General features: G+C 23.4%; 1 protein-coding gene, 2 long non-coding RNA genes and 1 other non-coding gene across 4 annotated transcripts; 1 reads left to right on the forward strand and 3 right to left on the reverse strand.

The window, feature by feature from the left end:
* Nucleotides 1-9,685: 9,685 nt before the first annotated feature.
* On the reverse strand, nucleotides 9,686-13,771 carry LOC129607656 (uncharacterized). Its single transcript, XR_008696829.1, has 4 exons — nucleotides 13,553-13,771; nucleotides 13,117-13,336; nucleotides 9,872-10,231; nucleotides 9,686-9,812 (listed from the first exon to the last, which is right to left on the reverse strand). It is a non-coding gene; the product is annotated as an uncharacterized LOC129607656 (long non-coding RNA).
* An 11,081-nt stretch (nucleotides 13,772-24,852) lies between these two features.
* Nucleotides 24,853-40,772, forward strand: LOC129607655 (homeobox protein vnd). The gene is made up of 3 exons (XM_055518797.1): nucleotides 24,853-25,200; nucleotides 33,822-34,267; nucleotides 39,194-40,772. Exons 1-3 carry the CDS (start codon nucleotides 24,962-24,964, stop codon nucleotides 40,165-40,167), a joined length of 1,659 nt encoding a protein of 552 aa, XP_055374772.1. The 5' UTR covers nucleotides 24,853-24,961; the 3' UTR covers nucleotides 40,168-40,772.
* On the reverse strand, nucleotides 34,163-60,729 carry LOC129607657 (uncharacterized). The gene is made up of 3 exons (XR_008696830.1): nucleotides 60,596-60,729; nucleotides 60,461-60,533; nucleotides 34,163-34,352 (listed from the first exon to the last, which is right to left on the reverse strand). It is a non-coding gene; the product is annotated as an uncharacterized LOC129607657 (long non-coding RNA).
* Nucleotides 48,479-48,585, reverse strand: LOC129607810 (U6 spliceosomal RNA). Its single transcript, XR_008696850.1, has one exon. It is a non-coding gene; the product is annotated as a U6 spliceosomal RNA (small nuclear RNA).
* Nucleotides 60,730-61,978: the final 1,249 nt, after the last annotated feature.

Below are 61,978 nucleotides of genomic sequence, written 5' to 3' on the forward strand. Positions count from 1 at the left end.
TACAATTATAACTAATTAACGGTATTTGTACTAGAAATAATTAATTATTATTATTAACGGTAATAAATGCAACTAAATTACATTTATTTTATCAATATTGTTTTGTTTTCAAAAGTTTATTTTTACAAGGGTTCGATTTTATTTTACACAAGAACAATACAAAGCGCGTTATTGTACATATACAATGGCTGATTTGTAAAATTCGAACTATGATATTGCTCCAAGCGTATTAAATTTATAATATCATGTTAATATTTTAACATGATAGCGCTGAAGTTTTATTAAAAAATAATGGTCTACACTAAATATTTGCATATAATACTTGTACGGTTTAACTAAATTTGTGACCAGATACCAATACCTTGCCCACTGCATATGTACAATTTACACGAATTGTAATACAATTATGTATTTACAAAAATCGTACAGTTTTATACAATTAGCAAATTTAAAATTATTTTTTTTTTTAAATTTCATGAATACTGAAATTTTCTTTTGTAATACCTATATAATATTATATTGCATTATATGTACTTAAAATGCAAATATTGACAAAATTTCAAAAAATTTTTCGATTTATTTTTAATACCTATATAAGCATATAATATACATAATATATGTAGATAGTACTTATGTATTTTATTTTATTCTTAAATCAATTATAAATTTGAGAAGTACGTACTCATATAATAATTTGCAGAGATCATAAAAATGTACAAAAAAAAACAACAACATAAAATAAGAATTATAATAAATTCATAATTTTTTTTCAATTCAGAGACATTTATTAGATATAATTTTATTACCTACATATAATAATATGAATATTGTACATAATTATTATGTATAGGGGTATATACTTGTATAATTTTGCTATCTTGCATTCTACTACTAATAATAAAAAAACATTCTGCAAAGCTAAAAAAAAAATTATTTTTTACGTTGTTTTTAACCATCAAATCATTTTTTTATTTTTTGTTTAACTTATTAATATGTACTTATGTATATACATAAAGTTGTTCTCTAAATAAAAAAGTATTTCAATCTAAATCAAAATTATATGATAAGATAGTGGAGGTCCTGATAACTAGATTAATATATAATATTAAATATGTAAGTATTAACAAAAAAAAAAAAAAATTAATAAATATACAGGTAAATAAATTCCTGTATTGGTCGAATAAAAAAAAATTGTTATTTTTGCTTCTTTTTTTCTTATTTTCTTTTTGTTGTTGTGATAAGAAATTTCCAACTGACACATAATTGTAGATATTCGATTATTTGTATTACGTGAAATTGATAAAAAAAAATCATTTTTTACACATGAATTCATACATATGTACATACACATATATGTATAAATACGAATAAACTGAAAAATATTTGTTAAAATTAAGAATCGAATTCAAATTTTTGATGTAGTTATGGAACCAAATATATGTATGGTATATGGTTATTATATGAGACATTATTATTTATTATTGCATTTCAAACTGATGTATTTTGCAATTTTAATAATTTCCTATAAAAATTGCGCTCCCCATAGACATATTGTCAAATTTTTCGATTTTTTTTTTTCAATAATTTTATTCCAAACAAATGTGTTTTCATATGCTCCAATCGAAATTCGGAAAAATTCACTGATTTCTATGTAAGCTTTTTTACTTTTATTTGATCATAAATATTAGAATTAGTAATGCATCTCTTACAATTAATAACATGTGTGTTTTTGTGCGAGTTATAAAAGTAAGTCTTTTACAATTTAAATAATTTTGAAATAATTTTAATATTTAAAAATCAAGTTTGAAATTCACAATGCAATATTAATATTTCAGGAAGCCTTTAATATTTCAAATTTATTTAATTTTAAAATGATTGTTAATTATTAACTAATAAATTAATTTAGCTTAATAAATATTATCTTTAGAATTAGTTTATTTTAATTTTTTTAATTTGTTTCTCCTTGAGCATATTTAGAAAATTAGAATATTTTTTGTATCAAATAAGAATTGAATTTTCTAATATATTTAAAATTTTAGAGAAATCAATTTAAAATATTAGAAAAATCAATTCTTATTTCTTATTCAATTGACTTCGAACCTTATTATTAACATATACATAATTCAATTTTATATAAAAATTAATTTTTTTTTAATAAAAGTACATATGCTCCATATATTTATTTATGAATACATTCGCATATGCAAGTATATACGTAATAATATCAATATTAAAAATAATTTTGTTCTTTTTTTGTTTTATTTTTTTTTATATTTTTTAATTTTAGTTAAAGATATCAATCGAAACCTATAAGTTTAAAGATAGTACTTGAAACATATGTAGATTTATTAGTTTAACTGTCTTTGCTGGACAAATTTATAGTGGACGGGTCGCTGTAATTTTTAAATATCGCAAAACAAAAAAAAAAATTTAATAATATTTAAAATAATAATAAAATTTAAAAATTTTATTACCTATTATATATTTTATTACCTTAGTAATTAAATAATTAAAATAACTCAAATAATTTTTTACTAATTTTTTACTAAGATCATAAATAATTAAATAACAAATTATTAAGAAATTTTAAATTTTATTTTTATTAATTTAATATTATAAATTAATTAACTTTACAATATAAATTTTGTTTTGTTTTTTCTTTTTTAATATAAAAAGTGATAATAAAATTTTAAAACTTTTATTTTTTTTTTGTTATTATTAATAAAAACTATGACAAATTATAATCCAAATTTACCAAATGCTGGATATTATGGCGATCATATTAATTATGTTAATAATAATAATTGTTATTATTCATCATATCCAACACATCAGGATTATACACAACCAGATTATGAGTAAGTATTTATATATTTTTGTCTTGATTTGTCAAAATTATAAAATTTCTTATATGCATCACGTGATTTACAATAAAATGTATACTGATCGAAATTATTTTATAAAAATGAAATATTAATTGAGTGAAATCAATTAGATATTACTGCGATGAAATTAAAAAAATTTTTAATCCAACTTATTTATTTATGGTCAAATTTTATTGAAATTATCTCAAAAATTTTTTATTATTAACAGTTTAAAATAATTCATTAAAAGCTAAATTACATTTAGGAGTTTTTTTAAAGCAAATAATAGTTTCGGAGAATATTTTCAATAAGGGCAATGTTTTTCGATACTCTATGTATAACAATAATAATTGACAGCCGACGCAATAACCGTAAAATAGAAAACTATTTTACAAATTTCGGAACATTTGTACATTTTAATGCTATATCAATAACTCTAAATTTACGGTATCATTAAACTTTTACAAACTAATCTTAACTAACCTTTTGTTTTGAAAATTTTAAGTACAAAACTTAAAACAGTTTTTTTCATAGTATGTTGAGTTTTGCATTTTAAACGATTTTTGCAACTCTATCTCTATCTTGTATAGACTTGCGATAATTTTAGCATATTCTTCTCTGTATCTAGCACTCTAGACTAATATTCTTTTCCTACTTTTAGTATTTTCTTTTACTACTTTTCTTGCCTGTCCAGTTTTGAATATTTCTGAGCCATGATATTTTTTCCCTTCAAGTATTTTTTTTACCTTTGATTTTTCCTTCAATTAATTGGAATAGATCATACTCAAGACCTCTTATTATACATCCAAAGCAACTTAGTTTTCTACGGATTTCTACAATAGAAATACAAAAAATTATTATTTAAAAACGAAACAAAGAATTGAATCATACATGGATTTAATTATGGTGTCAATACGGACTTAACTATATGATTTATTTAATTTTAAAAGCTTAAAATTATAAAAATATTAATCATATCAGAATATTATATTAATTTAATTTTCAATAGTATATGTATGTGTATATACAAGTACAGATTTACATTAAAATTTCTAATTTAAAAAAAATTAATTTTAAAAAAATTTATTTTTAAAAATTGAGACGTATGTTATCTCTTTATGGCGCCAAAATAATATTTGATATATAAGTTAGCAAAATTAATTTTTTTTTTATTTTAATTTTGAAATTTTTAATTCTTACATTATACATTACGTGAATTACAGTAAATTATACTAAAAACTAATTGAAAACTATGTGATTAAATTTGGTAAATTCTGATAAATTTCAGATTATTATTTATAAGATAAGCTTATAAAATTTTAAATTTATTTACATATTTAAGTTTACCATACTAACATCTTGTGTATTTTAAAACGAATTCGTTTTCCACCAAAAAATAGCAGTCATAATTTAATCTCTAAAAAGAAATAAGAAAAAATATTAGAAATTAAATAAAATTAATGAAAAATTAAATTTTATACGGTAATTTTATATATAAAAAAAAATTTATTTTATTTTCTTATCCATTAAAATTAAATACTAATTGAATTTATACAAATTCGTAACAGTTAACAAATAAAAAAACATATATACATATTATCCCCTTAAAATATAAAATGAGGCATGTTTCTGTCTCTTCAATTATAACAAAAACAAAATTACCTTAAGAGGAACGGAATTAAAAGTGGAAAATTGCTTAGGGAATCTGTGTAATTAGCATCTTATAATCATATAAATTTCAGTATACAAACACATTCATAAATGTGCTAAACATCAATTAATTGCTATTACAAATATAAAACCTGAAAATACTAATACTCGTATGATTTTTCCAAATATGTAGAAGGTATTGGTAATATTATTATTGAATTTTCGAAACAACTGGCTTTTAAAAGAATAACATTTTAAAAACTTTTTGATAATACTTTTAGAAAACGCTTATACTTTTACTAAAATAGGGATGTTCTGAGGAATACATAAAACAAAATCAGTTTACTTCTTGTGGATAGCGAAAATGTTTACAATAGATTTTCAAAATAGTTTCTAAAATTCTAGTAATTTTTGATAATTAGACATACAATGAAAGTTCTAAATTATATTTAGTCTTTTCGCACATACATAAAAATCTACAAACAGTGAATATTTTACTTTTTCCAAATTTGTAACATACTCGAAAAAATCTTCAATATCCAAGATTTATTAAATTATGTAATTTTTATCGAGCATTCTTTATACTAAGACCTAAGTTAGAGTTGAATTATCGAATTGTTAATTATTTTATATACTCGTATATTAGGCTCATATCCCTTTAAAATATTATTAGTGCAACAATTAACTATATTTGAGATTCAATCTATTCCAAATATCTTCAATTCGAATATTCAACGCAACCTTTAAAATGTACTTACAATATTTATTTCCTTATTTGAAAAAAAAAAGTTAAGTACATACAATAATAATTTATTGTCCTTTTATAAAAATATCATAGCTGTTACATCATTCCATATTATTTCTCTCTAAACTTATATGTGTATGCAAGTACATTCAAACAATAAAAATTCTTAAATATCCTCTGATTCAATAATTTCAATATTAAAATAAAAACTATAATAAAAATCAAAAAACCAAATGACGACATAAAATGATAAAAACACGCAATCCACAAAAAGGTGTGACAAATAGCCCATTTGTCAAAAATCGAATTGTAAATTATTGTCCTTTTGAGAATCAGGAAAATTATACACAAAAAAAAAAAATTAACAAAACAAAATGTACCTATACTCGTAATTGTAAAAAAGAAAAGGAACCCCTTATTTGTATTATACCGAACCGATTCAAAAAATGTGTATGTATGTGCATCAAGGATGTACGGATATATTTTAAAATCAAATAGAATTTGTAATAATTGTTTATAGTTTATAATGTAGAAATGCAATTGGGAAGAGAAATAGAATTAAAAGTGATGAGATTTTTTTTTTATTTTATTCCCTTTTTACTATTACAATATTTTTTTTTACATTTGTTTGAAAAACAAAACAAAAAAGCAAATTGTATTCTTATTTTTTAGGAAGTTACATCCGGTCATAGGATGTTATATTGAAGGACAAAAATTGAAAAACAATTGAAAATTACTTTTTTTTTTTTTTTTGTTTGTAGATACTGCACGTACAATTTCGATTTTGATTCTACATTCCACATTTAAAGAATGTACGATGAAATTTTTGTAAAATAAAAATAAATTGTTCGTATAGGTATTGAAAAAAAATGTATGATCCTTTCAAATTTGATAACAATACGGAATGAAAATAAAGGATACGAGTATCTTTCTTGAAAACGAATATTTGAAAATATTAAACATTAAAAAGGAATTTGTCTTTATATGTACAAGAAAAACCGCGTGTAAATTAGTTTTCTATATATAAATTTTAATAAAATTTAGGTTGTAACCTTCTGGAATACTGCATATACAATATTTTTCTTGTACAAATATCATTTGATAATAAAATACTTGAATCGTATCCGCGTAATGCACAAGGATAGTAATATGTAATCATTTTTACAGGGTAATTTTTTACAATTAATTATAAGATGAATAAGTTATATAAATTTTATGTAAGTAAATGATGTTGATATGGATTTATTCAAATAAAATTACCTAAAGGTCTCTTTTAAATTTACGAATTAAATGCTACTATGGGTCTTTTAGAAATTTTAAAGAAAATCATATGAAAATAATCTGACACTTATAAATTTTCTTCTACTATTTTTAAATATTAAACACTAAAATTAATACCATAATGAATAAATCTTGTTATTTTAAAGAAAAACTTGCCTTATTCGAAAAAAACGTACTCAAATCAAAATTTAAACTTAAAAATCAATTTTTTAAAATTTAAGAAAAATATTATTTTGTACTTTTTTTTTGTATAAACCCTAATTTTGGGGATATAGTAACGTTGTATGTATTAATTTCAATGAAATATTACTTGATAATAAACTTAAATTTAAATTAGTTTTTGAAAATCCTTCTAGTCTTGCCTTTACTCTAAAGAAATCGTCATTTGTAGCCACAGATTTAAAAAAAAAACCAAATTAAAAATAAAATCACTTTAAAAATTAAAATTTTTTAAAAAATAAATTTTTTCTTGAAATTTTTGAATGAGCCTGTACAAGACTGCAGGTAACATGCACTATGATGAAAAAATCTTTAAGAAAATGAAAAAAAATTCCTTTGCTCTTACATGTTTCAATGAAATATTTAGTTTTTTTTTTTTTGTTTTTTTTTTCTCATTCAAAATCTCATTGAATTTTAATGTTTTTCTTTCTTTGTTCTTTACAATAGTTTTTAATTTTTTATTTTTCTTGATTTTGTTAAGATGAATATTTACCAGACAGTATGTCGCCGCTTTTCAAACTAAATATCAATGCATATACATATATGAGTTAAAACATAAACACACACAATAGTAAATGAAAAATAAAGGTGTTAAAGGTATGAAAATTAAAAAGAAATTTTGTTTTTAAAGTGATTTTGCAAAATGTTTATCTTGTTTTAAAGATCTTTTCTACATTTGTAAGTATACCTAAATAGTATTACGATAATGTTATGATACGTGCCCAGATGCTAATTTTAAATTAAACAAGATTTTTAAGTAATTCTTAGAAAAGGACTAAATCAACACAAGTAACTATACTTATAAAATAAAAAATTATTTGATTTTATAATTATTTTTGTAAAATAGTTTCGAAAGGGTTATCACATCTTAGGATTGATATAGAATATTTAGGCACGTGTTTAATTTAATTATGTGTTTTTTTGTCAATTTAGAATAACAAGTTGTTATCCTGAAAATGTTAACTAAAAATGTGGCATGAAAATAACAAAATATAATCAAATGATAGGCTACGAATTGCAAAATTTCTAATTCAACTTAATTTATAGAGATTTATAGGTCGGCTAAATTTGATTAAATTTTAAAATATTAAAACTTATAAAAAATACAATTACAAATCAATGTTATTAATTACAGCTAAAGTTAGTAAACTTATTCTACAAATTAGTTAAATAATTAACTAAAATAAAGGCTGGTAAAAGGCCCATGTTTATGCTCCGACTATTTCAAATTAATGTCATCTCCAATGTATGCCATGGCAAGTAAAATTAAGAATATCAATCGACCAAAAATTAATGCAGTTCTCCCTTGCCTAAAATTAAGACTTGAATTATAAAAGAGAATGACAAAAGTTAAAACAAAAATGATGACATAATAATCAAATAAATTGACAAATAAAAATCGATTCATATATACATACATGACAAATTTTATACACGCAAATCGAAAAAAAAAAACAAAATTATATTTTTTAACATAAAATTATATCTAAAAATAAGTAAGTATACAAGCTAATTAAAACTAAATAAAAAAAAAATTATATTTTTAGAATTTATTATTTAAAAAGAAATTTAACATTTAAAATGTAAATAATATCAATTTGTTAAAAGAACAAACCTACAAAACTTCGCAAATATAATTTCTTTCTTGAATGATGACTATACACAATAAAAAAACGAACAAAAAGACAATGGGGGTATCAATTACCAAAATATTCAAAAAATTAAAAACTTATATAGGTTTACTTTTATAACTTCTTATAAAATACTTTTTTTAAGGTATATTTTTATTAAAGCACGCGAATACTCCACTTGAATCCATTAAACAAAAAAAGAGAAAATTATTAATAATAAGAAATCTTCCTTTTAGTTTTTACACACATAAAAAATTTAGGCATATTATTCAATCATTCTTTCATTCACTCGGGTTACCAGATTAACATACATTATTAATAACAAAATTTCAAATTCTGTTATTGCCTCAATTTTCTACCAAATTACGTTGTTATTGATCAGGATTTTGTAAAAACAAAACTTACAAAAATGTAGCTGTGATTATTATTATTTATACTTATATATTCCTAGAAATTGCATTAAAGAATGCTTGTCTTACAATTTCTTACAAAAAATCATTGATCAAATGATGTGGTTTAAATGCAATTTAAAAACCTTACTTGCGTTTTGTATTGTGTGGTAATTTTGATTATATACTGCAAATTAAAAATCCTTACTTGCTTATATACGGCAAATTCCAAATCCTTATTTCCATTGTGTGGTAATTTTTCTTGTATTTGGCAAATTCCAAATCTTTTTTTGTATTTTGCATTGTGTGGTAATTTTGCTTATGTACCGCAAATTAACATAATAATCCTTACATGCTTATATACGCAAATTGATAATCCTCAATTACATTTTATATTGTGTGGTAACTTGGCTTATATACAGCAAATTATAAATTCTAATTTGCAACACACAAACTGTTCCTTTTTAAGTATAAAAACGAATATACGTATATGAATTTGGCAAGCCTTTGTTTTAATTTTTGAATTTTTGATATATCACGATAACATTTTTTCATTAAATAACTTTAAAAAAAATGACATTAAAATGAATAATTTTTACTTTCTCTACTTTTCTTTTTTTTTTGACTTATTTATGACTTTCTCTTCTCAGCGAATCACTGATTTAATCTTTGTATAAACTTACAAATTTTATTAAAAATAAAAATATACTTTGTAAGGAACAAATGTTAAATTTCCCACAATTTCAAGTGCACACTGCATGTCAATTAATGACAATGGTGAAAAAAATGTTTTTTAAGGGAATTATTTTTTTTTCTCGTTGTTTTATGTATGTTTTAATAGTAAAATTAAATAAATAAAAAATAATAATAATAATAATAATATAAAATTCTTCAACTTTTAATAGTGGCAAAATAAATTTTTTTATTATTATTATAATTACATAACAACATCAGTGATGAACAGTATTAGAGAAAGGTTAATTGTTGTTCAAATTTTAATAAATTTTTTGTTTAAATGATCGTGATATTTATCCTAAAATACAAAATTTTATAATTATTATAGCTATAATAATATTCTTAAAATTTTACTACCACGCAGTGATTTGCTTCTTATTAATAACTTAATTTATCTCCTATAGAACGGGTAAAGTCCTAATTTAACTGTATAGCCTTCCACTTGTGTTTTTGCATTTGTACACTTTTCAAAAATAATGGATACGCCTTTGTTTATTAATTGGATTTTATTTCATAATTTTAATTCTTTTTTTTCTTATTGCAGATATTGGGTAGTTTTTGTTACTCCTTTTTAAAAATACCACACTCATATGTTTCAGTAAATTAAATCGCGCTTCGAGTAAATTTCTTTTTTATTCCTCAATATACATAGTTTATTCCATTAGCAAGGACATATTTACCACATACTGTTTGAGTATTTAAATACAAAATAAAAACCTAAAATTAAAAAAAAAATTAGTATAATGAAACATTGTTTTTAATAGCAGTAAAAAAAAAAGTAAAAATAGTATAGAAAAAAATAACAAGACGACCTATACCAAAGAGGTTAATGATTCTAACAAGTTATAAACGTTACAAGAGGATAAAAAAAACACAAAAAAAAAAAGGAACAGAGAAAAATATAAAGAAAAAAAAATCATAATTTCCGGTACCAATAACTGGTTAGCACCATTTATTGAAATAATCGCGATGAGCAATATAAAAAAAAAACAAAATTCTAGGTAAATTTCCATACCATTCGCGTAATCAAAAAAACATGTGTAAATTTACATTGTGACATACATAAATACATATGCACCAAATTAATACAGAAATAGCATGTATATAGGGAAGTTGTTCAATTTTTTTTTTTGAAAATAATTTTTGATATTGTTATGGAATGAAATCTAAAGTATATTATTTATGCAAGTACTTTTATCAAGTACCACTCTCCTTTTGCTTTTTTTTAATACTTTTTACTTTAAATTACTTTTTTCCCATTAAATATAGTAGTAATAGTTTGAAGAATATTTTCCAAAAATGAAGATATTGTCTAATGATTACGAAAAATTTATTACCTCGATTTAATTTTCGTAAAAAATTTAAGACTAAAAATAAAAATTCGAAAAATTTTGATTTTATTTTTGAAATATTTGCAAAAAAAAATTACGAACACTTAATGAATACGGAAAAGTTTAGGAAACTTTTGTTTAATAGAGTAGTTAGTGCAAACTAGATAAGATGCAAGGAAAATTATAATACATTGTAGAGCTACATATATTGCGATGTGTAACCATTTTATTAAATACATACGTGTAGAGAACGTCACTTTGGAGTAGTTGAATATATTGACTGTATAGTCTGCAAATTTATATTTCAAATAATATTTCAAATTATATAAACAATTTAATCTACATATATTATTTAATTAGATTAGAGGAATAAAATATAATATTCTGTGTGTCATTCAAAAGCATATATATAAAGGCTTTTCCTACACAAAATGTCACAACACAAATCGTATTTGTCCTGTAAAAAATTATAACTCCAGCATAAATGCTTTAGCTATACACAAAATGCGACATATTTGTCAAGAAGAAAATTAAAGTTCATTTTAATATTTAGAATTTATCGTTTAAAAAACCTTTATTGCTACTATTAGGAATGGTATATATAAATTAGGATGGCAATAAGCTAAAAATTTGCACGCTTACATTTCCTTATTTTTTTCTAAATACAATTTTATTTAATCTACATTCAACATAATTGTATATAAATCTGTTACAGTAATATAATTTTTATCAAACAATTCTTTAATTGTAAATTTTAGTTCCGAATCACAATTACTATCCTTGTACAATTCATTCAAATATTCACAAATATTTAATAAAATAATAGAGAACAAGGAAATAAAGTTTATAATATTTTTCTCAATATGTCTTGTTTTGTTTTCAAAAAAGGATATACAATGATAATAAAGTATAACACCTTTGCTTTTCCATTAGGTCCATTTATATACATATAATATGTATATACAATAGTAAATAACATTCAACATATTATAAGAAAAATTTCCGTATATAAACTATAAAAATTGACCAGAAAATTGTGTATGATATGCCCGAATATTTAATTATTATTCATGGATATTATATTGAACGTGTAAACGTTTGTATTCTCATATATATAAACATGAAATTTTTTCATCTCTTCCTTTTGAAAAGTCATCCTCTTTTGAAAAGGACATTACATGACTATTATATAATATAAAAATATGTGTATGTTTCTTTGTTACAAAGACGATACATCAAAATCTCATTCCTGTACAATATTTTTATTGAATTAAAAAAAAAAGCGGAAGGAAATTATTGTAATATGATTGAAGTCAACTGAAAAAAAAAATTGAACAACAAAGTGAGGAAAATAACTTTTTCTTTCAGTTATTTTGGGCGTTATGAATGTCCTTTTTTTTTTTGTATTATAAAACTATTGTGTCTATATATTGAAGGATATGAAAAATCATTATGTGACAATAATATACAATTGATAATACTTTGTTAAAACAGGAAAAAAAGTTGAATTTTATATTCATTATAAAATTATGTATACAAAAGTCCTTCATAAGTCATAATCAAAATAAAAATTAAATAAAAAAACAGACAAATATCTAGTATTTCTATTGTAAAATTTTATAAAAGGAGGATACGCTGATATTGAGAAGAGGATACACTACATAAAGATAATGGGAAGGTAATTTTTATTCAATCAAATGGCGGGACTTTGTCAATGAACATTAAAGAAAAAAAACCTAATGTATTTGAAAATAACCTAATGTATAACACATACTAAATTTACAATATTTATTCTGGACCGGTAAAGAATTCCATTTTACAAGAAATTTTTATAATCATCTGCTTTTTTATTTATTTAAAGAGAAATTTTTGTTTCGCCTACATTTCTTTAAGAATGTATAAAAATAATGCTTTAAATACTACCGAAAAAGCTATTTTAGAAAAATTACTAGAAAATTAAATTAATTTTGAATGGAACAGTAAATTCAATTAAAATTCAATTACAATAAGAAAACATTTTGTTAAATTAAATACAATGGATTTAAAAATTGTTAAATGAAAATTCAAACAATACAAAATGTGCACATTACAAATCTGTTCACAATACCTAAAATGCAATATTTCAATTGAGCAAATTTATAGGTAAAACTCAAGGCAAAAACCTTTCCGGTTCGATTCAAAACGAAAATCAAAATTTGGCATTACTTATTGATCTATTTCTAAGCTTCACCATTTGGAATAGTTTTGTTTTAATAATACATACATACTTACATATATTGGATTATTATTTTGTATGAGAATAGGATGAGTGTCACTTTTACGGGAACTTTACTATGTATGACACTATTATTTCAGTTTTTGTAAAATGTGGAAAGTTTAAATTCTCATCCACATCAACTTTAAATGTTCAATAAATCCAAGAAAGTATTTGATTTATTAATTTATTAAGAAAAGCTTCTAAACTTTTTTATTACTGAAATAGAAATCCAACCTAAAATTAAGAAAAAAATTATTATTCCCTTATTCCGACTCAGAATCAGATTTTTTATAATGCAAACTATTCTGAAAAACGTAAAATAAACAATAATCTTTCTTATAACATTTAGGTTACACTAAATTATACTTCACTTAAATACTAATGTTAGGCGTTGAATCCTGAGGTCTTAAACTTAAAAACGAACAGCAGAATGCTTAATTAAATGCTTACCTAAAATTAGTTGCTAATATTTTAAAATCTTCTAATTTCATTCTATTCGTACGCTATTCATCCTGTCTTTCATTCTCCACTAAATAGTTTCCATCAAATTGATCAATTATCATTGAATCAACCCGAACTAAAAGAAATAAAAAAAATTCAAATTCAAAAAATGTACGATGAAAATTATAATGACAATTGTGTATTGACATATAAATAATTAAACACAGCTGATCATTAATGCACTACAAATATGACGTATTAAATAAGCAACATTTAAATAATTCAATACATATTTGAAAACTACATTTGAATAGTAGACTACAGCCACATTTGAATTACACGAGCAATATTTTATTAAACTCAAAACATTATTAAACACAACAACTCCACACAACAGTGACAAATATGTAATATAAATTCAGTAACATGTAAGTAATATACAACACTAGCATAATAGCAAAATATGTATAGTTACAACTACAAGTGATCATCAACCACAACATTATTCATATTTAAAGTATAGTTCTAAAATTCAACAACATAGCAGCAAACTGGTGAGTAGTGTTAATATAAACTATCAGCATTATTAAGATCAAGTTATCTGTTGATCCAAGAAATTCTGCTGATCTAACAGTAGGTAACACTATTAAATATGAAATTAAATTACAAAACAATTTCCGTTTAAATTTCTTTTGAATTAATTTACTCTTATTTATCTGTGAAACACAAAAAAAAAAAAACTAAATTAACTACCGAAATAATTACTATTCAATAACGATTAAAATATTTTTTTTTTATTTCTTTTGAAATTTTTTGACCGGAATTTCTTCAATTTTTTTTCTATTTTCTTATTTGACACAAAACATAAAAATATTTTTGTATTTTGACATTGATAAAAATGACGAGATGGCGAGATCAGTTAATACCACCTACAAGGTATTAAAAGGTACAGTGGAATACATACATACATACATACATACATACTCGTACATAGAAATTATTATTTAAGAAAAACAAAATTCAATTATCCTTTATTTTCATTTTTCCATTTTCTTATTCTTAATTTACTTTGTGTATACACACAAAATGGTATTAAGAAGGATAATCTTTTCTTTAATATTTTTGTACTGGATCTTTTTTCTTTTTTGTTTTTTGTCTAAGAAGTGAGATGAAAATAGAATTACAAAATACAGTAGTATATTTTAATGGTAAAACAGCTGAGCTAAATGTAAAATTAAATATCAATTAAAATTAAATTTCTTAGTCGGATTAAAAACACCTTCCGTATGTACACTATCGCTTTCGGTCTTAATAGTAAAAAAAAATTTAAAGAAAAAGATTTTGAATTAAAGAAAATTTTTGAAAACAACAAATAAGTAAAATGAAGTTTAAATTAAATTTCATTATTTATAAAATTATTGGGTAGGTACAGTATTAGCAAGAATTTTATCAACAGAAACTATTTAGTTTACCTCTTATATTTACTTAATAAAACTAATAAATTGCAGAAGAATAGACTTCATGTATTTGGTTCTACTTCTCAAAGATTGAATCATAATTCTCTGGCCAACAATAATGATAAAAAAACACGAACGTTCCAACATAATATATTTGAGATTCATCTTTTATATATGTACATACTTAATTACAAGGTAATAGGGCAATATATTACGTTGGAGCTATGCATTAACTATATAATAAGCAATAAGTGACTCTGGTTACTAGGATGGAAACCTTGCCAATATCTATTTATCCAAAATTCAAAATCCATCTCATACCTCTAGCTAGTCTAGGTCATTTTTGTTGAACTCATGATGATTGTTTTTAATTTTAAGTTCCAGTATAACAATTTGAGACTAAATAGATAAAATTTAAATAAATTTTATTTTAGAGAGCAATTGAAAATATAAAATTTGATCAAATTTTCAAATTTACAAAATAATTTTTGAAAAATTTTTAATTTTAGTATTACAAATGCAAAACTAAAAATTTGATCGGCAGCCTAATTGCCTCCCTGTTTAAATTTCGAATAAAAAATTAGGCTTTCGTCTTTAAACTTTAAATTTATTAAATGTTATGAGATATTTTGAAAATTGTTAAACCTTAAACAATCATCTTTAATTCCTGAAAAGGAAACTGTTAATTATTAAAAAAATAATTGTTAAAAAATACAATTTAAGTAAAAAAAAAACTTCATTTAAATTCCAATTAACATAATGATTCAATTAACAAATGAAATTCAATTTTTATATCTTAGCACCCTCATTTCATTTAAAATTTAAAGCCAATTTTTACAAAACCAAATGAAAAAAAAATTTCAAAAAAAGAAAAAAGGATATGCAAGTAAAAAAAAGGAGGGATCAAAGATGAATTTTTTTTTTTTTATAAATATTTAAGGAAGATTATGCCGGGTTTGTATTTTTTCATACCATTGTTTGCGTAGGTGTTAAAAAGATTTAAAAAACAATTTAATTTTTTTTTTTCATCCTTCTTATTTTAAATTCATCTTTCTTTTCAATAGCAATGTAATGCTTTATTTTTTTAACCTATTCGTATACAACCTAGATTAATCTTTTCCCTCGTTTAAGCAAATATAAACTAAATCACATTTTCGTTGTGAAAATTCCTTTATTAAATTGCGGTGTTACAATAATTATAGATTTAAATGGTTTTAATTTTCATTCTTTCAAAAAAAAAAAAAATTAATAATAAAATGTTAATCTTAAAGAATTTTTGAAATTTTCTATATACCTGGTACATGTAGATTTAAAAATGGTGGAAAAGAAATGAATCAATCATAGATGCGAATGAATGAAAAATTCTAATATTTTGATTAAAATTTCATTTTATGTTTTGGATTTAAGATATCTAATAATTAATATATGAAAGGATATTTTATAATAAATATTTACATATATATATTGTTAATAATACATTGTTAATATGATATTAATAAAAATCTTATAGTAAAGAAGATAAAGACAAGAGGCAATGGAGAATAAAATGGTGAATGGTATATAACAGATGTAAAATTTCGTACGCAACAAATGTTTTATTAGAAAATTAAAAAATTTTTTTAATAAAAAGTAATAAAAATTTTAAAATATTATGAATTTATGATTTTATATTGCGAAGAACAGAATTGAATTTTATGCTATCATAGAAGTAATCGTGTAGATACCCTTACGTTTACTAAGAACTGAAACAAAGCTAAAAATTTCTCTCATTTTTCATAGTATAATACCTGATTTGATTACACATAATTTCCAATAAATTCCATTGTTCTCATATTTTTTCCTATCAAATTGATTAATTTGAAACTTAAAATCACTTTATCCTTAAAGACGGAATTTTAATTGTGCATAGTTTACATACTATATAAGAGTTTTTAAATAAATGAATCATACAGTTAATTACAATCATTTAGAAGTTTATTTTATAGATTTAATAACTCAGTTCAATTCCATAAATAATTTAACGCGCAAAATCACTAATTTAACAAAAAATATTTAAAGCGCAAATTAATTGGTATTATTTTTAAATAAAACCTTATTGTTCATGTCCTATGTAGATCAAATATGCATATTTTGTGCTCAATTCTAAAAGAATATAAAATAAAGTTGGGTCAAACCAATGGTTTGTATTGTAGCACTTTTCCCTTCAACAAGTGAAAATTCTGCTTTTAAATACAGTCTATGTATAGCTATCACAATATTAAAATTATTTTCATTCATATACAAAACTATTTCTAGGATTGCATATATTTATAATGACGCATATATGCAGTCTTTGAAATAAAGCAAAAAAGGGGTTAACATAACGCTCGATTTTAAGGGTTAATTGTGTGAGTTAAGAAAAATAATTATATTTTTTAATTTCATGGAATTTACCGTTAGCTTTTTGCGTTTATAAAAATTTGGAAAAGCTTGCGGTTTCGGAAATATAAGGTGTCAAAAATTCAAATTTTACAAATTTCAAGAGGTGATAACTTGAGAGGGGGTGGAGATGGAAAAAAATTTTCTTCTAACGAAATGAACTATTTGTTAATGTCTAAAAGCTCCTAAAATTTCAAGCTTCTACAGGCTGGGGTCTAGAAGAAAAACGACATCAAAAATTTGGAAAAAAAGGACTTTAGATAACGGTAAATTTGAATGGCCATTTTGTTTTTCTAAAGTTTAACTATAGTATATCGCGCTAGGGGAAGCCACCGCCTTTCTGCGTTTGCAAAATTTCAAAAATGGTTATGGTTTCATTGCAACAAATATTTAAAAAAGGCAATTTTTAGGGTTTTGGGGGGGTATAACTTCCAGAGGGGGGGAGATAGGTAAAAATTTTGTTCTACGGAAATAAGTTTCTAGTGAAGATCTATGTACGTATTAAATTTCAGCTTTCTATCTTGAAGGGTGTAGAAGTTTTGTAAACAAAAAAAGTGTCCACGGACGGACGGACGGACGGACGGACGGACGGACGGACGGACAGAGTGAAACTAATAAGCACTTTTTTCAAAAAATTTTTTGGAAAAGTGCTAAAAAATAGCCTGTTAGTTAAAATAAAAAATCAATTTTAAGGGTCATTAACACTTATTTTAGTGAAACAAGTTGTTTGTTAATCTTTAATAATCCAAAATAAGTGTGCCAACTAAAATAAGTGGTTTCACTTTAATTATAATGTATATAATATAATTATAAGAAGAAATTCACGAACAAACTAAACTAATAAATGTTTAATGTAATATTAAAGTATGTTTATACGTTATTTTTTTGATTATTTTATGTGCATATTTTATTTAACCTAATTGAAATTTAGTTGAAGAACCTATATAATTTTAACATAAGTGTTATGGTATTTAATAATTGTTATTTTGTTTTTTTTTTAATGATTTATTACCAAAAACCACTCCAAGAACTCATATAAAACTTCGGCGATCCCTTATCTCAATTGGGTATAAATAAAAGATATTTTGACGAAATTTTCAAATAAACAAAAAAAAATATAATTGCAGTATAATCACAATTTTTTCTACTTTTTAAGTGATTTCGAATAATAATTAGCCTATAATATAATTAAATTTGATACTTAAGTAAAATTAATTAACAAAAAAAAAAAATTAAAATAAACTTTACTTTTTAACTATATTTTTACTTGTTACTTATATACTTTTATTAAAATGGTTAAAATTGATAACTATATATTTGTTTTTATTATATTTTTAGGGTTTAATAAATTTTTTGAGTATGTAATATACTCGATACTCTTAAATTTTTGAGATTTTTATTATACACCACTCCATTTTTATTTTATTTACATCAATATAAGAGTTTTAATATATATTTTTCTGTTTTTAATATTATTATACGTGTGTTTTAATTATTAAAATGGAATTGAAACAAATTAAGTTAAGAGATTATAATTAAAGTATGTTTTTTTTTTTTTAAATTGGCACTTTGCTTTTTTAATATCTAAATTTGACTATTATAACAATTATTATTAAAGTTGATATTTTGTTGACAATAATTTAGATACCAATAAGGATTTTAAATTTTTTAATTAACTTAGTGTAGGACAAGTGACTCATTACTATTCCATATACGTAGAACATGATATAAGTGACATTGATAATGACTCATTGTTTACAGTTCGCGTATGTAATATAAAAATTTATCAAATAAATTTTATTTAATTTCATTGAAAATTAATATTATATATGGGGAATCCCTTAATAATTCTAATTAATATTGATTTTATCATATTTTTGATATGAATTGTTGGTTTAAATCAAATTTATATAGCATTCTCTTATAGCATCCTAGAAAACTTTTAATTAAGTTTAAAAAATACACATATGTATGTATACATTCTTAAATATTTAACAGTTCAAGACAGTAGTATGTAAAGTCATATGTATTCTGAAAAATACTAATTAAATAAAATAGCTAACTATTTTTCTTTTACAGAATTTTCAATATTAATCAGAAATCAGAGAAATTTTTCAAATTACCGTCGGATATTTCGAAATTAATCTTTAATGAATTTTCTTTAATATTAGTTTTAATAAAATGGCAATGGATTTTCATTTTATGCACATATGGTATTCTATAAATATTAAATTATTCATATAAAATTGAAATTGCAATTTTAAATATAATTTTACAATGAAAATTTTTAAATATATTTAAGACTTCTCATATTAAATAAAAATAAATAATGTGTCTATAGAACTCAAGAATTTGAAGAGTAATTATTTTCTTTATACATATACACAAAAACTACTAAAATAAATATCAAAAAATATATATGTATGTTAAAAAAAAGCTAAATATATGAACACATAATGATTATGTAACTACAATATAGTTTAATTCAACTATACATTATTTACAATCCCATATGCTTGCATAATATATACATATATATAAACCTTAATATCTTACGTATTATATGTATACTTTTGTATATTATCTAAAATTGCTAAGTTTATTCAAGTATATGCGATATGATTGCGATAAGAAAATACTTCTATTTAATATTTTATTAAATAAGTATATAATATATAAGTACGCATATAAAACTATATCTATATTATATACTAGGTAATTTATTTACTATTCCATTTTTTTTTTATAATAATTACTAGCATTTTATTATTTCTTTTTCTATTGAACTCATATTACATGCACACTTCTATTATTCTCCCATTGTTTTAAATATATAACAGAAACAAAATAACAATATGATAAAAATTAGTTTTAATCAAAATATTAAAAAGATAATAATATAAAAAAGATAATAAAAAATGCTATTTAACATGAATGTTATTTGATTCCATCGCCATTGTTATTATTAAGGAGAACTTATCATATAAAGTTTATTGGAGCAGAATTTAAATCATTGAAAAAAGTACATACATATACATACAATAAGATATTCTTATTCTTTTCTTTTATCTTACTTTTTCTGATTCTTAAGTTATATATTTATACATAATAACAAATATTTACTCTTATCATATTATAATATATGCAATTTTTCTTATATGATACTGTATTAGTATTATATACTGAAATACTGAGTATACCTATAGTAATCTAAGCGTGTAGAGGAGAAAATAGAATCATTTTTGTATTAGTAAAATTCTTACATAAATTTTACGAGAATCTATAGAACAAAAAATAAATGGAAAAATATAACAAAATTTTAGTAAGAAGAAAAGAAAATTACATATATATGTTGATAAGTAAGTGTGAACATAAGAAGTTATAGAAGTATATTAATATACAAACTGCATTATTTAATGCTTAAATATATTTTCTAACCATTTTCATATTTAAAAATGTTTGTGCCCTGTTACACTTATATAAGTCTATTGTATAAATTGATACAACAATAAGAAACAAGAGTATATCGATAATTGAAAAGAGGGTTGAAAAAGTAGGCGTTAACAAAAGGTTTTCATTCCTTTCTTCTAAATCTATAAAAGAAAATTCCTTTATGCTTTTCATATTTATCTTGTTTCTTTGTATATTTTTCTTATAAAGTTTTTGTATATATTGCTTATTCTTATTATCATTATTATTAAGGTAACTATTATTAAATATATGATTTTTGTATAAAACATTTTTAATATCACATATTTACTAATATAGTAGTACTTCAATATATAAAAATCGTTTTTAATATAAGAGGAAACACTTGAATAGCAAAAAAAAAAAAACAAGCTAATGAAAAATATAGCGATATTATATTTTATACGATACATGTTCATATGCAGTGCATATATATATCCTAACGATATCATATTATTTGAACCCGATATTGGACTAAGAATCATGAAACATCAATTTACCATACTAAAATTCAATCGTTTATGATCTTATAGTTGAAGAAATTTTAATTTTTGCTTATCTTTCTGGAATGTGGAATATTTTTATAAAAATGATTTTCCTACATTTTTCGTATTGCTCCAAAATTTTGATTAATCTAAAAGGGTTGCTAAGCCTTTCTACTTTAAAAAATTTCTTTAAAAATATATTTATATCTATTTTTATTATGCTTTCAATTACTAAGGTAACACATATATATGTACGTACGTTTAAGCAAGTTGTTGAAACTCAACAACAAGTTTGATATTACTGCAAACACATTTTTAATGCAAGCAGTATATGTTTTACATTAATATCGAATCTTTAATTAATTTACAACAGTGTAAGCCTAAATTTAACAGACATATTTAATAAAGATAAAAATAACTTTTATAATTCCGATTATAATTTTCAATAAAAATATCTTAAATAAACTTATCACTACAACCTTTTTTCATTATAAAGCACAGATTTCTATTTCTTTTATACTAAAAATATATAAAAATAAATTGTGTTTACTTTACATGATAAAAATATAATTAAAAAAAAATGTTTTTTGTGCTTACATTGATCCTTTTTTTTTAATTTGAGCATTTACCCTACACCCCATACCCTATTTATTTTATATATATGAGCTCAATATCATAATTTTTTTAAAGGATTTTGAAAAGTAAAACATTGCACAAAAAAAAACAAAATTTTCAAAGGAATCCTTGTTATCCTTTTCATAATCTTGTTATACACAATATATACCTCTTCAACATATACTCACATAAAAATGTTAAAAATGTATAAGAGCTCAAATAGATGTATTTTATTTAAATTATTTATAATATTTATGCACAAATACAGACAAATTTATATGTATTTGTATACTTGTTCAAATTCTTGGATGCGCATTTGCACCAATCCAATCGCATTTAAAAGACGAGTTTTCTATTGGTTTTCTTTAATATTCTATTTATATTGTTATTATTATTATTGTTATTATTATTATTCTAGTTTGATTTTTTGTTTTCCTCTCATATAGCTACATAAAAGTTATGTTATTATCATAAATCCTTATAGGTACCTCTCATATTCATTACTATACCTATCATCATATTATTCTACTACAATCAAAAGGAATTTTCTACACTTCAAACATAATAATATATACTGATTTATATCAACATATATACAATCATATATAAACACATTTATTCATATACATATTATATAGTATGCTCATAAAAACAAATATCCTTTTTAAATATAGTAGAGTATCCTTATTGAAACTCTCACAAAATTATTTTATAAAAGGGGTTTGGTTGATGATTTTCAATAGTTAGAGAGCAATGTTAGAGAGCATATCAAAAGTACTACACTTGAATATATAGTAGATAGGAAGAATTTGTGTAAAGTATTCTACACTGAGAAAAAAAAATTTGATAATATAAAATTTTATGTGTTTAACGGTAAGGCAAATGCCAATTAACTTAAATATACTTATTTACTTAACTAACCTTAGTTATTAAAAATATTATTACAATACTCATAGTCTCATTAGTAGTATAACAGTTGTAGCGCTGTTGTAAAGAAAACGTGAGTTTTGCACTATTTGCAGGCTATATGTAACTTAATCCTAAAAAATATACGGGAATTAGTTTAAATATGTATTATAGGTAAATAACAATTACCAACTTCAGACGTATTCTCCTAATAAGCTCGAATGTTTTGCGTAAATTGATTCTCAAAAATATCCTTATCTGTTTGATAAAAGCTTCATATCTCCCGAGAGAGTATACCGAAGTACACTCCCGAAAAACTGCTTTAAATCTGAAAGTGCCTGTGACATCCAAATCATATTTCAGCAAGTGTCCTCTGAACCGCCGATAATACTCCATCCAGGACTCGCTAATATCTTAAGCTGATTTTAGTCGTTGTTCCTATTTTCTTTTAAAGGTTGTGTTCATAAGCGCTTAGATGTCGTGAGGTGGGTTCTTATATATCTCAAATTTAGCGATCCTCGACTCGCCACGCATAATTTTATGATGTGTGACCCTTATCGCAGAGTGTAAGCGCTAACTATTCCATATCGCTTTGATTTTTTTATCGTCATCGCAGGAGGTAGAGTTGCTGTCATAGATATACCTTTTGATAATCTCCTCACAATCTCTTGTCCAAACTGATGGTGGCTTGCGTATCTTGTTGCACAAACTAAAAATATAATTAAAGATCAACTTAATTTTTTAAAATTTAAGAAATTTTTTTAAGTGTATCAATATAATAATTTTGATACAACGAGTAGTTTTTATATTCAACTATACTATTAATTCTATCAATTTTTTTCTTTTTTTTCTTTTTCACTTAAAATATAAGCATTGTGCCTATATGTATATAAGTATTTATACGAATTTTTTATATTAATATGAGAGCACATTATATATCATGAAGGAAGAACCATTGAGGATTCCTTCTTCAAAATACAAGAGGATACTATCACACAAATACATTATCTTTTTGTTTTTTTTATTGCTTTTTTTTTGTAAATGGCGAGGGTTTATACTTTAGAATTTCTATTATATAACAATATACACAAGTATATCAAGTATATTTATTTATTTTTTTTTTGTTTTTCTTGTTATAATGTTGTTTATTTCTTATTATACTGTATATATTTTTAAAAATATAAAAGTTAACATGCGCTTGTCAGGCTTTTTATAACAATAGTCCAAAAATAATATATATAGAAAAATAATAAAAAAAAAAATACTGTAAAAATCAAATAATAAAACAACAAACAAATATACTCATATATAGAATATAATTTTTAAGGTTTTATAGGAAGTGAGAGAAGGCCACTTATCGACTAACAGTTTTAGTTGATGACGGTACTTCAAATCGTTGAAAAGCATCCTTTTTTTTCAATAATAATTTTGTTCGTTATCCTTGTAAAAATTTTTATATAGTTATATTATGTTATACATTAATATAACTATATATATCGTTTAATGTATAATATATGAATGTATTTTATGGATATAAAACTTTATTTGAATTTTCATGTTGAATATCCTTTATGAAAATTACTTCACATTTAAAATTATATCATTTACCTAACAAGTTTGTTAACGCTTAAAATCTTAAAATATAACGATAATAATAATAATAATATAAAAAAAACATAAAATATAAAGATTAATTTTAATTACCTGAGTATAGTTGAAAAATTAATTGTGCATTTAAAATTTAAAGGATTTTCTTATTCTAATTACACTATACTATAATTATTGTCATTTATACATACATATATGGATTACAATTTCTAAACACAAAAAAAGCAGAAGATATAAAAAATATACTTATAAATTAATAAAATTTTAATTAAACAGATTGGAATTAAAATAAAAATTAAATTTTGAATACTTAGTGTACGTATAGAAAAATATTATAAAATATGAATTAAAATTAACTGAAATCTAATTTAATTTAAATAAAAGAATAGAATTTTTTTTTATAAATTTAAACTAAACAATAAAAATATTTAACAAAAGAAAAGAAAAAAAAAACACTTTACATGAAAAATCTCAACGTGGCTGAAAAACGTAAACGTTGTTCATCGGCATCATCGTCGTCACCGCCGACAATAGCTGATGAATTACCATTAAATGCAACTGTTGGTCATACAATGGGTAGTTTAATGGGTTCAACTGCAGCACCATTTTTAACATGGCCAATATTATTACCGCCATGGGGTCCAGCATTATTACCAGCGGCATTTTATCCATCTGCTGCATTAAGGAATGCTTTACCTGGGTAAGATTCTACAAAAAAACAAAACAGGTTATTGAGAGTGTTTATTCACAAGCATGTAATATGTACATTCATTTATTATGTGAATATAAATTTATTCAGAATTTGATTATAAAATGTTTAAAAACATTTTAAATTTTAGTTTTATCAAAACTGAAAATTACAAAATTCTACTAAATGGTTTGAATGGTTTGGGATTTTCTATATTTAAATTTAAGACCACCAACTTATCAAAAATTATATAAGATACCAATAAATAATACAAAAAAAAAACAACTGAACAGTAGTAATACCTACTCTTGTTAAATTATTTAATTTATAACACTTACCTACAAAGGTTTTATGTCACTAAATATTTTATTACTTATACATAAATTAATTTATTTACACAAATATTAATTATGCCTTATATTTTATCACGCAAATATTAAATAATATTATAATCCATTAATAAGTACACTCAATATAATAAATATATAATAAAAATTTTGATATAATTTAATTAAGCCCTAAATTATTATGTAATTGTTATAATTATATCACATAAAATATCATATAAAAATTGTGTTATATTAAGACATTGGGTACAAAATCATAAAAGAATATTTTAAATACAATTTGAATTTTAAATAATATTTTATATTGTTACTTTAATGTAGACTTTTTAGAGATAGAAATTCTAGTTTAGAATATTAAAGGAAACCAAAATTATTAATCTTTTGTAACTTCTTAGACAGCATGATAAAATTTAAGAGTTAAAAATTACTTTAAATGTGCATAGATAAAATATCGTATTAATAGTTTGTGCGCAATAATTTTATTGATATTATTAATAAAATTTTGTATTCATTTTAAAAAATATTTAATTTAAACAAATATATATATGTAAAATAAAAAGCTACGAATTAAATAGTTACTAATAGTTCCTGTTCTACAAATAAAATAGTTTTATAATACTTAAACACGTTACTACGGCGGCATATTACTGTTCAAATAAAAAATTTTACATCAAATTGATTTTGGACTTCTAAAATGATAATCCAGATTCTTATTAATTGAAATAATTATTATAATGTGGAATTAATAAAATTTTTTCTAAATCATAAACTATATTTTAAAAACTTATACGCATATCCTCGAAATTTTTAGTTCAAAACAATAAAATAAACATCAATTTTCATAAAAACGCAAATTAATAAAAAAAATTTACTATAATATAAGAAACATGCATAAATAAAATAATTTAATTTTATCAAAAATTTCGGAAATGAAATCAACAATTCGATTAGAATTCAAAATATGGGAACAAATATAAATTAATTCACATGATATATGTCAATAAATTATTGAACCAACTGATCTATTAAAAATTAGTTATATATATATATATATACCACTTAACCACCCTCATAATTATTATATATGATTGCTTTATAATATTGATATATTAATTGAGTTCATTTCATTATTTTATACAGTGCAATTATTTTATACAATATCAATTCTTGAAATATTTTATTATTCAAAAAAAAAACATATGATATTCATAGTTACTAAAATGGAAATACAAAGTGATTTTAATAGATCCTTGGTACTAAAATCGAAACTTAAAAAATATGAAATAGGCTTTAAAAACTGCTAGGTTTGTATTGACCAATATAACTTTTGAAAACATTTGAAAAGCCATTGAAAAATTAATTATTATAAAATCCTCAGATTAGATAGAGTTTTCTGATTTACATTCGATTCTCATGCAAATTTTTGCTAAAATAAGAAAATAATGTTGTAATTTAAGTCAAATGTTTAATTGTTAAATTAAAAAATATCTTAATTTTGAAGCTAAACTTATTTCGGACATTTCTATAATCTTATACTTTTGTTTATACTCATATTTTATGGTAACAGTTTTAAAATTTATTGAACTTTCTGTGTAATTTTTTACATATATAAAATAAAATATTATTATTATTCCTTTTTAACATAGTTCTAAGTTCATCCTTTCACAACTTTTCAACACGCATTTTAGTTCTTCTTCTTTTTTTGATTCTTTTTTTCGTTGTACTTCAATTCTTTTATAATTAACTTTTGAATAAAATCATAATATTCTTAATACACTATCATAATAATATTCAACTAAAGTGGTATTAAATACAACCACACTTATTTTAAAAACTCTTTCCATAGTAACTTTGAAAGAAACAAAAAAAAAAAAATACTGATGGGTAATAAAAATGTCCTACTTTTCCTGCTTTTATAAAATCATTTTCATAAATAATAATAAAAATATTAAATACTACCAAAAAAAAAAAAATATCAAGGAAAAGCTAACAGAATTTAAGCAGAACAAAAGGGATGATTTTTTGGCACCCTCCAATCATCTTTGATCAAAACAGAGAAAAAATCCCCCCCACCCAAATTAATATATATAAAATATGAGTACGTGTACTACTATAGTTCAGTTAAATTAAGCTATTATACCACTTTAAATGCTCAAAATTTAATTACTATATACATATATATACTGTATAAAACCTAATATACCAATGCATATAGTATAATATCAAAAATAAATAAATAGAGTTGGCATAGTCAGAACAAGTAAGCAAGAATTAAGCAAAAATAAAAATTAGCAGCTGCTCACAGCTAGAAATTTTCACAAAATAAAAATTTATTTTTCCTTTTATTGTTATTATTATATTTCCCTTCCTGAAAATCCTTTTTAGCAATTTACACGACTCGTCTTCTTCACTTAATTATCATATAAAATTCATTCATTTCATGATAACCAAACTAAACCATTTTTCGTTTCCCTCTTGCTTGTGCATTTTTTTTTTGTTTTTCTTTAATTTTGCTTTTCTTTTACTCAAAGCCGGAAATTCGAACCATTAACTATATAAAAGCTAATTACTTAATCGCTGATTTTTTAATGAAAATTTTATTATAAAAATATAGAATTTTTATTATTTATTATTGTATAACGCGTTATAAATCTAAATGATCAGAGTTGAAATTACATCATTTAATGCCCATGGAACAGAAATTTTTTATTATAGCAATTTTTAACTACATATTATGTTTTATGTCTATGGAGAAGAAATTTCTTAATATCGGGATAAAAAAAGCTCGAAAAGCTTCAGAATTAGATCTTAATCGAATTTTGTAAAGCATATTCAATAACGTACAGCCTAATACATAATATTGTCACAAACGATTTTCAATAATTTTTAAGATTATTTCAAATTTTCAATTCTTAACCATAACGAGCACACAAAAATTTTAGGGCATTTTTCCTAGATGCAAACTAATATACATTATTTTCCCAAATAAAACATTAACGTTAGATTTCAATTTCGTAGACGACCTAATATACGTAATATTTTAGGTAGCATAACAGGCTGCGTTTCACAAATCGAACATCGTAAGTTAACTAGACTCATTCAATTAAAAAATTTTAATTTCCGAACAAAATCAATTGCAGATTAGTTTGTATTTAGATAAATAAATTTAATTTTTTGTCGTATAACAATTCTAAAGCCGGACCTGTTAGCAATCATTATAATGTCTATAAATAACAAACTATGAAATCAAAAATTTTCACTTCAAATTTTTTGTTTATCCAAATTTTGTATTTTATGACTATATAGCTACTTACATGCTTTTTATTTTTGGAGAATTTTTGATTTTATTATTTTTTTGTTTTTTGGAGTTATTTATTATAGTTTGATTCAGGCATTAAGCTTGTGTATAGCACATCACATAAAGTATAAATTTTGTACAAGTGCATGTTATATAACTGTTGAAATAAACTTTACATTATCTTGATAGCGTATTACTCGTATTTTACGAATAGTGTATATTTTATGTGTGTAAATAAATTATATATACATATATGTAAACCATAAATAATAAAATCAAAAACATTTTTTATTTTCATTTTATATGCTTTTAATCTAATCGATATTTAATTTATCTTAATTTATGTTGACTGCTCAGGAAAAAGGTGTGCATAATATGGTTATATAATAGAATGGTGAAAATAGTCATGCACATATATGTATATGGAAAATTTATTCATTTTATATCAAAAATAATTAGGTTGATGAAATTTTTCTTGGATATAGTTTTTAAACATTTGAGTTAATTTGATTTATATTTGTTATAATAAAGCAACAGTTTTGATCTAAAATCTAAAATATGGGCTTGAAACACTAAAGGAAAAAAGGAAGATTTTAAAAAGTAAAATATGATATTTACATATATGTTTATTTCGTTGATGAATTTAAAAGATTTTTCAATCCTTTAGAGATATTCTGCATTTAACGTATTAAATTCTCTGTCATATTTGTTCTTACTACAACGTTCCTTGTAAGTTGAATTTAAAATGACAATGAACTGGACCTAAAATAATAATAATAATAATTAAGAACATTTTAATAACAATAATAAGTAACATAAAAACTTTATGCATATATACACAGGTAAAATAATTGTATTTTACAAATTAAAAATGCACAAATTAATAAAAATAACATGCGCAATAATAATAAAAACTACATTTTCATAACACTTAAACTATAAGAAACTCTCCAAATTAAATACAACTCTTAAAATATTATTTTCCTTTTTAAAACCTACCTAAATATATTTACAATATACAATTTAACTATAAAAATACACCTTATTAAAATATAAATGTTAAGGATTTTTAAAATACAATCGGCCAGATGTATTTCTTTTGATTTTTAGCACGGGAAATCCCATCCGGTGTCGGTATTTTATTGTTAAGCATGTACATATACATATAATTCAGTGTCTGTGTACATTTTATTTAAAATACTACAAAAATATTTTATTTTTTTTCTAATATCTTACAATAAGTCATCATTTTCTTTTACATTGACCTCACATCCTGAATTTTATTGTTTACAATTTTCAAAATGAAATTCATAATCTTTAAGGTAACGAAAACAGGTAAAAAAAAAAATATATTTTTAGTTAAAATTTAGTTTGTATATTCAAGTGCAATGCGCACACGTTTGTGTTAGTGTGTCAATCTTCATACTTGTCTAATAAAAAACCATAGCAATACTTGAAGATAATTATAATATACTAATATAGACCTGAACCTGCCAGACAAATTGGTGCCAAAAAAAAAAATAAAAAAAAAATTCGGGTACTATACGTATTAAAACGTGTAGGTTCATTTCAAACATATTCTAGATTCACATGTACATAAATATGGAATAAATTATACACACTAGGTTTTTTTTATAAAGAATGCCTTAAGTAATGGCATAGTATGCTATAGAAAATCTCTTAAACTTCATGAAATACGAATGCAGTTTCGTAAGTATTAAGATTACAAAACGAGGAGAGAAAAAGTTGGTCATGTCAATCTTATAATATCATAAGAATACATAGGCGAACTGTTCTACAAAATTAAAGCCTCAACAAATTTATTTAGTTAGTAAAAAGGTACATAAATTTTCGGCTTTATAGATTTAAAATTTTGTCTATTTACTTCCATTACGATCAATCCAATTAATCGATTTTAATTAAGACAATTAATCAATTTTATAATTAAAACTGACTCATATAGAAGAGAAGACATTAAGACACCATAGCTATTTTTTAGATTATTATTAATTGTTAACTCAATAAATGAACAAATAAATTTATAACACCATTTGAAAACAGGTCGCCGCAAGATTCTTTTATAGTTGAAAACTATATTTGTAAGCAGAAAAAGAAAAAAAAATGGAAATCCCGAAATTTTCTTCAAAAATATTGTCAATTAAAAGAACAATAGAAAAATTTCAACATATGTTCAATTTAAGTGGTATTACATATATAGAAAAGTAACAGGTAAAATAAGTACCTTAATAAATTTTTTCATATTATTTTTATAATATGTTAGTAAATTATTTTACAAAGACTACTATCATATAATGTGATCCCTAAAATCTAAAACTTCTCATGTTATAAATATATAAAATTCAAATTTTTAGTTAAGGAATGGCATGCATCTTATACCTTTTATTATATTATATGAATAAAATTCTTTTCTTATTCACATAATATAATAAAAATTTTAATATATGCAAGAAGAAGCTCAAAAATAATCTCAACTTTAGTATATTTTTAAACGCGATTTTATATTTATTTTGGTATTTCCAAAATGAAAACAATTAAATTTTTCTTAACATGCTACTCTCTACATATGGAAATTTGTGTTTTTTTTTCCAATGTTTTCAAAAATCCTTAACACTTTTATAAAAATTTTCAAATGAAATATTTTTTTTTAACAGGTTAAAATTAGTTAACGTTGCTACTTTGACAAAAAAAATATTCACATGTAAGCAGTAAAAAAATATTTAGCAATTAAATAAAATAGCAAACCATTTATTTTACAATTTTAAAAAGGATTCAGATTTTAGTTAATCTTGCTTTTCTTTTTCTAATAAATCTTTTAGTATTGAAATGGTAAGATTAAAAGTTTATTTTACCATAAACAAGATTTAGTTACTTAAACAATAAACAAGAATATTACAGTCGGTAGTTTGCCAGTTTGCCTTCTCATAATCATCCTTCATATTCTATGTATGTATGTGATGTGTGCGAATTATTTTAAATTCCGAAAATTATTTGAAATTTTCATTATATTTTTAAAATGTTAATTGTCATAATCTGATTAAAATTAACATTTTTAAAATTTTAAATGACAAATTCTTTAATTTTAATTCCGATAATTTTGTATTCCCTTTGTTTCACCTTATCCAGAGTGGTTCGACTTAACTCCATTAGTCAGAAGAGAGACAGAATCCCAAAAATTCCATTTTATAATTGTATATTTAACATTAATATTTTAAAATTGCTGTACATATCCAATGTAGAAGTTCATCTCTCGTAACCATACAGATTTTTTATAGCTTTGTTTTGAGCTATCTGAAACAAACAAAGATTTTTTTAAGTGTTTCCCCATGTTTGCATAACATATGTGATAGTGCTATAGATAGAATAATATACAGAATCTTTTAGGTACAAGCAAACCTTTTTATTAATACCATAAAGTATGTCTGAAATTATCCTGGCTTTCTTCAATTATTCGTTTATATATGGTTTCCATGTAAGATTTTTGTCAAATACAACTCCAAAATATTTATATTGCACCAATGTGTCTAATTTTCTGTTACTGTACGAGAAACTTATATTAATATCTGTCGATTTTTATTGAAAGAACACTTATTTCTTAGACTTCTTTATATTGACGATGAGCTTTTGTAACTCCATTAAATTTTCCATTTGTCAAATATCAATATTCAGTACCTGTTAAAGTGCTTGGCAAGATACTTCGCTGTAAACTATTGCCATTGTAAACCATCATATTTAATTATATTCAATGCTCGTTAAAATCCTTGTATAAAACAATTCTAGTCTTGGCCATATTTCGTTTATCACGGTAAATGTTGTTCCATTTGTACATCTATACGATTAGTTTGCTAATTAAAAATTGTGGATTTGCTGCTTTTACAGTACAGTCCGGAAGTAATAGCATTTTTACTTAAGTTTTCTATCGTTTTCATCCTTTTTTGTATTTTAAACATCTGTAAATATACACGTATATTTAAATTAATTAAAATCGTATCTTCTTATGCATAAGAATTAAAAAAATTACAGGTTCACCACTAAGGTGGTCAATCTATTCTTTTGGATTCTAAATTCATTCTTTTGAAAATTTCATTTTAAATCTTCTTTTTTTAAGGACATACATATACATAATATATTTTTTCTTTTTTATTTTCTTTCAATATCTCTATTATATTCGAAAATTTATAAAAGGTATTTTGCAGTTTAATCGTTTTCGGAATTTCCGGTCATAAATTTTCAATATACTTACATAAATGAAAAATATGGAAACAAAAGCTAAAAAAAAGTAGTATATTGTGTATAAGTATGTATGAGTCTTTTAAAATGACTTTTACGTCCGTTTTGATTTTTTTTTTAATTGTTTGCCTTTGAAAAAAATGTAGAACAATTTTTTTAAATTAAATCTAATCATAAATAATACTTAAAGACTTAGTCTTTTTATACATTAAATAAAAGAGCGTTTTATTTACTTTGTGTCCTGTGGACATTTAGAAATTACCGAGAAAATTTAAAAGAGTAAATAGAATAAATTTTTAAAAACAACTTTGAAAAAAAAATCTGAGGATCTTGAAGAGAGCGGTTGTAATAGTGAAATCATACAAAACGTTTGAAACAATTGTATGAAAGCAGAAATAATGTAATTATTCAAGTAGATTCTTCTATTTCAATTGTCTTAATGGAACATTTTATAAACGATCTAATTTAAAATGCCATTTTATATAGAATTTCTTCAAAATTAACCTAATGTTTACCACAATTATTTCAAACTAAAAAAGGAAATAAATTAAACATGTTGAATTTAAATCAAACATATTTGATATCAAACATGTTAAAACCTAATTCATAATTTAATGATTCTAACTTTTATTTGAAGCGTATTTAAATTAAAAATAAATATTAGATTTTCATAGATTTTTCAAAATTTAAAATAAAAAAACAATTATTACATATTTTTCTTTAATTCTTACTACTTACAGTTTATTTGAACCAAAAGTTCCTTCACAAAGATCTGGTTTTCAAATATCAGATATATTAGAATTAGATGGTTCTGGTTTAAAGAATTTACATCATCAAACATCGACAGGAACAACTGTTAATCATCATAATACAACATTATCAGGTGATAATCATACAACAAATTCTCATCTTAATCATCATAATAATAATAGTAATACAAATTTAAATACAAATACTGTTTTATCAACAACATCTAATAATATTGGAAATGGAACAAATCATCATACAGCATCACATCAAACTTTATCACCGACAGATTCAACATATCTATCGGCAGCAACAAATAATATTAATGGTAATTCAGGAACTGCATTTGGTGATGAAGCACCATATCATCATCCATTTTCTCATGCAATGTTTCATCCAGCTTCAAGAGTTGCATGGATGAGAGAAAATGATCATTATGGTAAGTGTAATTTGAAATTATTTTATTTTATTTATACTTGAATTTGACATGTCCGGTTCACAGCTATTCCTTCCGCAGCAAAGTACTAAAATAAGAAAATATCAAATTACTAATTACAGAAAATAGTAAGCCTACATTAATCTTAATTTTTTTAAATATACATATATAATAAAACTTAAAATGACTATAAAATAACTAGAGCTACATAACCTCACTTCAACGTTCACAATTAATTATAAATCACAATATGGCGACTATTGTAAACATTTTACAATAGTCGCGTATAGATAGTTACCTATATCCGTACTTAAGTGTATATGTATGTAAGTGACAGGCAATTTGTCATTTTATTTTTTCTTGTAATTTTTCAATAACTGTAAGTATCGGATTTGCTATTTCACGCACAATTAAAGTACTACTCTTCAGTTAAAAAATTAAAAAAAATATTTGTATACTTTGTACATGATATTATATCGACCCCTACCTACTTTTTTATATACTTTGATATATGAAAAAAAAAAGTACCGTAAAAAAGGACATCCAAATCCTTCTCATGTTATTTATTAAAAAACAAAATTGAATAGAATTATTAAAAAAAAAATTCACGCAAATTTGAGATTCCATTTTTATTTTTGAAGCCTTTTTTAATAACACAAACCTTTTGTATATAAGTGAAGTTTATGTACATGGATTAGGTTACATACTTATATGACTTTACATACATATAGATATTAGAGGCAGATGTGCATGTAGGATATTTTAGAATTTTGATTTTTGTCATTTATTGTGTTTTATGTTGGTTATTTGATCATTGAATGAGGCTTAAATTTTCTATGTTCAAATTATTTCAAATACCTATAATATCTATAAATTACATACAAATTGATATTGTATAATGTCCTTGTGAAATATTTATGTTTTTCTTTCAACACTACACACACACAATATTAATGTATAAAAATATTTATGTATCATTATTTTTTTTATCAAATATTAATAATATTATCATTTTATACTGAACAAATTTAAAACAGATAGAACTGTAAAAACAGATATTTTGCAATTTTAGAAAATTATTTTCAAATACACACATACAAATACATGAACAAATTTTTATTCTTTCTACTTTAAATAACATCTGTCTTGAACAAAATAAAAAGACACCATCATTATTATAATTATAATTTTTAAAAGGTTAATCATACAAAAAACAAGGGACTCTTTGAAATGTGAATTGGCTTTCTAAATTTTGAATTGTTCCCAATTCAAAAATTAATTCAGTATGTAAAAAATATTCATACGATACATATACACACATATATGTATGTACGATAGTTTAAGGAAAATTGAAAAATAATAAAAATACAATGAGAAAAACTGGATTTTTAATCAAACACAAAAATATTAATTCTAATTTAAGGACATACTTGTATATATTTAAATGTATGCATATTTTGAAAATGAATGGGAAAAAAGGATTAAAATTTTTGTTACTGTGTCTTTCGTTATAGGGGTTCTATGGAAGATTTTTTTCCTATATTTAATGACAAATTTAAATGATTTTATTTATTTATATATATTTTGATTGATTTGAAACTGTCAAAAATATTAATTTGTCATGAAAAAAAAGAAAGGATAATAAATATTTGAAAATATTTATTTATTTTATTTAGTCATTTATATAAACAATTTAAGGATTTTCTGTACACTTACACATATCGAATTTTATTCGAATTTTTAGTTCACTATTGTTATTTATGAAAACTGTAATGTGTTTATGCACTAAATAAAAGTACTCTAGTAGTTGTTACTATATAATAATGGAAGAACATAATTTTCTGCAAATAATAGTTCAACAATTAGTTTTGATTATTTAAAAATACTCGTTTTAAATTCAGAGAAATTAACTACCCATAATATTCGATATTGAATACCAACAAAAAATAAACAACAAATATCAATAATCTTCAATAATTAATATTAATGAAAGAGTTAGATTAGGTTAGATTAGGTTAGGTTGACGCGACTTTGAAAAGATACATGACATTGACTCCCCAAAAGCCATTCCACATCTTGCGAGTTCATTCGCCGTGCAGTTTCCTTGGATTCCACTTTCATCCGCAGCGTAAATCAGATCAATTCCAAAGAATTGCACCATCTGATAAAGAAATGGCCTACACCCCATTGTAGAAGTGGACGTCTCCGCAATCTACGCCTCACTATCCGTAAAAATGCTTTTACGCCAATATAATATCACATTGTCCGCCAGCTATTTTAAAATTTCGTTTGTTGCAAACACCTCCGCCTGAGTGACAGTCTCGTAGATGAAAAAGAGATATCCACACCAAGTTCTTTAGAATGGACCATTCCTTCAACCCTATTATTCAGTTTAAGCCGCCCCATATGTTACCTTCATCCCCCAAGTTTGACTTGATGGGGGCGGAAGTGATGCGGACTCACAGCCAATTCTGCCGCAATCTGCTTGTGCAGAATATAGATTGAAAGAAGGTAAAAAAGAAACTCAAGAGTTCATAACGCAACTCTCCCTGCATGTCCATCAATGCCATCCCATGAACTTTGCTTCCTAAATTCAAATTGATGTATCAGCTCAACACAGGCCTAAACACCAGAACGACGCACATGAGCACACATCCCACCCGGCGATGTAACGCCAATGAACCATGAGTGGCTTGAAAACTCGCACCTATTCCCGATGTCACTCTTTCACGAGTAAAGTGTAGTAGTAGCTTTCCTCACTTGCTCTCGGATATTGGACATCCAGTTTAGCTTAGAGTCCAAGATTAATCCCAAGGATCTAGTTTCAATATAAATTACATATGTCATCGACCTTTTTTCGAGACGAGTGCAAAGTTGTTTCAAAACATGATTTACTTGTATTCCCACGCCTACAATATCCAGATAGTCGTTTTTAATATTATTTTAGTTAGCATTTTGAAAAAGCTTTCAGGCGGTCTATATAGCAATGGAGGCAGCCCACGAACTGATAAATACAATTCTTGCTAATTTCTATTTTTTGTGAAAAGCAGCATTTAAAATAATAAAACTCAAAACTATATAAGCGATTTCAACTGTCAATAGCAGTTTTAAGCTGCGCACAGTAGTTTTGAATATTAATTGCAACTACAAATAACGTATATGCAATATTTTAAACTAACTTTTGCTTTGCAACACAAAGAAAACATGTTAAATGCTTAAATTACATGAAAATTTTTTTTGACTCTTAGAAGGACAAAGAAATACTCAATCCAAAATTCAAAAAATGTTTTAGAATTTACTCGTACTTATTTATTATGTGTAAAATACCTTTTTTTGGGAAAATTTCTCCCCTTCATTGAAGAATAAAAGATGTATTTGCTAAAAAATAAAAACAACACTTTTAGGGGTGTTTTTTTAGGGTGTGTGCGGTTAGTTTATTTTACATTTTCTTCAATTTTTTGAAAAATATTTGAGGTTTGGCAATCAACAGATTCTGGGAAGTTTCTCTATTCTTTGTATTACAATAAATTAGAAAAATATATTTGAATAGTTACATTCAAAAATGATAAAGTGTTCTATAAATTTTGGATTAAAAATTTTCATTCATAATTGCAATAATATAAATTATAATATTATAATATATTTAAAAAAAAAAGACTATTTAAAACTGAATTTATTGTACGTCTTTTGTTAAAAAACTAGAAATTTTTACGTAGTTTTTTTCAAAGTATTGAACTATTCATTGATATTTCTAAAATTTACTAAGCTAACACCTTTAAAAAGATACTTCATAAATTTTCCTCATAATGCTTTTAAATGAGTTGAAATATAAACTGATTATATTTCATTAAGACCTTAGAAAATAAAATTTGAGAAAAGAAGGATGTACTATCGGCCGAGGTGTCATACGTTCGCCTTTTTAATGTTTACAATCAGTATACCATAGTGAAATATCACGAATCAGTTGTCGATTCGCGTGATTAACTTATAGAATTTGTTTGCCAGCATTTAAAAAGGTTAGACCAACCCAGGTTAGAACGTGTAAATTCCAGTACAATTTACATACTGTTCGTCACATCATATGCACTTTTTTTTGCAAAATTGTAGTTAGATCTCGCATTATTGTTAATGAAAGTTTTGTCCGCACAATAATCAATTACTAATTGAACTCTAGGGACATGAAAAATAATTTTAAACCAGTTGGTTTTTAATAAAATCAAATGTTTAATTTAAAATTTTAAAATATATAAAATTAGTTTATATAATCAAAGAGCCTAGATATTATTAAAAATTGAGATTTCAATCATGATATCATAATTACAAGCCCAATCTATCAACTTTAATTTTTATATTAAGCTAATGATGGTTGAAAAATTTATTTATTTATTTTACTGCACCAATAAAAATAATATCACAAATACATTTATATTTTAAATATTTTGATTTAAAATTTTTCAAATACACAGCCACACACACACACACAAATCAAAAGATATTTTGTACTCCATGATTCACAAATACTATCATACATCTTATATTTTAAATATAATACATGTACAAAGTGCACACAGAGAAACATTAAAATATCCTTTTTCACTCTTTATATAAAAAAAATTTCAAATCCATACATATACCATGAAATATTTTAGCATTAAGAATTGGGCGTGATTTAATCATTAATTTTTGTCTGTATATACTTATAAAAATACATAAAGGTTCTTTTTAAACATAATGTATATGTATAGGTATTGTGTATCTACTCAAAATTTCAATAGTAAATGAAAATCTCTACAGAATATTCTAGTAGAACAAAAAGGAAAAAAATATATACATATAAAATATATTTTTGAATAATTAAATTATAAAAAATTTTTATATTATTTCTATTCAATATTAATTTTTGCTTTATAAATTTTATTTTAATTACAGGAATACCACAACCAGCTAGCCCAGATAGTACATCACCAGTAACATCTGAAGTTTCTTATACTCATATTGGTAATTGCCCACAAACATCACCATCATTACCAGATTATAAGACTGGCATTAATAATAATAATATAACAAATAAAAATAATAATAATAATAATAATAATAGTAATAATAATCAAAATTCTACAAATGTCATTACAAATGCTAATAATCGTTCCTCTTACAATACTAACAACAACAATAATAATAATTCTAATCCAACAACAAATAATAATATTGTTGGCGGTGGTTCAATTAATATTAGTGAAGATAGTTTAAATGAAAATAATCAAAGTTCATCAAATCATAGTGGCGGTGATTTAAGCCATCATAATGATAGTTTAAATGATGATGAAGAAATAATTGAAGATGATGATGATTTAGAACATGATGATGAACATAATTTAGATAATACAAATAATCTAAATAATGCAAATGGTTTAAATGGACAAGATACGATACCACATAAAAAACGAAAACGACGTGTTCTATTTACAAAAGCTCAAACATATGAATTAGAAAGACGTTTTCGTCAACAACGTTATTTATCGGCACCGGAACGTGAACATTTAGCAAGTGTAATACGTTTAACGCCAACACAAGTAAAAATATGGTTTCAAAATCATCGATATAAAACAAAACGTGCACAAAATGAAAAAGGTATATATGAAAATGCAGCTGTTGCAGCAGCAATGCATCATCATCATGTTGCGACATATGGATCACAACCGAAACGTGTTGCTGTACCAGTATTAGTACGTAATGGTAAACCATGTTTAAGTGGTACACAAAATGGTTTAAAAGATTTACCAGATGGTAGTGTAACATCATCATCATTATCACAGACAGCACATTTAATGATGTCAGCAGCAGCAGCAAATAGTCAATATCCACATAGTTTATTACCGCCATCTGGTCGATGGTGGTCTTAATATTATATGTAGCAAATATTTAAATAATTTTTTTTTTAAATTTTTTTTTTTTATGAAATATGCAAATTTTTTTTTTTTAGATTACTATAGTAAAAATACATTAACATTACCTATAATATTATATAAATACATCTGTATGTATATGGCAATAATTAATTTTTAAGGATATTTGTGAATATTATACATGAGATTTTTGTTAAAAAGAAAAGATTTAAAATTTTTTCTTAAAAAAATTATTTTAGTTTAAAATCATTTCTAATGTGCCATAATTTATAATAGAGTTTAATTGAAAAACACTAAAGAAATACTTTCAAACTATTTATAAAAATATTCTGAGTTAAACCAAATTAGTCAATATGAAAATATTAGCCAAGCAAGCTCTATAGAAAATCTTAAAAGAATAGAAAGAGAGATTTGCAATTTTTGATTTACACTTTACGCATCTAATACAGAATCGGCATCTCTTTCGTACATTTTACAAACAAAGTGTTGTAATAAGGAGCTATCTGGCCCAATCCATATTTCATATACAACTATATGAACCTTAAATAAATTTGTTTTTAAACAAGAAATCTTTTCTTATATAAACTCAAATCTCTCACTTTTATTTTTAAGTAAATAAAAATTTATAAACAAAATTTTTTAATTTCCTATTAATTTTTAATTAATTTTATAATTTTTCTTATAATTTTTCTTTTGTAAATATTTTTTATAATAATATAATTTTCATAAATATTTTCGTTTTAATACAGAGTACATATAAAATTTTGTAAAATTTAGCTATACAATATTTCGAAAAATTTTTTGAAATTTAAATACATAAAATAATGTGAAAAAAAAGTTCCAATTTGGTAATAGTATAAGCATGTAAAATAATAAAAGTTTTGTTATATAATTTTCAATATAATATTAAAAATGTTATATAATTAAAAAAAAAATATTAATAACTAGTATTTATAGAGAAACAAAAATTGATTCAAAAATAGTATCAGGATCAGTTCAGGCTTAGATTACGATTTATTCATTAAAATATCATAAAATTTATGGAGAAGTTTCTTTAAGGGTATTCAAACACTAGTATACCGGAATCTAGTCTAAGCCAATTTTGAAGTAGGGAGGAATAATTTGTAAATGAAAAACACTTTTAAAAGCAAAAACCATTATTCCATATCAAAAGAGATAACTGCAAAACGCAATACTATAAAATCATAACGAAATGAATATGCAATATATTTTTTAACTATTCTACAAAATCAAAGCAGTTTAAGTATATGATTTAGCTATATATTGCGAAAATTTAGCAATGAGAAGACCTAAAATTCCAAATCATTCGGTATTACATTTTCCATACAAAAATAATAATTAATCTTTTGGAATAAATGTACGTAGCTACACTTCCTATAACTACTCCTTCACATTGACGGATTTGTAAAAGTGTTATACGATTCTAATGTTATACATTTGAATTGTTATACATTTAAGTGTTATGTATTTAAAGTGTTATACGTTTTAAGTGTTATATACATTTAAAGTGTTATACATTTTAAGTGTTATACATTTAAAGTGTTATACATATTAATTTTTACATATACCCTTAAATTGAATAGAACCGTTAAATTTCAATAAATTTTCAGATCCATAAGTTCAGTTGAATTGAATTAAAAACATGACAAACACTCTGAGACTGAACTGAACCGCAGAGCAGTCTGAATCAATTTTGAAAAATGGTGTAAAAACATTTAATAATATATGTAAAATATGAACAAGTCAAAAAAATAAAATTTTTATTTTTTTTTTAATAATTTAAATATAAATATAAAAAAAAATTTAATTAAGTTAATTTATTTAGAAATTTTTAAACATTTAAAATATATAACAAAAAAAAATATATATAAATAAATTTTAGTGTAATTCTGTGAATGTACCTATAATATACTTAATTATATTATAAAAATATTATATATAATTAAATTAAAAAATAATAAGAAAAGAAAAATATTAATAAAATTTTAAAATTTATTCAAAAAATTTTGAAATTAATTTTGTTTTAATTTTGCGCGTTTTATAGTAACAGATCTAGTAAATATTTCATCTGATATTCTTACCCAGTTTTTCTAACTTATAAACCGCTACCGCACAGTTTTCACAAAATGTACAACTGTTAAAAGAGCGTCTCGTGTAAGACTTTTTGATACAATACAAAACAAATTAAAACGAAATTGGGTGGTTTCCCTCCTAATCGTCCTACCGATCACAAATTAAATTTTGAATTAGCAAACATTTATTTTATTTACAAATTATATTCCCTGTTTACAGGTTAAACAAATCTTTCTAAAGGCTTTATATATAAGAAATATTTTGTAAGGTCAATTTTAACTACATTATATTTATTCTAATCAATTTTATAATTTAAAATAACCAACAATTCGCTGATAAAATATGGACATTTTCTAATTAATAAAGAAAGATTTTTTTTTAATTATATTAATTTACCTTATCATCACAGTCTGTCAGTCTATATTTTATCAAAAAAAAATATATTTTTATAAATTATTATTGTGTATCAAAAATTAAATAATTAGATTAGATTGTGTGTATATTTCAATTTATATTATATAAATTGATGACCTTCGCTTAACTTTATATTACGCCTCTATCCTTTTAATGCACATTCGTATTTAGTTAAAATATTAATGGTGACAAAATTGAAAACTGTATTTAATTTTTAAATGAGAATATTTTATATTTATGCCGAATGACATGGTATACTTCCGTCCTATCTAAACTGCGATTGAAAACTATTAAATTTTTGTTGGTTATCAAGGTTAATAATGCCAAGTATTAAGATTCAACATTTAATGAATCTTAAGAAGCATTTTGTATACTGTTATATTTCCTCCTATTGAATAGTTACAGCCACCAAGTAAGTTTAGTCACCATTAACATTGCAAGAATATTACTATCGACATCCAGAAGTCATAATTTCCATTTGGAATTTTCAAAAAAAAAAGGGACACCATGAACGAGCGAATAGTATCGTTCCCTATTATATGTGTATAAGCACAAGCTTAAACTTGTATTTCCCGTTATTTCAAGCTGAAATACATGCAATAGAGATCTGTCTGAGAGTGAATTTAGAAAGGGGATGTTAAAATCGCACCATGTACGTGCTCTCATACATTAGGGTGGCGGTTTTAAAGCTCCAATCGGCTCATGTTACATCCAAACTGCTTTAATAAATAAACAACGTTCAGTTGGGTGTCGGGGTCCTGGTGTAATGTGATTGCTGACATGATAGCGCGTAGGACATGATGTGATATGTGAGAGACTATAATGAGCCATGGCTAAGTGCGGTGGTCGTAGGGAAGACATTCCTTTGCTTATATCTCTCTTCAGTGTTATCTACAATCTATAGTCAGCAATCTCTCCTTTCAGTTTTTTAAGTCTCAAATTAAAAGGAAAGGGGAAAAGACGTCCCCTTGATGGTATGCATTAATTTTGTCTACCGTTACTGTCTTGGTTTCGGCTCTAGCAATGAAATATATTCTTTGAAATATAATTCCGAACCATCGAAGCAAAGAAGAATTTCCCTCTATTTATTGCTCTTCAATAACGTTATTTTCAAAAACTAAGTTTAGGGCTCATGAAATCATTATTTTCAATTTATTCGTAGTATCTGCTAATAGCTTCCTTCTTCGATTGAATTATAGCCGTATGAGACAACGTATTCCAATTCCAAAGCAAAAAAACATCCCTTAAACCACATCTTTCAGTAACTTTAAATTTTAATTAAAAATTTAAAAAAAGTAAAGATTTTTTTTTTACAATAACCAAAAAAAATTGTAAATTAAAATTGTAAACATTGTGCTATACTGAACACCTTTTTATTTAACTTACAAAAATAACTAATTCAACAATATTGATGCCCCAATATTTGAAAGTTTCCCACATTTTTAATAATTTTTTCTTATCATCATTGAAAAAAAAACCACCATGCGTTATTCAATTATACCTAAAACAGGAAATTACTCTCCTTTTTCAAATACAATAACTAACGATAAAATTCATTAATAATTGTTTCCTTTAATTTTTTTTTGTTTTTTTTTTTATTTTTCTCTCAATAAAATGCATTCAAAATTCACTTATTAACATTAAAATTATCACGATTTTCACTAATAAATAATTATATACATATATACACAAATATTTATAAAAATGATAAATATATTTTTAGAGGATTCAAAATTAAAATTAAAATCTCACACCCACAAAATTTTTAATAAACATGTAATTGACTTTAAAATGCATATTGTATGCTATAGGTAAACGTACGCAAGGGAATCATTAAATGCAAAAAAAGCAAAAAATTAAAAATAAACAATGAAAAGGGGGAATGAATGAAAATTCCTTAATATTTTTTTTTTATATTAACAATTTTTATTAAAAATTTGTACTACATAACGTCTAGCTTATATTAATATACTAATAAACCAAAAAATTTGAATATAAATTAAAAATTCAAACCATAGGCATAACTATATTAAATATAGAGCTAAATAATTATAAAGTTATACATGTATTTATTGATTGTCCTGCTGACTGACTGATGATTGTCCTTTTTTATTTTTATACTTTCAATTTCTACATAATATAGAAATCAATAACAAATAATAATGATAAGAATAATAAACACAACTTTCTTACTACATATAACCGAGCATACATTTCGTGACTTAATATTAAATGAACTTTACCATTCTACAATTTTGGGAACACAAATATATATGCTTACATTATATATACATATATTATTTGCATGCATTAAAAAATTAAAATAAGATTGTGCGGTGTAACTTCCGACATTCAATTTTCACAGAGTATTAAATTCTTGAAAATGATTCAATTAAGTGTAATCGACACGTGTCCCTCGGTAAAAGAAAATTATTTTTGTTTATTTTATTTTTTTTTTTTTGTGTTCTTGTACCCAAATGAAAAATTTGTTATCCTTGTGCATATATAATAATCAACTACTGGCTGATTCTATTTTGTAGAGAAGATCAAAAGTCAGAATATAATATACAGTGTATATATACATATATGCACAGGATATTATGAACATTATTTACAGTGATGACAGTATAAAGATTCTAAAAATGACACGTGCACTACAAGTTAATTGTTTTAAAGTAACCAAAAGAAACAAAACAATGAGAATAATAATACAAGAGTAACAAATAATATTTAAAGTACAATGTTCTATATGTGCATAATTATATTATATGTATTATATAGTTTTTAAATAATTGATTAGATTTTGATATAGTGTAAAGAATTAATTGGGGTAATCTTAATGTTTGTGGTTATTGAATCAAAATTTTAAGGTACACACATATTATATTTTTTTCCTTTATGAATTTTTATTAAAAAATTTATTAAATTTTATTATATTCATTTTACTTTATTATTTTTAAAATTAAATTGGAAAAATTTTAATATAAAATGAACGAATTTTGAATTTATTATTTAAAATGAAGTTAGTAAATTTTATATTAAGGAATAAATTTGCAAGGGTATACTAAAATTTTCTTATATATATTTCTTCTACGACAAAAGGCGGAAAAATTTGGTATATTAGAAAAGAGAATTTAATATTTAATAAAATAAACAAGAGAGCTCTCCTTTGGCTCCTGCTTTAAGAATTTCCCGCTCGTAGAATTTTACCTCTAGAAGGCGATGCCATACCCTTATTTCGAGAATGCACCTAATTTTATCTTCAATTTTATTCATAGTGGATTAATTATAATTTTTGTAGAATACAATTATACAAATTTTTATATTTTATTCCACAAAATATTATACAAATTCATTAATTTAAATTTACATTTCCATTTTTACTATTTTTAAACGAAATATTTAAAATTGGTATAGAATGCTAAAATTATACTTAGTATAATGAACGAAATTCTAATAATTTTGCTATAAAATAAAACAAAAAGCGAATTAATTATATAACAGACGAATTGCTTAAACCAAGCAATAATTATCATACACATAAGAGTTAAAACAATCACTATTTAGACTTACAACAACCGGCTATCAGATCGCCTAACAAAATCGTAACCATTTGATAAGAAAGAAAATGAAAATGGCAGAGAATTAGTAAGGGGCATTTAAATTAATGATTCCTCTTCAATAGTACTTGTACAAAAATTTATTAAACACAGTTTCCTATATTTCAAAAATAAATATTGTATAGAAACACGCGTTTACGTCATAAATATGAGACTACTTCTAGTTTATTTACAAAAATATTCTTACATAACCATCATATATAAGCAAATATACATAACATAATGTAAAATATTGTTTCAAGTGGGAAATATTTTTTAAAATTTCTACTTTTCAAGTATAATTAAATATAAATATTTTTTAATTTCCTTGTATGCGCTTTTTAACACTCTTAGCAAATATTGAAATTAAATTTTGTATTTTTATTTAAATTTTCATGTAATTATTAATTAAACGAAAATAGAAAATTTATTCATTTGATATATACGAGTATATATATGTTGATATATATACAAAATACCTATACACATATTATAAGAATAATTAAATAAAAATACGTCGTAGCTGTGATGACATTAAAGATAGTTAATTCTAACGTAGGAATATACGTTAAATGTATAGAATTATTGAGTATCTAGGCTTTTGCTACAACTACAAAATTCACTGTTTCTAAGTGGTTTTGAAAAAAAATAAACTCAAGATAGATAAACAAAATCAAAGTTAAAAAAAAAAAAAATTTTTTCTATTTATTTTTATTATTTTTTTATTTTGTTTAAATTGAAACACAAAAAAAAAAGTACATACATATGTACAAACATTTATAGAAAACCTGGACATTTTATATCTTTTGTTTTCCATTGATTACGTGAATTATTTTGGCGTTTACGCTTTTTTTGTTTTTCTATTTAGATTTCATTGGCATTGTTTGGTTATGATATAGAATTTAATTTTTTATTTTAATTTTTGATAACGCTCTATAATTTGTTGTTCAACTGATACATATAAAATATTAGACACGTGGTAAATTAAAAGTGATTACTTATACATATAAATTTGCAATTTGAGCTGTTCTTTTACGAATTCAATTGCAGAATTGCTAAAGCATTTTTTTAGTTTTGTTGAAAATTACTTGTTTTTGAAATTAAACTATAAGAGACAGACCCAGTGACCCATAGGTCCTGACCGAATGTTCGATTACAGTTCGCCTATCTAAGCCAACAAGTTCTCTTGAGAAATCTGTCGAAGTCCTCCATCTCAATATTCGACACCTCATCCAGTCTCGTCATGTTTTATTGGTGCCAGCTAGAGCCATATCCTAAACATAAGTTCTTCAACGACCTGTCCGGTGTAGATCACTATCGAGCCCAATACGCTACCCCGAGATGTCGCCGAAAGTCCCCCTTCCCTATAAGCTAAAGTCTATAAGATAAGGTCGTATTTTGGCTACATTTTCTTTGCTGCTCCGTATATAGTCAGGACCTTTTATCTGTGATCAGTGCACCGTAGATAATATCTCTATATATTCATCTTAACGTTGTTAAGATCGTGTATGTCTCGCCTAACTCATTCGTCGGTTCATTTCCCGGCTCATTTTTATAGAATAGAATAGATTTATTAACTTGTTAATTTTTTACATTATTTTTACAATTTAAATTGTTTATACATTTTTTAAGAGATCAGTAAGATTAATTTTACTTTACAACTTTAAATTAAGTGAATAGTTAATTGCGAATTGTTTTGTTTTTATATTTGATTGTATAAATGAAGTATTATATAGTTAAGAAAAAATTTGAAAAACCTTTTAATTATTTTGATTTTTTATAAAACTTAAATCTATAAAACAAGGACAAACACGTAATAAAATTTGTCGAAAAAGACGATTTATGTTATGAGTGTTCCTGGTATAGCATTTACTAATATATTATTTGAATTTTCGCAGCTTGTTAGAAAACGCTCATAAGATATTTCCAGTTTTTCTTTGATTGTGTTTGTTCTGGCTTTTTGATGTAGTGAAATGGTGGAGAAATGCCACGGTAAATTTAAACACATTTTCAAAAGTTTGTTTTGGCATATTTGAAGTTTTTTTTTGTGACAATCAGCGCAGTTAAACCATACTGGAGAACCATATAGTATGTACGGCTGGAAAATGGTTTTAAAAATTGTGATTTTGTTGTGAAATGATAGATTCGATTTACGGTTTATTAATGGATATAGCATTTTGATGAGAATGTTAACTTTTTTAAAAAATGTGGAACGCTTCACGATTTTGCGTGTCATCCTTGCGCAGGGGCCATGCTAATCTACTCTGTATCGTTCCAATTTTAGTATATGTTCTGCCGAAGCAAGAACTCCCGGCTCATTTTATTTTCAGTAATTTGACGATGTGGCGAGCTCACAATTTTCTAAAATCAAGACAGTACACATAAATTCTTAAATTAAGCAGTATAATAAGCAGATTCTTAAAATAAACAATATGATTTATACTATCGCTTGCCTGTAGCTCCATTCCATTTAAATCAATGATCAACCATAAGTTGTTATACGTTAAATAATTTTTTTTTATATAATGAAGAACTAAATAATGAAATTATATGCTTGATATATAATTTCTACACCTACAAGTATTATTTTCGTAGCTAGATAGCCGTATAATATTATGTACTAGTTCCACCATACAATCGTGGATCATATGTATATATAATGAAATAAATGAATCCTTATTAATTTATATAAATATTCTTTGGACATCACGTAAGAAAAGAATATCTCTATAATTAAGTATTCTCTAAGAATAAATTTGCACAAGAGATTTATTACAAATCCCATAAGTGAATCCTTGTAATCGATATTAGAAAATAAAAAACATAAGATACACTAATATATCCCATATATGAAGAGAAATTATGTGTATAAGAAAATTAACAATAATAAAGACTCACACACATATACTTATGTAAATTCATTTGTATGATCGTCTAGAAACCAATAAAAATGAAAAATGCTTATTCGCAAAGTATCATGTACAACAGTCAACACTAATCAGGTTTGTAATTATTTTATCCAAATAGTGGTATTCTCATATTACTTAATGTTATCCGTGCAAAATACATTTTTAGGCTAAAAAGCTGGATCCTTACAAAATTATACTATTTCAACAAAGTAAAATAAATCTCATATATCTTATGCCAAATAGAGAGGATCCAAAAATATATACGAGTACATTAAAATCATTTGACTCCATACATTCTTCATTCCCACATGTTTCCTATATTTACATCAATAATTTTCGTATATCAAGCAATTGCCATTTTATTCAAACATCAATGGATATTCTTGAAAAATAGTTACAATAGAATTCGAAGCATAGTGAAACTCGAAAGCACATCATTATTATATTTTGCTTCAGAGTACAAAATTACAATAAAAATGTTGTATGAAACAGGAAAAAAAAACTCGACTTTCCTGGTCTAATATTGTACTCGTATAAGTTCTTAATTTACTATTTTTTCACTCGTCTTCTATTTTATTAATACCAAATTTTTTTTTTTGGATTTTTTTGTTAATTCGCATCATTACATAACTACGAGTATTACTACTTTAGAGATGGTAAGTTTATTTAATTTGAAGTTCTTTTAAGCAGTTCAATTTGCTCTAGAATGTATCAGAAGGAACTTTAGGAGGAACAGGATCTTTATATGTCAGACAGCCGGTGCGTTTTTAGGGTCCACTCGTCTGATTTAAAGGGATCCAAACTGCTTAGGAATGCGTTGACTCCCTTAACGTCCTAGCTAGGTACAACAAAACTACTTTGATATCCGTGCGAAGACATTACGACATAGACGAAAATAAAAAAGTTAATGGTTTCGCCCGGAGTGGAACGGTTTCGCCCAACTCCTTTTATTGTGCTGTAGCCATACTTTGGGGTGCCAAGGACAACAATCATTCCGTTAATGCGAAGTTCGCGAATTCTTTTATTCTTCAGAATTATTAGGTTTCTCTTCTGACGGTTAAACAACTATGGCTTAAGCTACTAAAAATACGTACTAGATGTCGCTTTTAGCCTAAATAATATTTGCGTCAATCACATTATTATCAATTAGATTACAGCTATTTTTCACATTATTTACTTTCTCTATATGCCATATTAATTTTTCTTTTAACGCAACTTGACAAACAAAATATTTATATATTTTTGTAGCACACAATTTGAAATACCAGATAATATAAATAAGAAAAACATAATATGTTAGTCAGATAGGATAGAATGTGAATTTTTTGTTATGCTTAATAGACAAGCCGCCGGAAAGATATCAAAAACTTTTTATTTTTTTTTTTTTTCAAATTGAATGAAATGTTAAGGATATTCATCCGGAAATAGTAAAAAAGATTTGAAGTTTTTTCTTTTTCAATTTTTTTTATTTTTCCTTTTTCTTATGTCGGATTCTTTTCTTTATTCTTCTTCTTTACTGGACAATAGGAAATTTATTTTATATTATGTACTTATATATACGGATGTTATTGTTCCTATTCTCTTCATATACCCAGTTCATAGATTCGTATATAACCATATATTTTGACCATTGTAAACCAAATATGATGCAACTGAAAATTCTAATTCTTTATTTATTTATTTTTTATTAGTTTTAACTTTTAATTCTTCTCTTAAAAAAAAACTCAATTCTATATTATTTTTTTTTTTATGCATTACGGGTATAACAAAAAACAAAATAAACTACATTTTATGTCCCATATCAGATAGGATTTGAAGACGCGCGCCAGTTTATTGATTACTTAAATTTTTTTTTTGTTGAATATCACTACTATTTTGATTCAAAAATTAAGGTTATTAGCCTTCCTTTTTCATATATAAATCTATTATATGTTTTCTTTATAAAAAATATATGGACATTAAGTTGTTAGAAGCAATAGACCTACAATAGGATCAAAATTATATATGAAAAAAAGATGATAGAGAAAAAAAATTCAGAATTATAGATGAAAAAATTTTAATAGGATTCAAAAAAAATTATAATTTTATTAAGAATAAACTATAAATTATTTTATGATCACATATTTCTACATATTCATATAGACATATATGAATAATATATAAAAAAATGTGTTAATAGTATTAAGGAAGAATAATAAAAAAAAAATAAATAAAATTATTTTAATAAGGATAAATTATATTCTAATATTAATTAAGGATGCATTATTATTGTACTATTTTACAATATTTAAAAATTCATGTATGTATACATATTTAATTTTAATTTAATATTCAATATTTCCGGGAAGTAAAGGATTAAAATTGTATATATGAATAGCCGCATAAAGAAAAATATCATAATTTTTATTTTCTATATATAGAAAAATTTAAATTAGATTCGGAAATTGATTTTAAACCAATGATAAAAGGTTGTTTTATTAAATGGGAGTATTAAAAAAGAAAAAAATTTAATTGAATTAAAGAGAATTATGATTAATGTTTAAAAATTAAAAAATATTTTAGAAGAAAAATTGTCTAAGTTCTGATGTTTATTAACAGAAATTGATCTGTAGCTCATTTAATATTAAATTGAATCAACGACAATGTTATAAAACTATTTCAAAGAATTAAGAAAAGATTTTTGAAATGTAAAGAATCCAACAATTATAGTCCAAAACATATTCTAAAAAAAAAAACTGACGCTCAATTGATTATATTAAAAAATTGATATATCCATAATAAATATAAAAAAAAATTAAAATAATTGACAGAAATTAAATGAAATTATAATGGAATTCCAACGGAATTCCGAATTAAAATTGTAACATCGGAAACATTCGTTATGATAATTAATTGGTTTTCTTGGAATTCCAACGGAATTCTTCTGGAATTCCAATAAAATTCCAAAAAAAAATTATTTCAACAAAATACCATGATCAATAATTACAGTTAATCAATATAATTAATTAATATATCTAAAAAATTTAAAAGATAACCAAGTTACTATACTAAGTATGGTAAGCTTAGTACATTATCCACCATACAACTAAGAAATAAGAGCTACTTTATTAAAGGAATTGTTTAACTATAAGATTCAAGAAATTATTCAATTATAACCATGAGTTTTTTTTTTTTCTACAAACATTATTAATAATTTAAGAAAAAAAAAAAAATAACAAATAATATTATTTATCCTTTAAGACAAAAATTACCTAATCAAAAAATTTATATGAATATTATAACCTACATAACCAACACTCATAAATAAATTCTTTTAATATTTGTACATGACTTTTTTATTATACCTTACTTACTTACTTACTTACTTACTTACTTATTATTATTGCTATTATTATTGTTATTATTAAGTTCCAATTATTATTTACGCGATTAAAAGTTTATGTACATAAATTGCAATAATTTTTTTTTTTGTTTTGTTTTTTAACACTTAATATTGACAATTTGATTGTGGCCCGATATTATCAAAAGTAAATAATTCCACTTTAATTAAACCAAAATCGTGGTTTTTCTTATACACGTACCTTTAGTTTTCATATATAAACATACATATTTGCTATATGTAATAGGCAAAGCTATATTTGTGATATAAAAATGTGATAAATTGGTTAAAAAAAAAAACAGGTTAGCAAAAGTTTTTATCTTATCAGTTTGTTGGTCAAACAAAAATATAATATTTTTCATTACATACATATATAAAATCACAATATTAAAAAAAAAAACTGATTCATATTGTTATAGACAATGTGATATTAGGCTGACTTAATATTTTTTTTTTGTAATTCGTATGTAATTTTGCTCTTTATTAATTAGATTTTTCAAAATATATATGCGTATAACCTTTCATTCTTAAAAAAAGTCCTACTATATAAAATTGTGTGATTTTCTTCATAAGTAATTTGAGGAGTAATTTATACAAAAATTTGCCAAAAATGACATAAAACAAGCAAATATCGAAAGTCATAACAATTGAAAATAATAATAATTGAATTTTTTATTATTTTTTTTTTTCGAATATTTACGGATTTCAAAAATATATTTCTGACATACACTGCAGCCGGACTAACACTAAAAACAAAAGCCAATTGCATATGTATGCTTGCAATATCCTGTAATATTGTAAAATTTATACAGAAGTTCTAATAAAATTTTCAGTTTATTGTAAATTATATGTAAACTTTCTGCATTTCTTGAATTCTAGGAAACAAAACTACATAGAAAACAATTAACAATAAGAATTGGCCTCCTCTTTTTGTCTGTAACATGTCTGACCCCTCCAACTACACATCAAGTTAAATAAAAATTTAATCTTCTAATAAACTATATAACTATAACCATGAATAAAATACGTGAATATCTTCTTGTATGGTTCAAGAATTTACGGAATTTTTTAAAATTTTATATAAAAATACATATTTATACTTATATACACACGTATGACTATACACAAAAACCGAAATTTAATGAAATCCCATATCAAATCATTTTCTAATCTTTTCTAACAAAATTTAAAAACAAAAATTATCATTAGGCATTGTATTTCTTTTTTTTTTTTTATATGATAGTAAAAAAAGTTTTTTGCCCTTAAATTTAATTGAAAAAAAAAAAATAACTGATTGCAAGGGCGTCCAAGATAGAATTGAAAAAAAATTATCAACTTTATTAATTTTAAAAAAAAATTTTTTTTTTCAAAAATCAATTCAAATACATATCTGTTATACTAGTAGTAGACAGATCTCAGGTTAACTTAAACTCAGCCATAAAATTTTTAATTTTTAAAATTTAAATTTCATAACCTGTTTTAATATATTTAACTTAAACTTTTATATTTATGAAAGTGTAATACATTCAATTAAGTTAACTAATATTGACCTAGCACCTATATATGTACATATATTGCAAAATATTATTTAAGAAATGATTAGACAATCTTAAGTACACATGACATTAGAACATACATGCTCATAATACTGTTACATATATGGGAAATTCCAAATTATGTTTAATTTATAAGTCACTGACATTATATAAAATTAAAAAGTTTATTTTCTTACGATAGTATATTTTTCAGATTGTTTGTTATAGAGAATTCTTGATCATTTTGTTCTTTCTTAATATTTAATTGCAATTTTGTGGAAATCCGACACCCTGAAAACTATAATTTTTTCATATTTTTTTGAAAATGAATCCTAATAGTATTCTTTTTATAAGAACTTTTTTATTTTGTTTTGTAAAAGAAAAATTCAGCTATAGGCTCACTCATTTTGGTACAATAAAATCTTTGATAATTTTGCATTCTCATTTTAGAATGTTCTCACCAGCTCAAATTAAAACTGGCCAAAAATATAATTATTAGGTTCTGAGAATTTTCTAAATAATTAAAATCGCTTTCAACCCTTATATTTAATTGGTAATCAAACATAACTTTGAATAAAAATATTTTAATATGCACTGACACTGAAAACTTTTATATTTGTTTACAGCACATTGTGTTAGTTTAATTTAAGTTGATTAAAAAAAAATATGATAGCTTAGAACTTGTTTCTCTGACAGCCATTAAATAGTAAATCAGACAAGTCGCGGTAATTTTAAGGGCATGAATACTACAGACATAATATGATTAATCTACAACCCTTTAATAATTTATGAATATAAAAAAATTTCAGAGAATTTGTCATGAAGACACAAAAATTATTATATTTATACTATAACGAAAAGTATAAATTATTCAAATTTAAATATAAAATTTTCTTTTATAAATAATAATTTGAATTTAGTACAGAATTAAATTATCGAATATTTTTTTTTCCGACCAACAGTAACATTTTATCAAAAATAATTACTTATTTTGTATATTTTACTAACCAATAACCAAACTACTTTAATATTATATGGAAATTTTTATTCACATACACACAACATACATATATATATACAACAGGATCCAGTCCATTAAGCACCGGAAACGGTTGAAAAAGTAAACAAAAAAAAATCTACCAAATTGGTACCATAAGTCTATGTTATCCTTTAATAAAAATAAATCTCTCTCTACTTATATATATAATATAGAAAACGAATAATTTTCTATTTTATAGTAATCGTATTAAAAAAAAAAAAGTAAAATAGATATTTTTGTATACAATGTCCTTTTTTTTTTAATATATAGCTAATATAAAAGTATAAAAATAAGATTTAAATAAAAAATAATGAAAACGCCATAATTTAAAATCCAAAAATAAAATAAAAAAACGATTTTTTTTATTTTGTGCGTCCAAAACTCTTTCCTCATGTTTTATTCCATATTTTAGGCTCAATATAATTCTTTATTATTATTATTATAGAATCATTCTTCCTCTTCTTCCTCATTTTCTTCTTCTTCTTCTTCTGCTGCTTGTTATAATTCTTCTTCCCTGGCAAGACTTGTAATAACCCTTCCGGGTGCAATAAATAACCAGATTTAAATTTGAATTTAGAGTTTTTCCATGTTATTTTTTCGTTTTTACATTTTTGGAAAAAGTAAAAAATTTTTCGAATATGTTTTTTGTTTTACTTATTTTTATAAATTTAAAAAGCAAGAATGAAAAAAAATTGTCTACAATATTTCTGTCTTCTTATACTTTTTATAAAAATTTACTGAAAAAATTTTAAATAGCTAAATTAAATTAATCATTAACTAATCTAGAAAATTTTTAACCTGCAATATCTTGAAATCTGTAAAAGCTTAATCAATAAATCTTAATCATTATCACCCCCTATAGTAACCCCTATCTTAGGGTCTATCCCTGAAGTATTTCTCAATTTTCATCAGCATAATTCATTTTGATACTGTTACAGCCATGAAAAATTACCCATCAATAAGAAAAGTATAAGAAAATGAGAGTTATGTCACTATTATATTCTAAATAATAATTACGTTTATTATAAAATCATATTCTCGTAACATCCCTACGAACACCGCTACGTGTGCTAAACTCTTATTATAAAAACAATATTCTTTTTTTTTCAATCTCTCATTATTAGTACAACAATTAAGAAGTTTGAAGTTCCACTCTAAAAATAATATTATTTTAAATTAACCTTTAATTTTAATTTAATATTTAATATAAATTTCAATACTAAATAATAATATAGTTAACTAATGCAAAAGTTGTTAACACATATAATATAGTTTAATAAGTGAATTGTAATAAATAACTTAATATTATAAGAAGTAGCCTATTCCTACCTTTTGAATAAAAAATTACATGGTGATATAAGAACTAACTTTTTGTACTACCATATTAGCATTCTAGTGGGGACATTTTTAAATTTAAAATCTAAATACTCATATCTACACGTGTTAAATGCATTACATGTAGAATATAGAAGTATTGGCAAACCCCCTCCTTCACGCTTATATTCTTAACTATTTTCAATTTTACAATTTGATTTAAAATTCGGATTTAAAATTTATACAAATTTTACTAACTATTAACGCTTACCCTTTTAAAAATTTAAATTTTATTCTTTCTATAAAAATCCCTTCTATACATAAAAATTTAAAAGAAAATCCATTTTATAATTTATTTAAACATTATGAAATTGATTATTTCTTTTTTAAATTCAATAAAAATAAACCAATAAATGGTATAATGATTATACGATTAATATGTGAATTTAAAAAAAAAATAAGAAGGAAAACAAAAATACACACATCAATTTTGGTCAAATCTTGTGTATTCAATTTGTCGCTTTTAAATTGTTAAAACATTTTTATAAGGATTCATTTTTAAATTCCGGAAAATTTCAATTTTTTAAACTTGAATTTCAAATTAAAAAAAATTATACTAGAATGGGAAAAAACTAATAAATTTAAAAATTTTTCAAAAAAAAAAAAAAAGGAAATTTCAAAATTCGATTATGTTTTATAAAATAATGTTGACAAAATAGCTACTAGCAGAGATTGTGTAATTTTAAAATACGAGAATTTATCGTTTGGAAATATAAAAAGGAAATCATTACTTGAAATTCAAAAATCAATTTTATTTACTTAAGATTTTGTCATTTTTTTATATTTTGTATATGTATATACAAATTGTGATTTTTAATAAAATTAAAGTGCCCATTAGAAAAATTTGAATTTTTTTTTTTCTTCCTACAAAATTTTCGAATTCATTAAATTGCAAACTATTAAAATAAATTGTTTAGATTTCAACTTTAAATATTGTTGAATTAAATAATATGTGGAAGTGTATACATTTACGAATAAACTCTTGACTCTATGAATAACATAAGAATTGTTCAGATTTACAAGAGCATGTATATAGGGGAGAAATTGGAAAATGAGTCCTTTTTTGTTCTTTTTTTATTATTAGTGTTATTCATATACTCCCCACACTTATTGCATTCATTTTAATAAAACGACATACAAAAAAAAAAAAAAAGATTAACTTTTCTGCTTCAGAAATTTTTATTGGAATTGATATATGACTTCTGTTATCCTGTCTTTTTTTTTGCATCCTTATTTTATATTATTAGACATTAAATAATTTTTGTTGTTTTGTTTTTATATTTCTCTTTTTTAGCAAACAAATTACTTTGATAAGTTTTTCTTTTTAAAAACTTCTATTGAAAAAAAAATATGTTTTGATTTTTATTGTACTTTGTTGATTTTTTTATGCTTTTGTGAGAATTTAATAAAAAAATTTTCCTTTATAAAAAATAGTACAAATAACATAATTACTAAAATAACAAAAATATAACAATACAAACTAGAATGCCTATCTACGACCTTATTCATATTATGTAATATTTATTCTAATGAGAGTGCTATATACTTTGGATTTAGTTAGGGAATGTGCAAGTATCAGTTATTAATAAGGAGTTGGAATGATAATTAATAATGATTTATAAGAAATAATTGAACAATTAAACCAAATTCACAATATAGTTACAGAATACATAATTTAAGATAAGTATAGAGAACTGAGACAAAAATCCAAATGGATCACAAAATGAAAAATTTAGTGCAAAACCTAAAACTGGATGCAAATAATTCAAAAGCAATATTGATTAACAAAGTGATCTTTAATTTAAATTTTCAAATTAATCGAATAATAATAATTCTTTCTAAATGTTTTTGAATATTATCGAAAACAATGAAACTAAGATTTAATAAAACTTAAGCAATCGAAAATTAAATCTTTTACTCTACCCTATTATATCACATGAAACATACTAACTCCTATAAAAATCTCAACATGTGTTAATCTTATATTGAACACTATCATTTCTATACACTTATTGCATTGTATATTACATTATATGAATAACTTAAGGAAAAAAATAATTATTGTAACAATGATTTAACAAAAAAAAAAAGAAAAACAATTTTTTTGAAAAAATAATTAAAACTTACTATATGAATAATACAAAAATATACTGGTCAACAATCTTTTAGATGACTTTATAAAATCAAATTGACCGATTCTTAAAAATAGCAATCTCATGCGTATACATGAAACCAAAAAAAAAAAATTAAGTAATTTCAGGCAGTTTCACAATAGGATAAGCACATTTTACTTTTTTCTTTGAAAATATTATGCCTAAAGCTTTTAATAAATAATGTAAATGTGTAATTTAAATATAAGGATGGCCAAAAATTTAAAATTTTTAAAAATTTTTTTTTCTACTCCAACTGAATTTCACCCTATCGTTTTTTATTCAGACAAATAATCAACTGCGAAACGGACTTGTAAAGAAAATATCAGCAACTATTTCTGTTATCAATTCTAATTCTGTTATTTCAACAAATCTTAAACTTAGAGTAGAACAATGATGTTTTCTCCTAAAATTATAAAATTTATAAGAAAATTAGTCAGAAAAAATCTTAAAATTCATTTCAAATTAAAAATTTATTTGCAAGTTATTAAACACAGACCAACAATTGAAAAAGCAGCTAATTACACGAAAACATGAATAAATGAACTAAAACTAAGAGAAGATTCTATTATAAATTTTTTCGAAAACTAACTAAAAAGAAAAGGATATAATCAGCATTTTATTTTTTTTTTTATGAGAAAAATCATAATAACAACTAAAGAAAAACCATTGAATATCGTTCTATATTTTTTTAAACAAATTTTTTTAACAAAACTATAAATTTTTTTAGCATAAAAACAAGGGTGATTTCATCACTCTTCTAAATTATTATAGATTATTTTTAAAAGCTATAATAAATAAATGAGGTGGATGGACTCATCATATCTGATATGTATCTCTACATTTACACTAAATTGATATAAGAAAAAATATTGGTTCATATAATTTCCACATCATCAATTGAAAAGAGATCTAATCATCATTGTGTTATCCTTTTTAGTTCATAAAATTATGACATTTTTTTTTTCTTTCATACTTCTATATAGAAAGTATTTTGGAAAAAGATTTTTTCTTTGTAAATAATCAGTGCTTTTTTTATTTTTTTGCGATTTTATATATTAAATTTTATGATTTATATGTATAAATATATCCACACATCTTCTTTGTCCACACATCATATAATGAATATATGTACATAAATGTAGAAGTTAAACCTCAAATCCTTGTATATGTATGTACATATTGTAAAAATAAAAGCAAACCCCTTAGAATGGCCAATATTGAATACAAATATTAAACGAATTGTTTGAATCTTCAAGTATAATAAAAAGAATACAGCACAATAATAATTTTCAATTGATAAATAAAATATTAAATGTTTTTGGTAAATTTAAGAAACATATGTGAAATTATTGCTTTAACATTATTGATAAGAGGTGGATTGGAGTTGTTCTTTAAACGATTTTTAAGAAAAATCAAACATTTCGTCTACAAACTTAAATTCCCTTTAGTTTTGATTATATTGTACATAAGCATGAATGTATGTACATCAATTTTAAACTTCAATGACAAAAAAGAGGAATGAACCTTCTAATATCACACGAATGAATGATTCTTAAAATTGCATGTTGATTAATAAACAAAATCATAGTTTTTTTAAATAATGATCTTGTAATTATTATGATTTCTGTTCTTGAGCAACTTCATAGGTCAAATGCTTACTAATGGTCAAAACTTAAATTCAGAATAAACGCATTTTGAAAACACAGGTACCTATCTATTCTTTTTTTAGTAATATGGTTATTGTCACAAACAATACAGTTGAATACTACTTATGTATAAAAAAAATAGACTTACCCCAAAAAATTTTCAATAAATTAAAGATTTTTCACAAGACCTATTTGTTCAATTCTTGTACTGATTCTGGAACCTAAAAAAAGACAACAAAGAAATGCAAGCCAAAACAAACAGTTATATAGTCTAAGCACTTACGCACAAACTCAAATACAAAGTATTCCTAAGGAATTCATGCAATTTATTCTTAAATTCATGTCCTCCAATCCCCTGCTTAAACTGCTTTCCTTTCAAAATTTGATCCAATGAATAAGAAATAAAATACAAATCCAAATATGTAGTTATTTTAATAATGTAATGCACAAATTAAATATTTTATTAAAATTTTTTAAATTGATCTCTTGATGGTGAAAAAGTCTTGTTAACAACACAGCTGACATAAATAAAATGGCGCAATAAAATTAGAAATGTAGTTTCAAAACATAGTAAGCGACAGAAAAGTAGAATAGTGATTCGATATTTAAAATCAGCAACAATTTAATTAGAAACACTTTATATTAAACAAGCAACAAATTAATGAACGATACGGTCAATACTTTAAATATGCAAATGTAACCCTACATGATGAATAATATCAGCTTCATTTGTAAACAACAATAATTTCACATACACAAACCCAAGATTTAAATGTAATCAGCAACAAATATAACGATTAAAAACTTCAACACCAAAATATTAGGAAAACAAAGCAGCTACAAATGTAATAAAGAACGTTCAACATTATATGCACCAATGAACCACAATCTCACCCAATTATATAATGTGACTCTATAATGTATCAGAATAATATTAGCATTTAAAGAATAATTAAAAAAATCAACAATGTAGCGCAATTTAACAATTCGTTTTACATAAATTTATGTTAAAGTGAAAATAAACACAACAACAGGTTATTAAAATATAAGCAAAGGAAAAGGAGTGTAGAAAGCTTTTTCAGATAATAAGTGAGCATTTTTCCTATTTCAACTTACCTCAATCTTATAATTATAAAATTATCTACTATTAAATTCGAAACACAGAAATAACCATAAATTTGGAATTAAAATCCAAATATTGTTTGTTTGCAAATCTTTTACTAGATATTTTGTTCAGAGAACCCTAGTATATTTATACTATCCATTTTCTATATTCTATGTGAGGTCCAAAAAAAATACTAACAAAATTCAAAGTTTCTTTTCAATTATTTATCAACATGCATAATATTATAGCGTGTCTTGTCTCTTTTAATGCCCGTAATACACATTACACTCACTTGTAACACTATGAATGTATTCATACTCGTATGTGCTATGTATCTATGAATATTACTGAAAATATATGTGAAAAATATAAAATATTTTCAATAAATATGAATTATGAATAAATTTTTTGCTTTTATATCTCTTGTTTCTTTTATGTTTTTTTTTTTTGTATTAAAATCAATGAATATTCTATATACTACACAATATGTTTATAGTTTTGAAATATACGATACAAGTAAATATTTTTGATTAATGGTTAAAATACTTTCCATTGATAAAA

The sequence above is a fragment of the Condylostylus longicornis genome, unplaced genomic scaffold, assembly GCF_029603195.1.
Source record: "Condylostylus longicornis isolate FDR11 unplaced genomic scaffold, ASM2960319v2 ptg000028l, whole genome shotgun sequence".
Lineage (NCBI taxonomy): Eukaryota > Metazoa > Arthropoda > Insecta > Diptera > Dolichopodidae > Condylostylus > Condylostylus longicornis.

Coding starts and splice junctions, on each gene's coding strand:
- LOC129607655 (XM_055518797.1), top strand. CDS start 24,962: ATGAAAAATCTCAACGTGGCTGAAAAACGTAAACGTTGTTCATCGGCA. Junction 25,201..33,821: donor TTAAGGAATGCTTTACCTGG/GTAAGATTCTAC, acceptor TACTACTTACAG/TTTATTTGAACCAAAAGTTC. Junction 34,268..39,193: donor GAGAGAAAATGATCATTATG/GTAAGTGTAATT, acceptor TTTTAATTACAG/GAATACCACAACCAGCTAGC.